The sequence below is a fragment of the Hippocampus zosterae genome, chromosome 5 (assembly GCF_025434085.1).
Source record: "Hippocampus zosterae strain Florida chromosome 5, ASM2543408v3, whole genome shotgun sequence".
Classification (NCBI taxonomy): Eukaryota; Metazoa; Chordata; class Actinopteri; order Syngnathiformes; family Syngnathidae; genus Hippocampus; species Hippocampus zosterae.
In genome coordinates, this window is record NC_067455.1 from 7,491,800 (window position 1) to 7,562,874 (window position 71,075).

The 71,075-nt window shown below is 41.9% G+C and overlaps 5 protein-coding genes across 9 annotated transcripts; 4 read left to right on the forward strand and 1 right to left on the reverse strand.

Annotated features, from left to right (window-relative positions):
- The first annotated feature begins 11,542 nt into the window (after window positions 1–11,542).
- gbp (glycogen synthase kinase binding protein) lies at window positions 11,543–13,547 on the forward strand. The gene has a single exon (XM_052066051.1). The coding sequence runs from the start codon at window positions 11,676–11,678 to the stop codon at window positions 12,192–12,194; it is 519 nt and encodes a 172-aa protein (XP_051922011.1). The 5' UTR covers window positions 11,543–11,675; the 3' UTR covers window positions 12,195–13,547.
- Window positions 13,548–15,180: 1,633 nt separating this feature from the next.
- On the forward strand, window positions 15,181–25,094 carry dpy19l1l (dpy-19-like 1, like (H. sapiens)). Its single transcript, XM_052066031.1, has 22 exons — window positions 15,181–15,600; window positions 15,831–15,855; window positions 16,404–16,491; window positions 16,984–17,121; window positions 17,326–17,446; window positions 18,484–18,577; window positions 19,080–19,137; window positions 19,224–19,315; window positions 19,593–19,692; window positions 19,782–19,859; window positions 20,156–20,242; window positions 20,309–20,368; window positions 20,460–20,540; window positions 20,790–20,891; window positions 20,952–21,023; window positions 21,103–21,188; window positions 21,591–21,615; window positions 22,403–22,522; window positions 22,592–22,766; window positions 23,193–23,292; window positions 23,375–23,500; window positions 23,729–25,094. Exons 1-22 carry the CDS (start codon window positions 15,243–15,245, stop codon window positions 23,889–23,891), a joined length of 2,349 nt encoding a protein of 782 aa, XP_051921991.1. The 5' UTR covers window positions 15,181–15,242; the 3' UTR covers window positions 23,892–25,094.
- A 616-nt stretch (window positions 25,095–25,710) lies between these two features.
- pkdc (protein kinase-like domain containing) lies at window positions 25,711–27,862 on the forward strand. The gene is made up of 2 exons (XM_052066046.1): window positions 25,711–26,389; window positions 27,024–27,862. Exons 1-2 carry the CDS (start codon window positions 26,013–26,015, stop codon window positions 27,613–27,615), a joined length of 969 nt encoding a protein of 322 aa, XP_051922006.1. The 5' UTR covers window positions 25,711–26,012; the 3' UTR covers window positions 27,616–27,862.
- Window positions 27,863–28,468: 606 nt separating this feature from the next.
- Window positions 28,469–34,515, forward strand: herpud2 (HERPUD family member 2). Of its 5 annotated transcripts, none has more exons than XR_007962481.1 (11): window positions 28,469–28,658; window positions 28,776–29,097; window positions 29,882–30,148; window positions 30,378–30,479; window positions 31,173–31,268; window positions 31,330–31,484; window positions 31,565–31,672; window positions 32,403–32,729; window positions 32,848–32,980; window positions 33,750–33,981; window positions 34,109–34,515. XR_007962481.1 is itself a non-coding variant. In XM_052066043.1 (10 exons), the coding sequence occupies exons 3-10, from the start codon at window positions 30,011–30,013 to the stop codon at window positions 33,906–33,908; spliced, it is 1,218 nt and encodes a 405-aa protein (XP_051922003.1). In that variant the 5' UTR covers window positions 28,470–28,658; window positions 28,776–29,097; window positions 29,882–30,010; the 3' UTR covers window positions 33,909–34,107. The 5 variants fall into 5 exon arrangements, 3 of the variants coding, with proteins under 3 accessions (XP_051922003.1, XP_051922005.1, XP_051922004.1); XR_007962482.1 differs by having other exon boundaries at window positions 34,127–34,515; XM_052066043.1 differs by lacking the exon at window positions 34,109–34,515 and having other exon boundaries at window positions 28,470–28,658; window positions 33,750–34,107.
- A 4,692-nt stretch (window positions 34,516–39,207) lies between these two features.
- On the reverse strand, window positions 39,208–51,029 carry tbx20 (T-box transcription factor 20). The gene is made up of 8 exons (XM_052066035.1): window positions 50,895–51,029; window positions 49,212–49,530; window positions 48,153–48,317; window positions 46,685–46,793; window positions 45,289–45,447; window positions 43,940–44,016; window positions 42,482–42,594; window positions 39,208–41,885 (listed from the first exon to the last, which is right to left on the reverse strand). The coding sequence occupies exons 1-8, from the start codon at window positions 51,022–51,024 to the stop codon at window positions 41,560–41,562; spliced, it is 1,398 nt and encodes a 465-aa protein (XP_051921995.1). The 5' UTR covers window positions 51,025–51,029; the 3' UTR covers window positions 39,208–41,559.
- Window positions 51,030–71,075: the final 20,046 nt, after the last annotated feature.

Genomic DNA, 71,075 nt, shown 5'->3' on the forward strand with positions numbered 1-71,075 from the left:
GTGTGTCAAGTGACACAGACGGAAGTAACGGAGAATCCGTTAGTTTTTCAAAATAAAATATCTTTCGTATTCCAAAATAAATACGACGGAATTAATGAAAGTTCTTAATGTGCGGCCCTGTACTAAATGACCCAAGGACCGGTACCAGTCCGCGACCCGGTGGTTGGAGACCACTGGTCTAGCGGTTAGGATTCCTGGTTTTCACCCAGGTGGCCCGGGTTCGACTCCCAGTATGGGAAACTTCTGTTCTTCGAGCGTTATGTAATCTACGGAGGGAATGTGACTGTACATCTTTAACTGTTTCTGTGTGTACTTGTTCGATAAGGTCAGCCAAAACAGTGAGACAACGTGTGTGTTTATCAGTGAAATGCACACAACTGACTGAAAGACTGACTGAAAGACTGGTGAAATTCAAAAGGTTTCTGTTTTGGCCTCACAAGTTATTGAACAATTCAGTATTCCTGTAAAAATAAGACAAAAACAGCATCATGTAAATGCTTTTTGGATAATGAAAAATGAATATATTCCTTTTTTCCCTGTTGTCTTCAGCGAAACTATTCCTGAAAGATGTGCTTTGGTGAATTTGGTGTGGCAAAACACAGAGAAACCGAGCTGGCGAGCGATACTTCAGTCACCTGTTCAGATGTCCACATCCGACTTCGCCAACCGACAGAAGTGAGTCGGATTACGGCTCATTTCCTCCTTTTAGGTAAGAGCCGAAATAGAAAAAACGTCTTATCAACTCAAATGACTTTACGGCTTTGAGCGTGTGTGTGTTGTGTGTGTGAGTGTGTGTATGTGTGTGTGTGTGAGACTAACTGGACAATTTAACCGGACTAAAGCTCCAAAGTTTGCAACCATAAACGGATTACAGTAGTTTTATTTTGCGTGTGCGCTCATGTGCGCTTCCTGGTGGACAGATATGAAATATACCCGCACGCTCAAAATCAGAGGAAGGGCAAACGTTTGTTATAACAGGGACACATCTGAGTTTTAAAATGAAATGTTTAGGCCAGGTGATATGGAACTGAGGTCAAATACAATCATTTTGTGAAATTGTTTTCTTTAATATGATTAAGAATAATATTGTAAATTGAGGGAATTGTTGTTTTTGAATGGGTGGCTCTACTTTACGAAACGGCAAAACGAGAGATGGATTCCGTTTGAACGCAGCTTTATTCAGAGGACGTCTGCACCCCAGTACGATCGAAAAACCTGGTTGCTTGAACAAGGGTGTGCAGACGTGGCTGCAGTGTATGTAACTCTACAGACTGTCCTCAATACCTAAAACCAGAGAGGATCAAAATATCATATACAATATTATATAATGTGAGTATTATTAGCTGCAAACCATATCATGAGGTGGGTTCATGAGGTTTAAAACACGACGTCTCAGTCTGGCCTCTAAAAACAAACGCAGTCAGCACTCCCCCCCCCTCTCTCTCACACACACACACACATACACACACACACACACACACGCACACACACACACACACACACGCACGTGTTGTAAAGGAACATTACGTAATTTGGTGTTTCGCGAGTGGTGTGTGTACAGTCAGTAATTTGAAGTTGCTCCTCGCGCCCCTCCTCCAGCAGGCCGGTCAATCAAATTGTCTCTGCACAGCTTGTCTTCTTCACTTGTGCATAACATCCCACAAAAGATATGTTATGGTATTATGTAACACTTGATGTGTACATTGGTGCTGATTGCATCATACCGACTCCTCGTCGTAAAGAAGCAACTCTATGGCTTGCCAAGCACGTGTTCAAAACGTTAAATTCAGAGTGAAAGGGCAGTGTGAAAGGGGTTATTGAAAGAAAAGGCTTCTCAGTCGGAAACCTTAAACTTGCGTGGCAAAAAGACTTCTTTCACACAGAGATCCTGCAAAATAGCTGCAGCAGAGCTGAGCATCTGTGCCTTTTACACAGAACACTGACGCAGGGTCAAGAGGAGCCAGTCAGTGTGAAATTAACTGAAAGAAATCTGCCAGTAAAAAAAAAATATGCTGAATCGAACCAGAACCCGTCAAACAATTTCACACAGAGATCCTGCAAAATAGCTACATCCGAGTTGTAAAAGAAGAGACAACATTCTGTCATTTGTGCCTTTGACATATCACATCACACATACTAATAGAGAAATCTGCTAAAAAAAATCATTAAATAGATTTGGAATTTTTGCTGTCATATGTGTCTGTCTAAAATGTTGACATTTCACCCTACAAGAACTCCACTTTGAACTTAAGAAAACACATTTCAGTGTTTTACGTGCTTCCTGCCTAGTGAGCCTTATGCTGTGTCACAATGGAAACCACGAAAGGTCATTTAAGTTCATCTATTAAGGCTGAAGATTGAATATCCATTTCAATTAAAACATTACTGTTTGGCAGGATCTGAATTGTACAATTCCATTCTTTTTTCGTGTCCATTTGAGGGTCATGCTCTGATTTTAAAAGATCATCAAAAGCTACTTAGTATTTCAGTTGTTTTTTTTTCATTGAATACTTACTCTTACTCAGGTAATGATTTGGATGACTACCTTTTATGTTTGCTTGGCTCGCATTCGAACGCGGGATAAAACTCACTTGAATGCTTAATTAATGAGCTTTGTCCCTTTACTTTTGTCCATACGTTTTACTTGCAGCACCTCTAGCAGTTGTAGTGGTCACAACAGGAACAAGGGTCAATAAATTGTTGGCATCTTGTGATGCTAACCCATGTTTGAAGGATTATATAACATGAAGTGTGCTTTGCCAAAACACTTGAGTGTGTGTCTTGGTTGTTGAATGTACATTTTAAAGTCCCACATGGATGATTAACGGTCTCACCTCGAGGTGAACTCTGATGTTTGAAGAGTGGCAGCCAGGTTGTCGGCAAATTAACAAATCATTGATTTGCGTAGCTGAGATTTTGAGGCAGGTCAAAAAGTTCTCCCAGTGTGTATCTGAGTGTTAGCATGTAGCATATAGCATGTTGCAGATAGTGTACAAGACTTGTTTCAGAGCAAAAAGCTTTTAATATGTAGAAAGTGCACATAGCCCACGGAATTATTTCGAATATAGCATGTAGCATATAGCATTTTGCTCAAAGTCATGTTGCCTGTAGAATATAACACTTGTTAATACTGCATAATAGCATACATGTTATATTATATAGCACACAGTGCAAGTAGCATATTTCATACAATATATAAAATATCTCACGTCGAATACATAAGTTGGGATATAGCATGTCGCGCAGTTCTTCCAGTACGCATCTAAGGTTAGCATGTAGCATACACCATGAAGCATGTGGCATACAGCATGTACTGTAGATATAGCATGATGCATCAAGTGTGCAAGACTCGTTGCATCATAGCATTAAGATTATGGTATGTGGCATGTAGAGTAGACGCCATGTACCATGATGCATATAGCATAGGATGCAATGTATCATATGGATATGATTTCGCTCTCAGTGCAGCTGAGCTCAAATTAACTAAAGGCCGGTCCAAATTCGCCACGGCTTAGGCGGTCCATGCAGGATACATGAAGAAGAGCCTCCGGAGGACCCCGCTACAGATGAACACGTAGCATTTAGCTCGGCCATGTTCGTATGTGCTATCATGAGTCGGTGGGCTTTAATCTGGGCTAACACCATGCTATATGTTATATAGCATGTAGCACAGAGTACAAAAGAAACAACACAGAATATAACATGTGTTTTTTAGCTTTTAGCCTGTGAAGTTAATCCTCTAGCATACATCGTAGATGATCAATTAGCATTTAGCTTAGCCGTGTTTGTGTGGACGCAATGTATCATATGGATATGATTTCGCTCTTAGTGCAGCTGAGCTCAAATTAACTGAAGGCCTGTCCAAATTCGCCACGGCTTAGGCGGTCCACGCAGGCTACATGAGGAGGAGCCTCCGGAGGACCCCGCTATAGATGAACACGTAGCATTTAGCTCGGCCATGTTCGAATGTGCTATCATGAGTCGTGGGCTTTAATCTGGGCTGACACCATGCTATATGTTATATAGCATGTAGCACAGAGTACAAAAGAAGCAACACAGAATATAACATGTGTTTTAGCCTTTAGATTGTGAAGTTAATCCTCTAGCATACATCGTAGATGATCATTGTTTGTGTGGTGGCAAGGCCTTCAGGCAGGTTCAACAGCATAGCATTCAGCATGCGCCCTATGGCACACATTAAACAGTGGATCTCGAATGTAACATGTAACTTTTAGCTTTGCCATGTTTATGTGGTCGTCGGTGAGTTGTGTGGCCTTTAGGCGGGTTCAACTGCATCGTTTCGCACGCTCTACTGTGTGTATTAATAAACATTTTTCTTCTTCTTCGTCTTCTTTTTCTAAATACACTGCTTGCAGCCGGGGATCACGTTACTGCGCGTGTTTACAAATGTGCAACACATAAATCCTTTCATAGTACTGGCAGCCATGTGCCTCGCATTCCTCCGCAGTGAGAGTATAAAAATGCTCTCTCTCTCTCTCTCTCTCTCTCTCTCTCTCTCTCTCTCTTTCTCTTTCTCTCTCTCTTTCTCTCTCACTCTTACACTTTCTCTCTCTCTCTCTCTCTCCTGCTCTCTCTGAATGGAGGAAACAAACTCCGTGAACTTGAGCGTCTGGACGCCCGCCAACTGCTATCAAAGTTGATCCTCTTGTTTATGTTTCCAGACGGGAGCACAGCCACAAAGGCAAATGTTTGCCGACATCAACAAGGAGCGCTTTGGAATTGTTCGGCTAATCGCAAAGCTTTAAATATTTAACTTTGGGGGTGAGAGGAAAAAAAGGCCAGTGTTTTTGGAATGTTTTTATGACTGTTGAAAGGATGGGCAAACCTTTGTACTGTTTTTTATAAGGGACACATGGGCCAGGTCATTTATTGTTCAGGTAAAATAAAATAACTAATAAAGGAAAAATGTGTTTAGGGTATGTAAAGTGTGTAAAGCAGTTTAATTTAACCATTAAATAATAATGTATTCTCATTTAAATTTTTTCTTATAATATCCATCAATTTTCTGATGCGTGCCGAAGCCTATCCCAGCTGTCTTTGGGCAGTAGGCGGGGTACACCCTGAACTGCTTGCCAACCAATCGCAGGGCACATATAGACAAAGAACCATTTATGTTCACAAAATCAGCGTTCCATTAACCTGCCACGCATGTTTTTGGAATGTGGGAGGAAACCGGAGCACCCGGAGAAAACCCATGCAGGCACAGGGAGAACATGCAAATTCATTACAGGAAGGCCGGTGCCAAAATCGAACCCTGCACCTCTGCACTGTGAGGTCAACGCGCTAACCAGTCGACCAGCGGGCCACCCTAGTTTCTTTTAATAAACTCCAATTAATATCATGATCATTTATTCACCAGAGTAGTAAAAAAAATTACATCAAATTAAATTACCAATTTATATGAATGATATACGCTTGAATTCTATTTAAATGAAGTTGGATAAAAGGAATTTATCAAAGGTACAATTGAAAATAATTTAATCATATTTTTAAGAGAATAAATAAACTGACTAGTCCAATATTTAATCACAATTTTGTGTGGATTAAATGAAATTAAATATCCCCATATTTACTTGTTTTGTTTTGTTTTATTTTTTACTTTTTTGGCTCGGAGAGGGTTTTTTTTTTTAAATTTGGGGCACAAGCCTTTATCAACCATTTGTTTATTGTCTGACAATTTCCACACAAAAAAAAAACACTTGTTGTATGTTTTTTTAAGCAAAATGCGCAATGACTTGATGGTGTGCATGGAGTCAATAATGTCCAAGCAGTGATCAACTTCATCTCTGAGTCAATGTGTGAGGTCTGAGGCATTTGTACCCACCCCATCAGGTCATCGATAAGGAATCTCCATAAAGTCATCAACATGTTTTTGTTTTTTTTTATCCTCCATGTGCGCTCGGGTTGTAATTACTCATGCATCTCAAGCGGTATCCAGCAACGGCTCACATTTCAACTTTACCGCAGCTCCTTAGTAGTATTTTAATGCTCCTGATGTATAAATACATGAGTTCCAGTTTGAGCAGTTGGAATGTTGTCCTTGCGACACGTTTCAAAACGTTTTACCTTTGATGGAACGAATTAGGACATTTTACATGCGTCTCTACTTACAAAATTTCCCGGCTACGAAATTTCATCCAGAACCAATTAATTTCGTAAATAGAGTTCCCACTGTGTTTGGTTTAACTAATTAATACAATCTAATTGCTAACTTAATGTTGCTGTGTCAACAAATATGCAGGTGGTGATGACCTTTATCACTTTATGGTGTGTATGAATCATTTTTACAATCCACTTCTCTGGTACAGAAGTGTAGAGATTGTAAATAGACAATCGCCTCATTTCTTTCTCTTCCAAATCAACAAACAGAACGAGGAAGTACATTCTTCTCCAAAACACCAGCTTCACATCCTCTTTAAAACGGAAGGTTGAACACACTTTGAATGATGACTCACGTCTTTTTTTTTTTTTTTTACTTCACGGCAAAAGGCGTGATGGCAACAAACAGGCAACAGGCTTTTCTTCTCCAGTTCCGGTACATTCCTCTGCTCGCCGGGCACGTCTCCGTAGTGGATCGTAATCATTCTGTTGGCGGCGCTTGTGCTCATTGCTCACATATCCTCTCCTATTGTTTTATCAGAATGAAAGCAAACACAAACATTACAGATGGGCGAGTATGTGACAATAAAAACAGCAACCGGCTCCAGCTGCTTTTGCGACATCATTTCCTGCGCTTGTTTCTTTCCAATGTGTGAACTGTGTGACCTGCGAATGAGCGAGCAACGATTATTTTTGTGTTTTCCTTTTTGGCAGTTTCTCATCCCCGACTCACCTCGCAAGTCGCCAACTAGCTCTCAGTCTATTGCCACACACTTGATCGTCGAGTTATAATTCATTCGACATCTGCCACTATAAATGAACACAAGTGCAGTCCATCCAAACACGTGCGGCGGGAATGATCCGGCTATGTTTGGGGTATAATCCCGCTAACAGATGGACAGCAACAGTGCGGAGCAAACAAGACAAAAACATGCTCGATTGCAGATTTTGGTTTAACCTTTGATCTCACTCGTGAATGTTTTGATGTTGTTGTCATTCTCTCCGGGAAAACTGTTTTTTTTTTCCCCTGGAAGTGGAGAAAAACAATTCCCACGTGCTGCATTCTTGTTCGGTATGTTTCTGCTGTTATTATGCCACCGTAGCCCGGCATTATTCAAAATATTACCCCGTAGTGAATGCTGATCACTACGTGATCCTTCGGCTTTTGTTTCATTGCTACCAGCATGTTGTGGGTCAAAACACAAACAGTAAACGCTCCTGCGGGTTACTGCGCGCATTTGCCGAGTCTGTTCCAAAATTGAGAAAAATTGCGTCGCAAAATTTGAGCTGCCTCGTGATTTGAATGACCTGCTTTTGACAATCAATATTATTTTGCTTAACAAAAGATGAAGGATCACATATTATTAATAATAATAATAATAATAATAATTAAATGATGTGAAAGACAATTGTAGATAGCACAGCGATTTATCCATTTTTTGTTTATATTGCACTTAATTGAACGGTGTTTGTTGATTTTTTTTTCTTCTTTCTTCTTTCTTCTTTCTTCTTTCTACCTACATTCTTGCTGCTGGAGGCTGTAAATTTCCCCAGCGTGGGACAAATAAAGGATATATTATGAGCAGCATGCACTACGGGCTAATATTTCGAACGATGCCGGGCTACGGTGGCCTCTTAAGCCCAAAAAAGGCACAAATGTTCGATGCGGCTCTGCATTATTCAGACCAATAGTTAGCCGCACCGAGTCAGTTTGGACCCTCAAAAAGTGGGGAATTCGTCTGGTTGTTTAGTCTGCACCAGGATTTCTTGTGTGTATCCAGACCGGCATATAAGGTCCGGACCACCGTAAAAAATTAACCCAATTCCATTTGCAGCAGAGCAGACCAAACGGTGTCGGTGTGAGTACGCCCCAAAAAATAAAATGACAGAAAAAAAAAATCCTCCATTCTTCCTCTTCCGCCTTTCTCACAGCCAACAATGAGGCGCTCTAAAGCTGCCATGCTAACTACTATCAGACATAAACAACACATTTCCTGAGCCAGGCAAAAACTTGTTTGGACTAGTCAAAGGTAAGGCGCATTTTCTGGATGTTGCCACAACCAGTTGGAAAACTGCATCGGACAACCGCTGATGGAAATGAACATGGTTAAGTCCTTATGTTGTAGGGCGAGAGGTGACTCATACTGGACTCCAAAGTAGGTCACTAAGCACCTGTTTAGCAACGGCCCCAAAAAACTGAAATGGTGAAAAACTGTTTTTTGCTATATCTATATATGAATTTGGAAACAAATCGTTTATCCTTTCTTGGCATGCGTCACCTAAAAAAAAGGACTTGCCACATGACGCAAATAGTACAGAAAGTACAGAGGTTCGCGTTTGTTGTTTTTGTGACGTTATAACATGCCGCGAAGCTTTAATAGGCACCGTGCCCCAAATATTTGCTGGGTGTGTCATCTCTTTAAAGGTAAGTTGTCTTACGCCATCGGCACGTTTGTTCACACTTTGACAAAGTCAACAATTTGTGTTCACCTAGACTCCAACGTTATTCTCGCACCACAAAGCTGAGCATGTCCCATGTTTAGGTTGTAAACAAGTTCCCAATAGAGAATCGTGCAATGGTGAGTCCCCAGGACCATAAGAGTAGCTTGCGGGCTTGTTCTAAAAATAGCTCCCCGGTGATGTGACATTGTGATTTTCTAGGAATGTTGTAAAAGTAATCATTTGAAAATGTAAACACTGGCAGTTAAAAAAAAAATTCATATTGATCTGAATCCTAATAATTGCGATGCCGTAACTTTTGTCCTCACATAAATGTAGATCATTCACAATGAAGAACACATAATAAAAAAACATCACTGAAAGTAATTTGAGAAAATTTACATTTTCAGAGGTATGCATCAAGTGATGGCTCTTCGCATTACAGTAATCGGCACCCAAGATGTATCGCTCACTTGAACATTGTGTGCATCCAAAGAGCTATGCTAACTATTATCTTTACACAGTCTCTCGGTTCAAATGTTCTATGTTGGTTTTAAACTACATTTTCACTTGACGTCGATTGTACTTTGGCAATAATATTGTTAATTATGATTCCAAAAATACTTTTGGGCAAATACGCCCCACCCAAAACCCCCGGCATAAATGCCTAGCTGCCCCACTAACTGACAAATGCCTACATTAAACTTTCCCTCTGAGAGCAATTAACAAATGTTTTAGTTAGTTCCTGGGTCCTACAACTCTTTGTTGTCTTTTGATCTGTTGAAAACTTTTGTTGCGTCAACACTTCCAGTAAGTCAAAAAGTAAATTTGGCTTTTACTTCCTCATGCGTGTAAAAGTTGTGTTGTGTTCGAGGGTTAACTAAAAACGTGACCAGGCCGCTTTGAGTATACAGTAATTGTCTTCAGGCAGTTGCTGGCACTGCTTTTCATTTCCAACATTTTTTGGTACCACTCCCAACTGCGTCTTCACTCACAGTTCCACTCTCCAACCCACACTATCGTCTTACTTGCCACTTGGCAAGTGGCACTTGCCTTTGAGCCACACAGGAAGTTTGAGTCAGCGGCTCTCCTGATTGGCTCGTGGCGCCACGTGTTGGCAGCTGTGGGAGCTCCTTATATGGTGATGAGGGCTCTCATTGACTGGAGCATCAGGTTTAGCTGTGGTGTTTCTCAGAAAGCACAAATGAACACCATGTCCTCCCTAAGCCACACACACACTCACACACACACACACACACACACACACACACACACACACACACACACACACGCCTATTGTCAGCATTTACATTCTGTGTGCCACGCTGACGATGCACTGCAACCATGCACTCACAAATACTCGATGAGGGCCATTTTCAAAATTTCAAGTGAAGACAGGCACACATTTACTTCCTCATCTACAAGTTTGACATTATTGTCCTGGTAGGGAAATTCCACCATTTTGTCCTCAGAATAACTCTAAACATTATTTAATCAACACCTTGATATGATTTGTGTTATGGGATGCATTCAAGTGCATGTTGACAACCGTCAAATAAATTTTCAAATGTTGTCACCTAAAATTTTTTTTTTTGGTCCAAGTGAGGACATTATTTACTCCAAATTAAATTTGGAACTTTTCATTTAATCTTGCGCACGATGTGAAAATATCCAAACATAAGCATTGAAGTTAAGAAAATGCATAGAAGAAATGGACAATAACAACACCGGTCCACATGATGTCACCTGAAAGACACCTTTTTTTACAGACCATTTGGCTTATTTTATTCTCATGAGGATGTTATTATAAAAACAACATTTGGGTTAATAGGTTATTGCTAGTGGTAAAAAAAGAGGGAAAATTGAATGCAAAAGGGTGATTTTCTTACCCCATCGACTTCCCAAAGTTTGATTCAAATGCATGTTAAAAAAACACGGGACAGAAGATTCAAACCATTCCTTCTGTATTTGTTACTCCCCGGTGCACAAACAAACAGCTTTTAGAAAACTGCTATTGTTTGTTTGCATTTCAACTTCATCCTGCAGTCAATGCAACTGACATCAGATGCATTGTGATGACGAAATTTAAATTTCAGCATCCCGGCACCATCATACTGCTCAGTGGAGACTCCAGTCATGTTCGTCTCTCTCATTGTCAAACAACTTCACACATACAGACTGTGCAATATGAAGGAGTAAATCTCTGGACCACGTGGATACCACATTTGTTGGACATCTTAATGAACTAAGAATTTTACATCTGTTATATGTCTGTATTAATTAGTAGTGTGGTACGCTTGGCCTTGCGTTTGGCACCCTTTGTTCCAGGGCCGTTTTTTTTAATACAAGAGGTCTCATACCAACACACGTACGTCCACAACACATCTTTTTACAGACCACTTGGTTTGTTTTGGTAGAAACAATTGAAGGATTGCTTTTCGAAAATTATATGTTTTTTACACAGGATGCACTGAAAGTGCTTGAAAAAACGTTGAATTAACACGTCCGAATGATCCCTTTAAGACGTTTTTACAAACCTCCAATTTGTTTGTTTTTGGTTAACATGAGGGAGCTATTCCACAAAACGGCACTGTGATTTAATATGCCCTTCCTCGTAATGCAAAAAACTATAAAAGCCGAACGTTTACGTTAACGGTTTGCTGCTCTTCCTCGTTTCATCAAAAACGTGATTTGTTTGATTTATCCGGACAAGCAGTTAGGAGTTATGTAACATGCATTTGGCGAGAAGAGTCCAAAAAGCAAGAGAGCGGTTAGGGAGTTCCAAAAGTATCAGCACACTAGTAAATCGTCAGGCCGATACTGTTAATAGTATTAAATCGTTTTAAATACGTTATCGACATTAATGTGTTTATTAAAGTATCACATATTTTTTTACACTCGAGACTGGTGGTTTTGTTTCAAAACACCAAACCATCGCCTCCTCGGCTGAAGACTTGGTATGTTCCTCTTTACACGTCACCCATTGTTTACAAATCAACAGAGCCTGTTTGAGGTTGGCGGCGTGGCGAGAGCGAGGACGGAGGATCGCTGCGAGGAGCGGTGCCTCTTTCATTCAATCCCCGACCACAACATCAACTAACCCACTGGCCTTCACGATGCCCTGTCGAAAGGAAAACTACATCTTCCTGGAGCAGTCCGTCACCGTCGGCTCCAAAGAGGTGGACGCGCTGGTGACTAGAATCGGCGAGGCGCTGCAGCTCCACAACAATAGCGGCGGCCACCCGAAGAAGACGGCCTGCTTGCACGAACTCACCACCGGCGTGGGGAGCGTGATCAACCCGGCGGGGGTCGTCGTCGTCGGCGGCGGCGGAGTAGGAGGTACAACCGCCGCGGGCGCGCCTGTTCCAAAGCGGCAAGGGTGCTGCATGCGACTGCGGAACCGCGGCAGTAGCCGGGCGAGTCCTTACCACATCCCCGGCTCGAGCGACCAGGAGTGGGACCAATTCAAACCGTGGAACAAAAAGAGGCTGCACGCCGAAGAGGACGACCCGCACCGCCTGCTCCAGGAGCTCATCCTTTCGGGCAACCTGATCAAAGAGGCCGTGAGGCGACTGCAGTTCTCCACGGCGGACTGTGGAGACTTCCCCAAAGCAGCAGACAACGTGCCGTGCTGACGAGGCTTCAAACACTGCTCCCATCCTTCCGCGGCCCTCTCGTTGATTTTCAAGTTAAACTCGACAAGACTGGTAGCTGTGTTTTTTTCCTCCCATTTCCCCAATTTCCAATTTTCGTTTGATCCAGAACCTTGGCTCCGTTGCGTCAGCGACGGTGGTTAGCTCGCCAGTTAGCCGCCCGGCTAAGGAGCCGCGTTGTTTATGTTTGAAAATCTTCTCGACTCAAGTCGAGGTGGGGTGTGCTAAGGGGCTTCAAATAAGACGGGATTTATTCATTTTCAATTACACTTTCCCCTTCCTCTCAGTTGAATGAAATTTCACATCGGGGCTTTTTATGTGTGTGATTTTTGAGGGTAAAATGGACGCCATTTTCAAGACGACTCACGTAGCCCCCGCACACGTAAACAAGTTGTTTTTGTTTCCTCCCATCTTATCCGTTCATCTGTTTGTCGTGTTTGGAGGCAGGAGTACAAACTGCTAGCCTTATCCACTCCAAACACATATGAACTTAATCGTGGAGGAGAGTTTTGGTGGTTTAGTGTTTGTGTGTGTGGCCATTTTGTTTACACTCGGGGAGAGGAGACAAGAAGCATGTGTGTACCTTGCTTTACTTTTTTTCCCCTCCTCGGAGCAGCTACTTTCACCATCACAAACCTCATACAACAGACCATCCGTGTCATTTTCTAATGCATTTTTCTACACAGCAGCATAAAACGTGGTTAGCACCATTGCCTCACAGCTTTGCGGTACGCGGTTCAAATCCCTGCTTCCGGTTTCCTCCCACATTCCCCCAAACTTTTAAAAAGTTAATTGAAGATTATTAAATTGTCCATTGGCTGGCAACCAGTCCAGGATGTTTCCCTGGGATAGGCTCAAACTCATCTGTGTTCCTTATGAGGAGTAGCGGAAGCGATTTTTTTTTTCCTACACCAAGCTATGTGACAACAAAAAGTCTCTTTGTGGTTGGAAGCCTCTAGGTGTCCTCTGAAAGGGGATCCCGGTGGGCAAATATGCAGGACAGTGGGGGTTGGGGTGCGGGTATGTGAAAGCAAGGCCATTTCCCACAGGGCTTACTATTACTTGGGTCTGTTTGTTTGCTTGTAAAAGGAGGGGGTGTGTGGTCAATGGTCACATGACAACACTTTTGTGGTGCTCTTCACTTTTGGGGAATTCCGATGAGGAGTTCTGTTGTGTTTTTTTTTTGTATGTGTGTGTGTTTGTTTTGTATTTGTGCTCCGTGTACAGAAAAATGCACAACTGCTTCGTACCGAAGTATCATTATAATGAGCCTGAGTATTCAGGGCCGTTTTTGGGGGGGGTTGTCTTAATAAACACACTCTTTGTTTTTCCAAACTTGTTGTCTTGTTGAATTCCGGGAACTCCTTGTTGTGACTGAAACCTCATTGAAAGTGAGTCGGTCCAATGCTTTCTCCACGTGTGTGAGCGTGAGCAACGTGGTGTTGGCAGACACATGTTCATTATGAGCCTATAAATACCTCCTCTGCCCACTCTATGTGGAGGAGCACAGTAGGCTGCGACAAGTGAGGGGAGCAAAACATGTTTTGCAGTGTCCTCAATGTTGTTTACATCAGCTTTCTCTCCTGTCACTGCTCAGTCACTGAGTGTGAGCGTGTCGTCGTATTTCCCAGCAGAAGAGGAAGCTATCAGCCCCCGGGGAGCACAGGAACACTGCTAAGAGAGAGCTTGAAGTGAGCCATTCAGAAATCTTAAGTTCAAAAGGGCAAAAGCATGACAACACAAAAGTCATAACTAATAATGCCACCGTGTTATGCTCAAGGTACAGTGAGAAGTTCACAGTGAATACCCATTTCTTGCAGGGGAAATATTTCAGACCCACTCTTAAAAGGAAAAAAAACATTTTGCAACCATCCCCCTGAGTCATACCTTTTGAACACCAACGTCTTTGTTACTGTGAAAGCTCTATGCATGGGCACCATGGCTTGTGTCATAAGATGTGACTAAAAATGGCAGGCAGCCTAAAAGAACGTCTGAACTTTATTTGGAGTACATCAGTAGGCACTTAAATGGTGGTGCATGTGTGCTGACTCTTATTTAACATGCATTTGAATGCCATTAGGTTATTCTGAACACGGCAACATCCCCTTAGAAGACACTTGCGGAACCACAATAGCTCATCCGTCCGTCTATTCCAGTTGTTTATTTTTACTTCGCTTCATGAAAAATTTTTTTTTTAGTTCAACTCAATTTTATCAGTCACAATCGCCGTGCAAAAAGTTTGAAAGTGATTGATTTTGGTCTATGTCATTACTGGCGACAAACATAATTCGAACAGGGGTGTGTTGTGTTGATTTTTTTTACACCCACAGATTTTTTAAAAATGTCATACATACGTTTCTTGGAATATATTGATTTTTGCACAGGTAGACAAATGAATATGACAAATTCTTTGTGTCCAACATGTAAAAACTAGTTGTTTTTTAACTCTTGGGAATTTAATCAGTATTTGTACTTTTACCAGTGTTTTCTAAATAAGTGTCTTTCTTCTGATGTACAGCACGTGAGTACTTTTGCCACCTATTTTAAGTAGACTTGTGGTTTGATAATCAGAAGGAAGAAAATGATGGCGGGAGATGCTGAGAGACTTTTGATGAGGGTCCATCGGGGAATTGAGTGCCGTGTTAGGAGGAAGTGGAGCTTCCTGCCACGCGTGGCGTAAACAGTCGACCTGTCTGTAGTTACCCGACATGCTCACTTAGGGGCAGAATTTCACCAAAATTGCGTGTTATCAAATCGCACGGCGAAAATGCGATCGCGATTTGTCCTCGGTCTGATACCAAATAGTCACCTGCTGGTATAATCAAGATAGGTACCGATCCTTTTTTAACCATAAAAATGGCTTGGTATGAATTTGGTAAATCTGAATTAATTTTCATTATTCGATAGTTTGCCCTTTTTATTAAAAAATAAATTATATTTTATTAAAAATTAAAAATGCGCACAGGACATATTTCTACACACATATCGATCACAAAACATTGATATCGATCACATTTAATACCAACATCGATGTCATATTATCGATATTTGGACCAACCTCCCTACCATTGTAGCATAAAAGTGAAAGCTTCTCCAGGACCTGATCTTAGGAGGAGGCACGCTGCGCTGCTGTGTGGCCGCTCATCTTTCGCTCGCCGCTTCCTTCTCCTGCAGCAGCTATCCATGGCGGCCAAAAGCCGAAAGCAGACTGGCAAGAGCGACAAAAGCGAAAAGAGTCCCCCGCTCGCTTCTACTGGTGGCAAAACCGGCGCCAAGCGAGCCGCCGCTGGCAGGGATGCCAAAACCGCGAACGGGCTATCGGGCATCCGCCACAAGCTGGGGCTCACCCATTCCGCAGCGGCCGGTTTGGGATTCACGCTTCTCCTCGGTAAGCTAGCGTCGGTCGCTTCGATTTGGACCCCCAAACCTGGGCTAAATGTGCGGATGACAAACTTGTTATCTACCGTACATCAACATCCGCGCTAACGTTAGCTCACCTGTCTATGCTAGCTTTCGAGCGTTAGCCACCACTAATTGGAAATTGATTTGCCATTTGAAAGCGTGTGTGTTTTTTGCTCATATAATTCCCCCTTAAAATGTATTTATGTGTGCCCACAGCTGCTCTAAGCGGATATCTCCACTGGTGAGTTGTAAACAATGTCTAATAACGAGTGCCGTGTTCAATGGTAATTGGTTTTCTGCTCTTTTAAATACATTTAACGATTCAATACAAACACAACGCGGTTGAAAGCTGTACAGTTAAAATTGGTAAAGGGCATTAAATCTAGTTGTGTCACAAAGCTTCCAGGACTGGGCCTCAACAGACATATTCTCGATAAAAAATGTCTCCTAATTCTCCGAGAGTTTGAAACACTTGGCCAACGTTGACTGCCTTCATTCAGGATTCCTGATCATTTGAATCAGTTGTTTTGCAAGAAGGACACGTCTATAAAGCATGCAGGACAATGGCCCATGAGGCAAACCCTGTCCCTGTCCATTTTTAAAGCTTGTCTGTATGCGAGACACTTTAAGTACCGGTAACTGAATTGTCATGAATTCAGAGCAGCATCTAAATTGCCTGACTTGGGAATGTTCTCTGACATAAGGTGCATGAGTCCGTCTCCTGATGTCTCTGTCATTTAATCTGACCTTCCCTGGCTAATGTCTATTATTATTACTCTCCACTTACAGGTATCATGTCACACAGCTCTTTGAAAATGACAGGCACTTCTCACACTTGTCCACCCTGGAGAAGGAAATGGCTTTCCGGACAGAAATGGTGATAACAAGCTTTCTAGAGCGTGTGCGTGTGTGCGCGATGTAAATTATTTCAAAATGGCTCAATCACACACTGTGGAGGCAGCCAAAATAATCTATAGACACATCTGTAAATGGGAGACTTGCATAAATGTTTTATTACAAAATTTACTCAGACATCACCAGATTAATACAAGTTACCTTTAGCCCATACAATGACAAGATGTGCTCAATGGTGGCCATTAGACTCTGGAAACGTATGGGTATGGCAAACTGATGTTTGGGTAACATCGGCCAACCTGTCCAATGGGACACTACTGCACATGCATTTCTGATTTATTTTCTAAGGGCCACTATGTAGTTGGTTTCTTGCAATTCACAGCATCTTTAGGTACCGATGGAGGAGTTAAAAGTCGGCTTTAACTTCCTCTTCCTGGTTTCATAACCATCCCTCAGTCTATGTGTGAAGCCTTTTTAATTGCTTCACTTTTTCTGTCTTGTTTCTGGATTACAGGGCTTGTACTACTCGTACTACAAGACCATCATTGAGGCGCCTTCCTTCCTGCAGGGCCTCCACATGATCATGAACGACCGGCTGACCGAGTACCCACTGGTCATAAACACCCTCAAGAGGTTTAATCTTTACCCAGAGGTACTTTTTATGGTGGGGGACTTTTAATTCCACATTTTGAAGCTGTTGTCATTTTGTAAAGGCCAATATTTCCTGTCAATATTTTGGAGTTGCGGATGAGCAGAACATTTTGTCCACATTTTGAACACAAGCTTGAGAGACCAAGGCGACGTCTGAGATGCACAAAATTCCGCGTGAAGCCAGAGCTGTGTGTGTGTTCTCCAGGTGGTTCTCGCCAGCTGGTACCGGGTGTACACGGCTGTCATGGGCTACTTTGGCGTTCCTACCAAGATGTGCTGGTCCATCAACAGAGGAGAATTCCTGACACCCGTGGACAGTTGTGAAGGTAGTGGCGGTCGCCGTGGAGACCCTGTGCCCTCTTGCTCATAACATCACACACAGTGAGGGCACCCACCGCGGTTGATTGGTCAGACAAAGAGAAGCTCTGATTGAAGTCCTCCAAAATGAAAATGGCGCACAAACACTTTGTTTCGAGATGGTTCACTTATTGATTCGTCAACGTTTACAGATATGTGATGCAACAGTAAGTTCGGAGAGAGGCAAACATCCAAATCCAAAATGAGGTCAAGTTAATGATTTGTACGGAGGGACCCGGAATTCTTGGAACCTATAGAACTGTTTGGAACGTCAAAATATGAATTAATTTAACGATTGCCCAAAAGTAAAACCATAAACCTTAAAAGTGCTCTTCAAAGTGCTTCATAAGGACACAAATAGGATGAACAGAAGAATATTTTTTAAACAATAAAATCATGAATTCAACGAAAACGCTTCATACTTATGCCGGCTTGTTCGTAGTATACAAAACATTATTGCAACATTGAGTTAAAAAACTCTTATTAAAAAAATGCAGATGCTCTCTGTTTCATTACATTTTAAATTATTTTGCCAAGCTACATGGTTATTTTTTTTAAAACTTATTTTGTTGAGGAGAAATCACTGTATTCTGCCGACTCCGAAGAGCCATTTTGAAGCCTTGCATTGATCCCCAAATATGGTTTCTTCCTTGACTTATCGTCCACTGCTGTTAAACCAATTAAATCGACTTACGGGGGGAAAAATGAGATTCATTTTATTAATTTGGAAGAATGTACAGTATCAGTCCTATCCAATTGAATGCTATCGTACTTCTAGCAATAACATAACTCGAATGGTTAAAAAAAAAATCCTCTTCCTGTGCCGTAATCTTGCTGACTTTGACTGCACCGAAAGAAATTTTATTTTGAGTTTGTTTGTTTTTTCTAAGTTGTCTGGTGGTGAACACAAATGGTGCTTTTCTAGACATTTGATGTCAATCTCTCGACAGTTTTCAAAATGCCTTTTTCATTTTCGTCCACTTGACATTGTGTGTCTGTACGCCAGGCTTGGGAGACCCAGCTTATTTCTACGTGACATGCGTGTTCTTGCTGAACGGGGCGATGATGAGCCTGTTTTTCCTGTACGGCGCTTACCTCAGGTAGTCTTTCCAGTTTGGCTCTGTGAAGACGTGTTGTTGCTTATTGATCCACCAATATAATCGACTCAAGATGCAGATGACCTCTCTTTGCGACTGTTTTGCTGCATGCCCTGTGAGCGGATGTGTTAACGGGTGCGCTACAAAGTACGAAGATTGCTGCGCTAGTGATGTCACGATACCAAAATTCTGACTTGGATACTGTTCCTGCATGAAATAACTGAATACAGATACTAAAACGGGAATTTTAAAAATGTTCACACGACCGGAGAAGATCCGTACTCTGTTTGGGCTCCCTTTCGAGCACACCCCATAAAAACGCAAATCAGCCAGTGTAATTTTTCTCAGGTTTGATGAATTAGATTCCATGTGCTAAATTCATCTATTTGCATCGTCTCTTAATAGTTTTCGCGTTCATTTCAAGGCTATTTTGATGTACAATTTTTTGTGCTATTTTTTCCAGACCAACCTTGAGTAAATGAGGCCAATTGTGTTTTCTTTCTAGTGGCAGCCGACTGGGTGGTGTCGTGACCACCCTGTGTTTCTTCTTCAATCACGGCGAGGTGGGCGCACGCTGTTAAAATATTTAACGGCGTTTAAAAAAAAAAAACAAACGGCTAATCTTTCACCTTTTGCGTGCTCGTGTCAGAGCACACGTGTGATGTGGACTCCTCCTTTGAGGGAAAGCTTTGCCTACCCCTTCCTGGTCCTGCAAATGCTGTTACTCACATTCATCTTGAGGTACGCATTTTCGGTTATGTCACACAATGTATGCAGCCGAGAGGATTGCGTTGAAGTTGGAATGCATTTTGTAACGCCTGTTAGTGACACCTACAGGACTGGAGTAGAACAGCATCACTGTTTGACACGTTAACATTTTTTTGGGGGGGGGAATTAAAAGCGTTTCTGATGTCGCTTTTATGGATCACATTCAATTGTGTACTTAATTCAGTGTACAGTGGGTGTCTGCTCAACTTGGTCTCCCCCCCCACTGTTTTCATCACCCCCCTATCATCAGGACCCGGAACCCGAGCAGGATGGCACTGGTCGCTCTGGGAATCTCCACATTGTGCTTCATGCTGCCATGGCAGTTTGCCCAGTTTGTGCTGCTCACTCAGGTAAAGCGCAAGGCAGACACAAGGAACAAAACATCAAATAAACACGATTGCCAGGGTTTAAATCCCCCCCCCCTTCTTTTTTTTTTTAGGTGGCCTCCCTGTTTGCGTCCTACATCCTGGGTTACCTCAGTGCGGCCAAGATGCAGTTGTTGTTGCTCACTCACATGGTATGATGGAGTTTTACTCTCTGATCGCGGTCTTCACTTGCTATATTGCGGTTCATCGTTTGTGGGTTTCTACAGTACACATGCAAGTCCGAATTTAGAGTTGCGTGCTTTCAGTGTATTATCATATTTTGCCACAAAATGCTAAGGAGTACTGAGGTAGAGACAGACGTCTCCCAGCTAAACACCATGATTGTATTTATTCCCAAGTGGTTGATGACACTTGACCTGTTTGGGCATCATTGCTGAAGGATCGTGCTCACGGGCAGCCTCGTCTCTTTTGTTTCCGCAAACTGCAGGTCGCACTGGTCTTCTGCTTTGTGTTTATGTTTGGCAATGCCATGCTGCTCACGTCCTTTTACGCCTCCTCGCTCGTCTCAATCTGGGTGAGTTGAGTCTGGATGATTATGTCTAAATCGATGTTTTCTTGGCAATAATTTTTTTTTTCTCAGGCTGTTATTGCATTGAGGGATGGCTTCACTCGGATCTTCAGAACTGGTTTAATGTTCTGGGTAGGGATGATTTACTTGTGCCTCAGAGCAGAGTTGGTGCAACAAAAATCTCTCTTTTTCTTTAGTTTGAACTTCCTTCTGTCTTCCCCAGGTCATGCAGGCTTTGTTTTGGATGGGGTCCACTGTGCTGCTCAAATTCCTGCTGTCCACCATCCTCGGTGCTTCAGATGATGTGAGTTGGTGTCATCAAGATGATCACCGTCCCACAATGCTGCTACTTAACTTTGACCTTTTGGTTTTCAAAAGCTATTGTCATTTTAAATGTTACTCACCCTTGACACATTTTTTTTAGAAATATTTTTTCTGAGTGACTGTTATCTGTACTTTTTTTTAAAGGAGTTATCATTCATTTTTTTTTTACACCTTCTGATTTGCCGTTGCTTCAACTCCTGTTGCATGTTTACATGCTTCTGTTTCCAAGGCTCACATCAGTGGTCTGATCAAGTCCAAGTTTACCAACTACAAGGACTTCCACACGCTCATGTACACGTGTGCTGCAGAGTTCAACTTCATGGAGTGGGAGGTGAGATTGAAGTCGGTGCATGCCTTATGCGCTGGTGCCACCTCTTTCTCTCCCCACCAGACTCCTGAACGCTACCTGAAAACGCTGCTGCTGCCCGTCACCGTGTTGCTGGTGGCTCTGATCGCAAAGACGGTAAGCTGATTTTTTTTTTTTTTGCGATGCGAACATAAAATGCACAACCTGATCTTTTTTTTTTTGTTGTCTTTTCCAGATTATGCAGGATGTTATCCGCTACCTGAGGGATGGAGGCAAAGCGCCTGAACAAAATAAAGATCATAAAAATGAGGAAGCTGTGAGGTGAGATGATGTCACTGTGCACTTACCTGACAGTTCACTTGGTACAGCTTTCCAGGTTTGCAGGAATTTGGAAACAGTAAATGGTGAAAATGACAATAAAAAAAAAATCCACTAAATAACAAAAATCGATCAATTCTTCCCTTTGTATTTTTGTATATTACCATTATTTGTATTATTTATGATTTGTATTTTCACACAAAGGACACAGTACTGTATATTGAAAACACAAACTATACTCTCAAAACACTACAGAAAAACGGACACGCACATCGCAGAACTCAGTAGATGTACAAGAAAACCAACTCTTTAAGCACAAATGTATTACGCACAACTTACACATTGTTGACATTACACATGGCGCACACAATATTGCCATAACTCGGCATCTCTTCTCCGTTTTAGGTGTGAAGTTGTCACTAAAGGAGAGGTGAGAAATATTCCTCCTTGTTCCTTTCCACATTCTATATTATGTCCTTTGGTGCATATTGCGATGAGGAATGATGAACCGGTTCTTGTTGAAAACAGATTCCGAGAGTTTCAATTCCTTTGCGTGGTTTGCCATTCTTCCCTGATCCGTTCCAAGCCGGGTGAATAAAGTCACCACGCATGTTGCGTAGTTTGATTGATTGGCACAGCTGGCAAGAAACATGGCGCCGAACGCTCGCTCGAAAGTTTTAGATTTTACAAGTAAGGATAACAACAGGGCAACTTGCAAATTATATTCATATTTCATCAAGGGAGGAAACATGAGCAATATGCAAAAGAAGTTTTACACTCAACATACGATAGTTTAATTAAGGTCGCACTTTAGATCCGCTTCGGAGTCCTCAACCTGACCGTTACTCAAAGTAATTCTGTAAGTGTCATTTCGAACCCAAAAGGAATGTCACAACGTCCATTTGATTAAAGCGTGTCATCATGATGCCAAAACAATTCTTTACGTTCGATAAAATTTGGACATTACTTTGTTCTGTTTGTTTTACTAACATGTAATTATAGAAGAAAAAACATTCAAATTTTTTGGGGGGAGGCAGGTGGTGGCAGGAACAGGAACACGATTTCGATTCACTTCAGTGGGGAAAATTGATTTGAGAAAAGTCATTTGAGTTCCCAGCATGGTCCTGGAACTAAGTATAAACTTGTAAGTCAAGATACCGCTGTGTCGAACTACTGGAGATGATTTTATGGTGACTGTTTCCTGTGCGCTCCTGCAGATGGTGTATCACAGCCTGCAGCTGTTGGCATTCAGTGTGCTGGCCGTCCTCATCATGCGGCTGAAGCTCTTCCTCACGCCGCACATGTGCATCATGGCCTCGCTGATCTGCTCCAGACAGGTGGCTTTTGACGGCTGCGTCGCCGTGGTCTCATTCTAACGTAACTGAGCCTCTCTGTGTTCTCCTCAGTTAATGGGCTGGATCAAGGACAGGGCCAAACATCGGGCCGCCGTGTTCCTCGTGTTGGCCCTCATGGCGGTAAAGGGGGTGGCCAACCTGAAGGCCCAGTGGAGCATCATTGGGGAGTTTAGCAACATGCCGCAGGAGGAGCTGCTGAACTGGATACAGGACAACACTCTCCCCGGTGAGGGATATATTCGCTCTCATGACACAAATACTATTGTGAAAGTCTCCCTTTGTCTGTCCGTCCATCCGTCCATTTTTTAAAATACGCTTATCCTCACATGGGTAGCCGACATGCTAACCACTGTGCCGTCCTTTTGTCTGTGTGGAGATAAATGAATGAGTAAAAGATTTGATAGAGAAGCCTTTCAGAATATTGACCTCTGCACCGAAATGCGACCTTTGAGTTTTCGAGCGCACCAGAGATTGTTTTGCTGCCTCGCCAGGCTTATAGTTCCACAAACATTGTGATTTTCCTGATTTTTAACTTTTCAGTTCCAGCGCACACTCGGTCAACACAACACGCATGCATAACTTGGTAGAGCGCACGCATAACGGTGTACATGTCTGTCGCATTCACTTTTTTGGCGTGTGTTATGTGACGCAGGTGCTGTGTTTGCGGGTGCAATGCCCACAATGGCCAGTGTGAAACTGTCCACGGGTCGACCCATCGTTAACCATCCCCACTACGAAGATGCTGGTCTGAGGTCAATGGGAGAGTCACACGACCACCAGTAGTCATGCGATTGGACTCTGATGCTGATGACTGTGTCGTGTTGTGTTCTCCAGGGAGAGAACCAAGCTGGTGTACTCCATGTATAGCCGCATGTCTGCAGAGACTGTGAAGAGCAACCTGAACAAGCTGGCAGTCGACTTTTTTGTTCTGGAAGATTCTTGGTGTACCAGGAGAACCGGGTATGATACACCACTTAACAGTAGGGCTGTGATGAAATCGCCATATCGTATCATTTTCATACTTGGAACGCGTTTCATAAACTAGGTGTCGCCAATGTTTGAGAATGAACAATATTTTCAAAGCAGCGGATAAAACATAAAATATTATATTCGCTTTTTTGGGGATGAATAGCCAAGACTCATAATAGCAACAATATGAAGCTGACCCTCTTTTTCACATTCCACAAGGCCCGGCTGCAGCATGCCGGAGATCTGGGACGTGGAGGACCCGCAGAATGTGGGTAAAATTCCTCTGTGCACGCACATGTCCAGGAACTCACGGCCACACTTCACCACCGTCTTCGCCAATCACATCTACAAAGTCCTCAAAGTGGCCAAAGATGCCAGATAACGGCACCCGACGTCTTTTGCTTTTGAACGTGCCCGTTTACCGATGGAAGCCTTATTTTTAATTTTATTATTAATTATTATTTTTTTTGTAGTTGTAGCCTTTTTGGGGGGTTGGGGGTACAAAATTCCCAGTAAAAAATGTGATATATTATGTGTCGTTTATCCACCTGATATAGGATAGATAAGGTAGGATATTGCGGAAAGTGTTGTGACAGAATTTATTCTACTCCGTGTTTCACAGGCCCCAGCAAAGTGGAACAGTGCTGCAACTGTGTACACTTTTAGGTCAGGTTTCCCCAATCAGATTATTAGTCATGTGAAAATCTTCCCTTTTATCAGAACTTCTTTCACACAGAGACCTGGCAAAATTTGCCCAAACGTTTTCCAATTGTTTTGTTTTTTCTTTAATGTAGAAAGAGGAACATTGCCAGGAATTTAGCGCATTGGAGCAACACAGTATTCATTCACCAGTATCTTTCACACAAAACCCAGCAAATCAGGACATTGTTGGGTCGGACAAATGGAGAAGTATTTACAGGAGGCAGTTTCACACAGGAATCCAATGGCGCTTTCTTTTATGTAAAACCTTTTCCACTTGTATTCATTTGCCAGTGTCTTTTCCACACGCAATCCAGTCGAACGAATCATTGTCATCAACAAATTCATTTTGGTTACACTTCAGACACTACCTCGGAATCTGGGATACTACCGCCGGCATCGACGCCTTGTACAGTGTTGCTGTCGTAATTGACTATTTTTATATAACTTATTTGCAGGCTTTTTTGGAAGAAAGTTCAAATGTTTTATGGAGGAATATGACAATTAATACCTGTCATGACATTTTAGGCTAGTTATTAGAACAGCTGCACCTTGTCCAGTTTCGTTTTTTGTTGTAAAAAGAATTGTTTTTTATCCTCTCACACTGCCAAAATAACTGTAGCGGATAATCACACCCGAACAGTAGCAGTGTATGGGAAAAGCAAAGGTCACGAAAATATGAAGCTCAGTTGACATAAAGATGAATTTAGCATAGTTTAGCATTTCAGTAACAAGCTAAACGGGAAGCCTCGATGTGCCAAAGGGAGCTCTTGAACAAAAACTATATAGATTAGAGATTTTTCTATGAATGTTTTCAATAATTTCTAATGTGTTTTATGGTTCTTGCTGACTATATTTGTTTTGTATTGAAATAAAGGGTACAATTTATTTTGTCTAGATGTGTTCATTATTTTACAATAGTATTCCTAATTTAAGGTTTATGCAAGTTTTGTTGGCAAAAAATATTGTTGGTTTATTATTATTCTATTTATATATATTATATTTTATATATCATTTATATTATTATTACTTCAAAAGTCAAGTGTCGAGCAGCGGTCACCAACTGTGGTCCTGTGGTTTGTTAGTTGTCAATTAAGTGTCACGGAGGACTCGGCTGATATTACCGTATTTATTCTCCAGAAGAGGAAAAAAATAGTCCTTAAATGTCAAACTTGCACGACGGTTATTTCTAATAATAGGGTGGTGCGTGATTTGTTGGCACAAACATTTAATAGCCTGCAATTACTTTTAAGATGTAGGAAGGAAGACTGCCACTCTTGTGTTTGTCCAATTAGACTCGCCGTACAAATTCCTGAATTGAATTAATCGCAGTACCAGAATTCCGGCGTAACTTTTGATATCAAGGCAGACTTTTCCCCGAGAAGTAGAAACGCGTTTGGTAAGTGTTTAAAGTATTACGAGAAAACAAGTTTCGGTACAACCAAGTGAATGTCAAACGTGTTAGTTCGTGGGGCTGTAGAGAGTAGACACAATGAAGTTGGTCCCAATGGACTTGCCGTACAACTTTCGCTTTGCCCAGTTCTGGACTGGAGTCCGCAACGCGGAATTTCATTTGAGAAGGGATACGTCAAATTACTGTTTTCTTCATAAAGTCTACGTGTCGTGTCAAACTTAAAGAGCCGACAAAAGTTACGTGATGAAGCACGGGATTTAACTTGGTTTCGCGCTTTCGCAAAAGCGTAGCGAGGCAGCCTGCAAGCAGAGCTAGGCCAAGTGGATTCGTCGTGCGACGTCCGCATTTGTTTTAATTCCTACCCGTTTTGATACTCAACAGTGATCGTAAATGAAACCAGAGCACCGGGACGCGGTCCTGCGGGCGTGCGGCGCTTCGTCGCTGCGTGTGGGTGCAAAGATTCAGACGCTGTGGAGCGGCTACGGCGAGATCGTCCGCCTGCACCTGGAAGGCTGTGAGCGGCCATCGGTGGTCGTCAAGCACATAAAATTTCCCTCGAAGGGGGCCGGGCACGCCGCCGCCGACCCCGCCGCCCATCGCTCCCACATGAGGAAGGTGAGGTCCTACGAGGTGGAGACCCACTGGTACCAGAACTACGCCACCAATTCCAAGTGTAGGATACCCGCCTGTCTCGCCGCTTGTTCCCATGGAGACGAGATGCTAATCGTGCTGGAAGACCTGGATGTGGCTGGTTATGACCAAAGAAGGTATTTATTTTTAATTTAAAGGAGACATTCTATGCATTTTTTTGCATTGTAAGTAGTAGGATGGGGTCGGAGCTCTCCCACAGATGGCCAAAACTAAGTAAGCAGTTTAGTTATTTCGCAACTCGAGTCCACAAACAAGCCCTTAATCCACCCCCAACCGTCATGGTAACAAAGGCCAGTACTTGGCATGGATATAATATTTGACTTTTTTTCATCATAAATATGCGGTGGAAAATTAATAAAATGAATTATAATAAAATGGACAAAACAATTGTAGATTTTGAACTATATGATCTTGTAGGATTTTACAGTTGCATTTTGGCGCACAGATATGAAGTGGCGTATATATATTTAAAAAAAAGAGGAAGATTAAATGTGGGAAACACTTGTGGATTTTGCACCCTATGGTTTAGAATTTTTTTTTCACTCATGAATTTTTTGCGTTGCAGACCCTACAGTGACAACATAGTCAACAATTGTAGATTTTACATGTGTGACCTGGTAGGATTACATCACTGAATTTGGTTCCTCCACAAATGTGCAGTACTTTATAAAAAAATAAACTGAATACGATTAGAAATTTTGCACCACATTCAGTATTTTGATATGCAACCCCTTTTTGTTGTACTCACAGAACCAACGTGAAAGATTATGAGATGAGAGCGTGCCTCAGTTGGCTGGCCCACTTCCATGCTCACTTCCTGGGGGTAGCCCCGCAGGGCCTGTGGCCAATCGGCACCTATTGGCACCTGAAGACGCGCCCGGATGAGCTGGAGGCCATGGACGACGCCAGGCTGAAGGCTGCGGCCGGCGCCGTGGATGAGGCGCTTAATAGCTGCCGCTTCCTTACCATCGTGCATGGCGATGCCAAGCTTGCCAACTTCTGCTTCTCCTCTGACGGACGGGATGTGGCGGCCGTGGACTTTCAGTATGTCGGCGGTGGCTGCGGGATGAAAGATGTGGCATACTTCCTAGGAAGCTGCCTTGAAGAAAGGGAGTGTGACAAGATGGTGCCGGGCCTGCTGGATCACTACTTTTCTGAGTTAAAGCATGTCGTGAGCGCCCAGGTTGACTTTGCGGCGTTGGAGAAGGAGTGGAGGGAAATGTTCGCCTTTGCGTGGACTGATTTCCGCCGGTTCCTGCTGGGGTGGATGCCAGGTCATTGGAAGATCGACCGCTACAACAAGAGGCTGGCCGACGAGGTTCTGATCAAACTCAAGCTTTGAACGTAACAAAAGCATCAGCTCGAACCTTTTTATCTATACAGCACTCCCAAAAAGTTGGATCATTGGGTTTTTGTGTCCAGTATTTAAAAAAAAGCCCACATCCCTAACTTTTAATGGATTGCCTAATGATCACAGGTAGAAAAGTACTCATTTCAACACCTTCTTTCACTTCCAGATTGAAAAAAATGGAGATTAATTTTCTCTGCACGCACTGTGAATGATACAAAATACAAATCACATACATTTACTATGCAGTATGATTGAAATTTGTATTAAAAAAAGTCAGATTCAAACTGAATAAAACACTTAAGTATATCTCCCTCCTAAATAGGGCTTTAATTTTCCTTAAAACCAACTTTTAGTGGTTTAAAAAAAAAGAGCAAATGGGAATTTTCTGACTTCCGACTACTTTGAACTGGGAGGTCCGAGTTGTTGGAGTCGATTGGGTGACTGAGGACCCAGAGTTCACCGACTGGCTTCAATGTGAAGTCACTTTTCAAGGGCGACCCCCATGGAGACAGACCATAAACGGCAAGGCATAATTTACAAGATTATAATCACATATTTATCATCGCATTAGTTTAGTTATTAAAAAAAATACTTGACACAACTTTAGTTGTGCTGACTGTGTGAAGATATAAGATAAGATATCCTTTATTCGTCCCACACTGGGGAAATTTACAGCCTCCAGCAGCAAGAATGTATGTAGAAAGAAGAAAGGAGAAAGAGAAAAAAAAACAACAAACATCTTTCAATTAAATACAATATGAACACAAATGGATAAATCGCAGTACTATTTACAATTTTCCTTCACATCATTTAATTATTATTATTATTATGATTGTTATATGTTATCTCCCATGATGCCGTTGTTTGGTGAAATGACGAAATGCTTAGAATATACGATATTCATTTATTTATATACACTAAGGAAATAATGATGAAGGGTTGCTAGAGGTCAAAATGTGTTGTGATGAACCTGCACAAACAATACCTCGGAATCAGCCATCTTTGTTGTTTACATTCGCCTCGAACACTTTGAGGTCAAAACTGGGACAACCCATTCTTATTTCCCACCACCCTCGAATGCAGCAAACGATACTGTTGCGGCTTAAAGCAAACCAATGATACGTAAAAAAAATTCACTTGAACACTTTGAGGTCAAAACTGGGACAACCCATTCTGATTTCCCACCACCCTCGAATGCAGCAAACGATACTGTTGCGGCTTAAAGCAAACCAATGATACGTAAAAAAAATTCACTTGTGTCATATTTTGCACAAATGTCACGCCCATATGACATTCAGGGACGCTTAATTCTGACGTCAGATTGAATTTCGTGACACGCCTATATGACATTCAGGGACGCTTAATTCTGACGTCAGATTGGATTTCGTGACGTCATCAACAACAAGACCGGTCGAATAAATCGAAAATAGAAGACGGCGACTGCGGCATTTGCCCTCGAGGGATTGTTATCAGGTACACAGGGGCCCGTCACCACGTTGAAATCGCTTTTAGGTTAATACTCGCGCTGTCAAAGCCGTGAGTCAACCGGTAGAGAATCGGCGCAGGTGTCGAGCGATGTTGCTAGCCAGCGAGCTACCAGGGATAGCCGCCGAGCTAACGCTGGTAAACATTACTCGACGGCGTGCGTGCATATGTCTGTGGTTAAGTCTTTACGCCAGGTCACTGCCATCCAGTTACACACGTATAACATTTTAAATATTGAAAAACAAAATCTAAACGGTGTTCCTAAATTGTCCCTATGTTTAACCACTTCGGGTTTTGCTCGCCGTCAGCACAACATCCAGCCTGGCTATTTTAGCTATTGGACAATGAGTGCTCAATCTCTACTTTTAGCTTTAGTTCTAGTGGACGAATAAAGTATCTATTTAATCAATTTATAGACAATATCTAAAACACCTATTTAACAAGAGTGGCCAACAATATTTGCTTCCCCAGCAATATGGCGGCGATCTGTTTTTGTTATTTCTGTCACATAAATTACCAGGCTGCTCAAATTCCTTTTTTCATTATTTTAATGAGAAAAAAACCCATTGAGATCGGGATCTCTCTTACAAGGATGGCCTTGCTTCGACGTCAGCGGCACGTCATAAGAACTGTTAACCCTTAGAAATAAATTTGTCGACATGGACATGAAAAGAGTTGAACCGTTAAGTCGTAGTATCAGTACCAATTAAAATCCTGCGAGTGCAAATGAGTGGTTTTAATCTCTTCCCCTTCTCACTCGATATCCCCAAAGACAGACTAAAGCAACACCAACGGATAATGTGGAAGGGCAAGCGCCCCCCAATGACGCTTTGAGGGGAGCTTCCTCCTGAAGTGGTCGCTAAATGTCCCCTGACATTTGCCGACATTACGACCATGAGCAATGGAGTCAGGAGGAGCGGTCACTTTAGTCATTCAAGCGTCCGACCAAAAGCATGAAGACTGCACAATCAACTGCTTCCTGAGCTGGACTGTGGAGGAGCTGAAGAGTCACATCGCCACTGTGTACCCCAGTAAGCCAGTAAGTCATGCTTAGAGTAAGACGTTTGTCATGGCTTCATGAAATGACTGTTTGGCGTCATGCGCACCATATACGCTAAAACTGGTGGGATGAGAAAAAAAAACTACAGCGTTCTTTGGACATGTGCCCTACAAGTGTGCTCACACGCAGCTGTTATCTAAATCAAGAGGGACTGGCTAAATTATTTACTTCTGTTGCTGTTGACAAACATTCTCGACTGGCCTATTAGAAATGTTCTCAACGTGTACTGCAGCGCTCCAGAGATCAGCAGCTAGTGTACTCAGGGAAGCTCCTGCAGGACCACCTCCAGCTACGAGATGTACTGCGACAGGTACGCTTTCTCCATGGCAGCACCCCGGATGATCATGTTTGCTTATTTCAAAATCCAGAAGCAGCGGGGCCTGCCGGCCTAGAGAGATGCAGGAAGTCTGACATTTTGTTTTGGGGTGGCCATTTTAGCCTCAGTTTGGTCACTTGCAGTGGTCCTTCAGAACCGATTTGGTCCTTGAGATCTTGACTCATTTCTAAAAAAGTTATTTTGAACGTTTTTTTTTTCATATGAAAATCTGCAATGGGCTCTTCTGTGGAGCCCATTGGGGTTGACAAATTAGTTTAATGGCACTTTACCGCCACCAACTGATACTGGCCTGCTACTGCAAGCAACCTGACCTCACTTGATGGTGGCTGAATGCTGAGTGGCTATTAAAAGGCGACATCTCATTAATAAATCTAAATCTAACATCTCTAAATCCTAATGCCTGACATAAACAATTTTGAAAAAAAAAACCTCAACTGCATTGAATAAAGCCGACTGACCGACCAAAATGAATTTAGTCCTCCCCTTGCCCCTGCCCCCACTCTACAAATTGCAGCCTTTCCCACTTGAAAATTGCATTCTCCTACTTTGCAATGCCAATTAAAATTCGATTTATTCAAAGAATATTAGCATACATCAACCTTTTTAGCATACATCAAACTTTTGGTCTTCATTGTCGCATTTGTCCGCGCCAATCATGTGGAACAGCCGCACGACGAATATGCCATCTTGCATCTGATGTGCAGTTCTTGCACCCCGCCGGGCTCGCCCGCACCCCATTGCACCTCCACGCTCAACGCCGACGTGAGTACCAACCCGCCGCTGTACCTCTGCGTGTGTTCTTTTCACCTCTTTCACGTGTCAGCTTCTGACAGGTCCTCTCATCTTTGTTAAGAGTTCCGAAAGTGCAAGGTCAGCACTTCGTGACAGTGCCTCCATCTCGGGAGGTCCTGATGATCTCAGACGTCGAGGTGGTGGCGTCAGCTTGAACCCTCTAAGCCCTGCTGGTGTCCCTCGATTGTAAGCAGAGCACATGACCTCGTATTTTATTCTCTGAGAGGACAAATTTGCTTCTTTTTCTTGTTCATGTCCATCATCAGACCTCAAGGTGAAGCTCCAACGCCTCTGCGAGGTGGCCAGATGTTGATGCCCATTCAGATGCTGTGGTGGTGGCAGCAGATGTACGCGCGGCACTACTACATGCAGTAGTGAGTAGATGTCTCACTTCGGGATGCTGCTTGTTGTACAACACAAACCTACAAGGTTGTGGCAGATCCTTAAACGGTATTACGAGGCGTGGTTCTAAAAACAAGGCCCGAATCGGCATGAAAATGAATTAAATAATTATGAAATACATCTTTTCAAAGTCTTATTTTTTTTAGATGCATATACTGTAAGATTTGTGATTGCAAATTGTCTGAAATCTCACACACAAAATACCTTTCGTTAAATTTTTTTCCAAAAATTGCCCCAATGACTATCATAATGTTACAATAGTGGAACCAACAAAACAATGATGTGGTTTTGGTCGGGACTCCTAAGAGCAGATGCACAGCATTCATGTACTGCCGTAACGAATGATTCTTTTTACAAATGATTAATCTGTCGTGAATTGATGAATCCGATTGTTAAAAAGTTTTCATTTCCATCCCTATATTCCAAGAAGGGCGTGATTTAAAACTCCAGAAAATAGGCACACGTAATTAAGATTCAGTTACCGGTTTGGTCTGGAACATGTCAGAAAATAGGCAAAAATCACTGTGTAATTAAAATGTCACATGGACCATGGACCACCGCTAGCCAAATTCAAAACCATGACCAAAAATGACCGAGTTTGGAGTTGCGCCCCGGGACCTCCACATGTCCTCACAATTTTTTTGTTTTGAAATGGCCTTCAAAATCAAATCGGTCTGTGGCTCTTGGTGTTTCTCTTTGCAGTCAAGCGGCGGTGGTGGCCTCCCAGACTCTCAGCTTCCCCCCTGCCACCTCACAACTGCCCCCTTCCCGGCCCAACGAAGCCACGCCCGCCATCCCGGACGCCGACCCCCTGCCGGAGAACCTGGCGCTGCCTCCTGCAGCCAACGCCAACATCCAAATAAACGTACAGGGCGGCGGCGGCGTGCTGAACGAGGACGAGCTCAACCGCGACTGGCTGGACCGGCTGTATGCGCTGTTCCGTGGCTTCGTCCTGCTCGGATTTGTCTACTTCCACGGCTCGTTCGGCCACTTCATCATGGTGGTGGGAGCCATGATGCTCGTCTACCTGTGAGTCACTGGGAGAGAAGCTGCCTGCATGCTGAACTTTTCGCTAAGAGCACCCCGGACTCCTTGAGCCGTAAACGCCGCCAGAAGCAGAAATTAAGAGGGTTCTTTTTCTTTTTAGGCACCAGGTGGGCTGGTTTCCCTTCAGAACGGTAGCGCATCTACAGCAGCAGCAAGAGCTGCCAAACTTTCAGGATCCTGAACAAGCTCAAGCTTGGGAGGAAGCGGAGATACAACGGGGCATCTGGGAACTGGTGTGTTTTGACATAATCTCAGTTTTAATCTATTTTATCGGTGCGACCCGTTGGACCGGTGGTTCGCGCGTTGACCTCACAGTGCAGAGGCACAGTGTTCGATTCCAGTTCCGGCTTCCCTGTGTGGAGTTTGCATGTTCTCCCCGGGCCTGCGTGGGTTTTCTCCGGGTACTCCAGTTTCCTCCCACATTTCTAAAACATGCATGGCAGGCTGATTGAACACTCCAAATTGTCCCTCGGTGTGAGTCTGAGCGTGGATGGTTTGTTTCTGTGTGCCCTGCGATTGGCTGGCAACCAGTTCAGGGTGTCCTCCGCCTACTGCCCAAAGACGGCCGGAATAGGCTCCAGCATCCCCTGCGACCCTTGTGAGGTTAAGAGGATCAGAAAATGGATGGACATTTGACACAAATAACAAGGTTGCGAACATAGATGAGCCACGCTACAAAAAGTGCAGTCAGGCGAGCCATTTTAGCTATTTGGTCACTCATACACACATATGCTTCTCTGACCCTTTAGTAATCTTTTCAGAATAGCGACTAGCCAATTTAATTTCTGTTGAAACAGGCAATGTGCAAAACCACCTTGACATTGTTTTGTGGATGACAAGAAATGAGCCTGGTGGAAGGCCATCTCCTGACCATGGAAAAAAAAATTGCATTTTCATTTGATAAGTGACAGCTCCCTCTGCTGGCTGTGGAAAGACTGTACAGTCAACATTTTAAAGGTGGTACAGTATTGCAACTGAGTGTGTGGGTATGTGCTTCGTTAGGAGCGGGTGATGGACAACGGCATGGACGAAGCCCAGCAAGAAGACCCCGGCTTGCTCGCCACGGCGTGCTCCTTTGTCCGAATCTTCTTCAGCTCACTTATTCCGGAGGGTTGGCCCCAAAGGCCACCTGCCTTACCCCCTGTGCTCCATCCTTATTAGTCCTGAAGAAGCCTCAACCAGCATGTGGACAAGTTGACATACATAATGTTTAAGGCCTGAAAAAGAACTACCTGTATTTTGAAATATATTATCAATCAAGCTGTAAATGGATGCATTAAATCTCACTTTTATTTATGTCATGTAATTGATGCTGTGCTTCTCTTTGGGGAATAAAAAGCTTTTTTTCTTTTTGTTGTAAGTCCTCTACTGTCCTGCAGATGTCAGCATGGCTCCTTGTTAAATTTGAGGCAGAGAGTGCAGGGGACCTCACGCACGTTAATATTCATGAGGAAAGCAGTGCAGGGATTTGGGCAGTGAGTATTGATACTCAATTCTATTTCACTCATAGTTTAAAAGAGAACAACAATTTAGTCATACGTCTCTATTAATGTTGACTTCACAGCCCAAAACTAGAAAGCAACTCAAAATAGCACGGACCTCCCATAATGAGCGGCATGAAATGTAGTAAAAATTGCACATGTCCTATCAGTCCATGCGATTGAGAATAAAACAATCTGGTCACCTGACAACTGCGCATTACTATATCGATATATGTACACAAATGTATACACATTTGAAAATGAAATAAACGCCAACACCGTGTTTACTGAGTGACAACTATTCATTAAGAAATAGAAGTATGAGCAGCAGCATGAAAAGTCAGCAGCACCGCCTGCAGCAAAATCCGTTATAGGTACACACCACAAAAGCCTCTACATTGATAAGCAGTTGTTATCAAAGATCCAGAATGAACTCTAAATAAAAATTTGGATGAGCACAAACTTAGTCAGCAGCATTGTGTTACAGTGTGAATGTACTACACTAGAACAATATTCTTTATATGCATTTCATACCAATAATTAACCCTCAGAGCTGATAACCAAGCAAATCATTTTAATGTCAGATGTGAATATGCACAAAAAAAAAAGCAAGAATAGGCCGTGGCACTAAACGACATGTCGCTATGCACTTTAGACGGGTTCTCTGAAAGGCCGTAATGCAATCAGCATAGATTTTTGTGTAGTGGGCTCAATTAATTATGCATGACATGGACTTGACGGACGTTTTGATATGGTTACGTCCCCTCCCCGCCGCAAGCTGTCGATCCAATCGGGTTAGGATCGTAAGCACCCTTCCCGTGCCCCCTGCCTCCCATCTCTCCTTATCTGAGCTGAGCTTTCTTTTAAGAGTGTTTGGATGCTTGTAGGACGTTTCATCATCCTAATAAGTTGTTGTTATGCAGCCTGCTTCCCTCCTATCAAACTCCAGCTTGAGAGGACTGACTCACTTCATTACATTCTGTGTGTGCGTGTGTGTGCGTGTGTGTGTGTGTGCGTGTGTGTGTGTGTGTGTGTGTGTGTGTGTGTGGGCTCGCGTGGGACAGTTTGTGGAGTTTGTACGAGGTCACACACGCACACACGCAATTGTATGAAACGCTGTTCATATGGAATATATGTGTGTGTGCGTGTGTGTATGTGTGCGCGCGCACGTGCCTATATAAGTAAACAGTAAAAAAATTATTATTTTTCAAAAGTTGTAAGACATCATTAGTATTGTCGCACATGTCGTTTGCCATGTACATGAATTGTATCACAATGGGAATGTTGAACGACGTGAGGAAATAGACGACTGTGAAAAGCAGCAAAAGTAGTCAGCAGCATTGCATTTTAGCAAGGAACAACACTTGCACGTGAAATAGTCGAAATGTTAACATGTTAGATAAGATGAAGAATATACAGGCAGATGTACAGTCATTTTTTTTCCCAGTCAGCAAAAATATACACAGCGTTGTAAGTAGCAAAACAAGTACAGTGTACATGTTGCAAAAAATCGGCTGTATATTTAAAAAAAAAAACTTTTTGAATGGAACGATTGAAATTAATTCGGGGTATACACAGTTGTGAATGAAAATGAAATGAAATCACCAGTATTAATTTCAATATAAAATAGCAATTACACTAGAAATAGAAAATAATATTCAACATTTGCAGAGGTGTTTGAAGTAATCAATGTCGTTAGTCGTCGTTCGTCAGAAAATTGTGTCCATCTACTGACCTGACCTACTGTCACTACTGACGGAATGCCCGCTGATGACCATTCGTATTTGTTGTAGTAGTAGTTGCAGTAGTAGTACTAATAGGCCTTATTATAGCAATAAAAACAATTAGAATAATTGACAATACGAGACAATAGTAAGGAAAATACTATTATATTGTTGTTATATGCATACCTGCCTAAAAAGGGGTTCTTCGTTATAGTATGTTGACAAATCGAAAAGATACTCACAGAAACAACACCACAGAAATTATTCTTATTGCAGACATTATTTCAAAAAGATCTTTATGACACAAAAAGCGCCATGGAATAAAAGTGCAAACAAAGTCATGAATTCAGATTCCTCGCAAATTCAGTAGATACGAACCGGTGTGCGTGTCCCCGAAAATCAGTTTATAAATGTAAATATTTGTAAGCATTTTATGCTAAACGCGTTATGGCAACATTCTGTTTAAATTTAACGTCCACTTCCTGTCTTGTTCACGTTTCATCACAAACATGGGGCTCGTCCTTGAAGCACTTTGGTAGCGTCTTGACTTTTGAAAGCACTTTGTCGCTAAATGGCCGCAGACACACCATCCATCACCCGGCCTGCTCTTAACCTATTAGCATATAGTTAGCAAGATGGCCGCCGCCAGCACTCCAGGACTGACCTGTTAGCTTGTCTCATAGCGATCGCTAAAAGCCTGAGTAGAGGAAAATGGGCCACAATGCTAAACTGACAGAAAGGCAAGGGTGGCAAAATTACCCGTTTTTAGCCGAGAAAAAAACCGCCATGTATATAGTCAGCCATTTTTAGCCAAAAATCATGACCATGTGTAGTAGGATGTTTTGTCGTTGTCATTTTTTTTGTGGCCAAAAACGCCTTACGATACATGATCATTTTTTTCGGCCAAAAATGCCTTACTATACATGGTCGTTTTTTTTGCGCTAAAAACGCCTTACTATACATGGTCGTTTTTTTTGGCTAAAAATGCCTTACTATACATGGTCGTTTTTTTGGGCCAAAATCGCCGTGATATACATGGTCGTTTTTTCGGCTAAAAACGCTCATCTATACATGGTAGGCTTTTTTCGGCCAAAAACGCCTTACTATACATGGTCGTTTTTTTTGGCTAAAAATGCCTTACTATACATGGTCGTTTTTTTTCGGCTAAAAATACCTTACTATACATGGTCGTTTTTTGGGGCTAACAACCTCTTATTACACATGGTCGTGTTTTTGGGCTAAAAATTTATTACTATACATGGTCGTTTTTTCGGCTAAAAACGCCTTACTATACATTGTCGTTTTTTTCGGCCAAAAACACCTTACTATACACGGTAATTTTTTTCGGCTAAAAACGCCTTACTATAGATGGTCGTTTTTTGGGGCTAACAACCTCTTATTACACATGGTCGTGTTTTTGGGCTAAAAATTTGTTACTATACATGGTCGTTTTTTTCGGCCAAAAACGCCTTACTATACATGGTCATTTTTTTCGGCTAAAAACGCCTTACTATACATGGTCGTTTTTTTCGGCCAAAAATGCCTTACTATATGGTCGTTTTTTTCGGCTAAAAGCGCCTTACTATACATGGTCATTTTTTTTGGCTAAAAATGCCTTACTATACATGGTCGTTTTTTGGGGCTAACAACCTCTTACTACACATGGTCGTGTTTTTGGGCTAAAAATTTGTTACTATACATGGTCGTTTTTTTCGGCTAAAAACGCCTTACTATAGATGGTCGTTTTTTTCGGCCAAAACGCCTTACTATACATGGTCATTTTTTTCGGCTAAAAACGCCTTACTATACATGGTCGTTTTTTTCGGCCAAAAATGCCTTACTATATGGTCGTTTTTTTCGGCTAAAAGCGCCTTACTATACATGGTCATTTTTTTCGGCTAAAAATGCCTTACTATACATGGTCGTTTTTTGGGGCTAACAACCTCTTACTACACATGGTCGTGTTTTTGGGCTAAAAATTTGTTACTATACATGGTGGTTTTTTTCGGCTAAAAACGCCTTACTATAGATGGTCGTTTTTTTCGGCCAAAAACGCCTTACTATACATGGTCGTTTTTTGGGCTAACAACCTCTTACTACACATGATCGTTTTTTGGGGCTCAAAATTCGTTACTATACATGGTCGTTTTTTTCGGCTAAAAACGCCTTTACATACATGGTCAGTTTTTTTTCGGCCAAAAACGCCTTACTATACATCGTCGTTTTTAGGGGGTTAAAAATGCCTTACTTTACATCGTCGTTTTTTTTCGGCTAAAAATGGCTTACTATACATGGTCATTTTTTTCTGCTAAAAACGCCTTGATATACTGTACAGTACATGGTAGTTTTTTTCGGCTTTAAACGGCTTTAAACGGCTTATTATACATAATCATTTTTTTCGGCTAAAGGCGTCTTACTCTACGTGGTCGTTTTTTTCGGCTAAAAATATCTTACTATACGTCGTCCTTTTTTGTCGGCTCAAAACGACTTACGATACATCGTCGTTTTTTTTTTTCAATTAAAAACGCCTTACTAAACATGGTCGTTTTTTTCGGCTAAAAACACCTGACTATACATGGTGGGGTTTTTTTTGTTAAAGTGCCTTAGTATTCATGGTTGTTTTTTTTTCGGCTAAAAACGCCTTACTATACATGGTCATTCTTACATACTTCATATTAAGAAACTACTGCACTAAAACATTAATTCATAAATGTATATCATATGCTTTTTTGTTTTTCTCAGTATAAATAACACGTACCCCGACTGTTCTACTCTTTAAATAAAAACACTTCATTCAAGCGTTAGTGAGTGCGGGTTAGTGAGGCGTTAGTGAGGGTTATGATGTTATTGTTATTGTTTTATACGTGTCCTCGGCTAAACCTCAGCTTTAAAATCAGTCCTTGGTCCTCTGCCTTGGCCTCGGAAAATTTCTCATGTACTTGGCCTTGGCCTTGCCTCGGAAAATTTTCCAAGTCCTTGGCCTTGGCCTCGGCCTCGGCCTTGGCCTCGAGTTGCCGGTCCTTGGACACAACACTGCTAAAATGACCTGCATCGATGTTTTAAATATGGCTATAAAACAATTTGCCACTAGAGCGCGCTGTAATGTCAGTACAGGTACACTATTGCCAAGGTCGACTTGTAAATCTCATTCGACAACAACTACTAATACATTAAACCACGACATTACTACTACTACTGTATTAATTATATAAATGGTACTGTAGCTTTAAGAACAGTAACAGTATCATCTATATCATCAACCCCATAACTTTAATAATCACATTTTATATGTTTCATGAAAAATAAGTAGATGTGTTCATCACATGCAGTGTGCAAAAGGCAAGGGAATAAAAAGTCAGCATTTGGGTGGTGATATATATTTTTCAAGGTGATACATTAGACATTTTCAGACAACAAAATAAATATATTGCACTTAAAAAAACAAATTCAACAAACTGCAGGACTGTTTGGTGCTCAGATGACAACAGATAAACAAGTGTGTCATTTGTACATTTTACATTCATGGAAACCAAATAAATATGCAACTGGCCTGGACAAGGAAAACATTTTTTTTTACAACACATTCATACTCGTCGTTAAATATTACTGTATATATGTTAAATGAAGGAAGACGTCCTTGAAAATGATTTCAGAAATTTTCAGTGAGAAAAAAAAAAGATGATCTCAGTTTTGTGGAGAAAGTCAACTAAAAATGAAGTTATCCTCTTACCATATCACTGAAATGATGATATTTCCATAAAATCCCATTTAACAAGAGTTTCAATGCTACTGGTTGTCTGACCATTGTCACATGCCAGTTATAAGAGGGTGTGCACACTTGTGCAACCACATTATCTCATTGTTTATGTTTACTGTCTCTCACAAAAAGATTAACGTTTCAACTGAGAGGATTAAGAAAGTGAAATTATTATTTTTTTGGGTGTCACCCCCAAAAAAAAACAACAAAAAAAACCTGGCATTCGAATTGGGGTATGTAGACTATTCATATCCACTGTCCTCAAAATCAAATAATGATGATAATTTCCAGGAAGACAGAAACATCTTGCTTATCCCTTTCAATGAAACCGCAAAAAAAAAAAATGTAGCCAATTCGCTTATGGTAACAAGCCAAGAAGTTTACGTTGTTGTTTTTAACGTGAAATTCAACAACTCAAAGCGATTTTTTTTTCCTTCTTTATATGTTTTGGTCCAGCATGCGTGCTCGTGTTTATTTGTCTGTTGAGTGAGCCACTTTAGCTCTTCCATCCATTTTTTCAATTGACTTATGACTGTACATGTGTTGGAACCATGTTGACATCAAGTCTCCGTCAAATGTTTCCGGTTGCCTCTGAGTTCCAACGATAATCCAAACTTTTCTTTTTCTTTTGTCTTTTTTTTTTTTTTTTTTTTTAAATCGTCCAGCTCTCAGGAGACTTTTACGAGATTGACGAATCAGCTTTTTGGTCCTGGACGATCCTTGGAGTTTTCTTCGAGTTCCAGTTTCTCGTTGACAAAGGACCACATTGAAAAGAAAAAAAAAAGATTATAGTACAAGAATAAAGTCTGAATCGTACGAGAATTAAGTTGAGAGACATTGTGAAGTTAGAAGATAAGTTTTTGGAATCTTATGAGAAAATACATCTTATTTTTAGATTTAAGTATTTCTTTTAGGTCTTAGTATGTGTGAAAAACGTGAAGATCGAAGAAATCAATTATTTAAAAAAAAGTCAATCTTGTGAAAAAAAAGAGTTTGGGAATATTTTTTCAAGGAAAAAGGTCTTTTTTTTGGTTCAACTATTCATTCAGAGGATTTTTTTTGAGGAAATTTTTTTTTTCTTTTTGAAATGGCGAAATCTTATTTTTGGTAAAAAGTCTTAATTTTAAGGGTGGAAAAATGAATCCTATTAGATAACTCAGTCTCATTTTGGGGTGAAAAGTCTTCATCTTGATGTTACTTTTTTTTCAATTCAAAGAAAGTGATGATCATACGAAAAAAAAGAACAATTTTACAATCAGAGGGATTTTGGGGGGGAGAAAAAAAATTGTGGAACAAACTAAACAAAACAACAAAATACATCATTTTGGGGAGAGAAACAAGGTCTTTTTTTGACAAAGGATTCTGCAAAAATTATTGTCAAGCAAAATGTCTTTTTTTTCAAAATATAAGGTTGTCACTACATGAGAAAAAACTGTGCAATATTTGTTTTTGTTTGGGGGCGGGGTAGCTGTACCACTGAGAGATTAAAGTAAAAATCAGACTTTTTTTCTAAAGTCTCTCACTTTTTAAATCGCTAACCTTTCCTCGATGTTTATTCTGGTAGTACAATTATTCTTATTTTCTTGTCATTGTGGTCCTTTGTCCAATGTTGCATCATGTCTCTGACCATCTAAGCTTGATTGCGGTTTAACGGTCACCTTGGCGCCACTATTTTTTTTTTTTTTGGTTGACAACATGGGTGACTCCGCTTTCTGGTCCTTTGGCGCCAGGATTTTCCTCTCGTGGACTTTCTTGGCGTCTCTTTCATCCTTTCGTTCTAGTTTCCGGGGTGGGTGATCTATTTACACAAGTTGAGAGTGAGATGGTCCGAGATTTGGGAAGGGGAGGAGTCATACGAAGGGCGTCATGACGGCGGAGGAGTGGCGCAGGCCCTGGATGGCGGCGTAGGGCCCTTGCTGGAAGTAGTGGTGGTAGCGCGGCATGTGGAATGACGGGAAGGACGGGCCGCCGGCCTGCAGGGCGCCGGGGGTCAGCGGCACACCCAGACGGCCGTAGGGGGGCAGCGAGCCTTGGATGGGGTGCGGCAGGGAGGCGGCTCCGCCCGGCCCCATGGCGGATAACGACGGAGGGGGCTGAAAGCCCGAGAAGCCCGCAGACGCGCCGCCGCTCACCCACGAGCTCAGTGACAGGTTGTCCGAGGCCGTGAACGCTGAGCCTGCGCGCATCCAAACGATGGAGTTCAGTTTAGTCCTCGGAGGGATAGGGGTGTTTTTTAAAATTATGATGTGATTTTTTAAAAAATCACATCATAATTTGCCGACTCGGATCAGACAGCGTGACGTCAACAGGAACCGGCGTTTTGTTGACATGCTAACTGCTAGCACGAATCCATTTTCAATAACAGTCTGAGTAACTTAAACCGTGTGGGAACGCCAGTTGACACATCTTAAAAGACATGTCCAGTCCAAAAAATTCTCCAGTGATTTCACGTAAAGCTAACCCAAACGCACGTGTTGGATCCCGACGGTTGTTAGTTCAAACGGTGCAACAAGCTGGTAAGCTACGCAAAATATTTTGAAATGTTACAGGGGACTGCTAAAAAACTCTGCATCATTTCTACATCAAAGCGAAAACACAGCAGATGCGGTCAAAAGTGTCTTCAAAAACGCCTAATGGCAACAAACCGGGGTGGACCTGAGCACGTGAGAATAAGCTTGGGTAATGAGTCACATGCTGCGTCATCGGAAATATGGGACATCCTTCCACGCCCCCCCCAAAAAATGTCATCCTCATAATAATGTGGTTACTCACCTCTGGCGTGTGGCGGGTGCCCGTCGTCGGGCATGTGGTCGTCGTCTCCGGCGTATGTTCTGATGGGGGAGCGGGCGTACGAGTGCTTGTGGATCAGATTCTCCACACTTTCCCTGCAGCAGAAGTCCAAGAGCAACAGCCCGAAATAAATCTCGTTGTATTTACAACTTTCACCACCACACCCACAAACAGAGATATTTGCATCTCTCTATAAAAGAAAATCTGATGTTTGATACGCGCTTGTGTGTTTGTGTGTGTGTGTGTGTGTGTATATATATACAATATACAGTATATGGTATATTACAGTATATTTTTTCTAACATTTATGTTTTGTATTGACTTTTGTTGCTTCTATGTAACATCATCTGTGCCATAATCATATCTGACATTATTTTGTTTGTTACAGTTTTTATTTGTGAGTTTATGTCTCTGTACCCTCTCCACCCCCCAAGTGCATTAGCTCATTTGAGTCTTGTCAAGCTGCACTTGTCAGGACCAGTGACACAGTGTGTACATGTGTGTGTGTGTGTGTGTGTGTGTGTGTGTGTGTGTGTGTGTGTTTTTCAGCATATGTGATGGTCTCCCTGATGCGTGCATGATGTCATCCATGCGTCCACATTATCCCCGCCCCCCCTCCCCCCTCCCTCCAATCAGGTTAGCAAAGTGCAATATGTGTCAGCAGACCAGTACAAATGGGTGTGTTTCTGTCAGGCCGTGCCTATGGCAAAACCCCATCATGCAATGAGAGACCGAGGTAGGGAGGGTGGGGCGGGGCCTGCTGGGTTCAATCACTCAGAGCCGTCCAATTGGATTAAAGGGCGTTTGAGTGCAGCCGCATGCCCACTCTTGGCTAACCACATTTTCCCTCCGCAGCTCCCCAACGATCAATTGATCAGCTGCAATTCACAACCCTCAGATACAATTCTGACACCACATCCAAGTGTGTGTGGATAAAATAGTGGTTATAAAAAGTCCGTAACCCCCCCTGTCGAAATGCCAGGTTATGATATTAAAAAACAAATCGACGCATCATTTCAACTCTTTTCCCACCATTAATGTGACCTATAACCTGTACAACACATTAGAAAAAGAAAGCGAGTATAAACAAACAACTCAGACAATGTGTTTGCATAAGTGTGCACACCCTCCTATAACTGGAGCTGTGGCTGCATTGTGAATGAACCTATCACATTCAAACTCATGTTAAACAGGGTCCGCGCACTTGTCACCATATTTAAGGGCCTCTCATTAACCTCAAATAGTGTCCTAGGAGGCTTTCTGCACCCTTCTGGTGGATATTTTTTGAACAATAACAGACATCTGATGATGTGGTGCCACTCTGTCCACTATGGCTTGTGCTACAAGGTGTAATTTATAAAAATGTTAGCAAAAAAACACCCACATACCCACTCGTACACACACGCACACACAAAATGGCATTCCCAGAATTCCCTGTACCTCTCCATGTCCGTCAGCCGCGATGAATCACGAAATCCTTTGGCGAAGGGGTTACTATCGATCTTCAGCTTGGTGATCTGACACACAAACACGTTACGTTACTTTACATGCTGAGATGCCTTGGCATATTAGGTACCATAGTTGAAGCAAACACGCGCGCACACACACACGGACACACACACACACACACACACACATACACACAAAACCCACTTTGCTCTAATAGAAAAATTCACACAGAGACGGTAGAAACGTTCTTCTGACTGGAAGAAATCTTAAACACAACTTAGTAGCCTGCTTCACTTAGAAGTCCCAAAAAAGAACAATAAAAGAATGGATTCTTGATTGCTTTTGACACTACAGCGTAGGAGATCTGAAGGTGCTTAACTCCACACCTCCAGCCAGGAATTATTTCTCCCCAGATCGCATGTGAGTAACTTTCACACAGACCGCACAAAGGAAAAAAGTAAGGAAGAAGGCGCCTCAATCAGACAGCGTAGGTGGGGTTAGCGAAGGAATAACTTAATTCCGAAATGCACCTTGAACACAATCACTCACAAGATTCAGCTGACCTTTATACTCGGCGTTTGATATACAGTGATCCCTCACTACTACGCCTTCACTTTTCGGGGTTTCAGTGCATCGTGGATTTTTCAAACGCATTAATCCCCAAAAAATTTTGCGAAAATGCCGCAAAAGGTCCGTGAGAGGCAGCGAAAGTCAGCAAAAAAACAGCCAGTCACATAGAGCAACATATACATTACTACATGTTTACTGTATTTTATTATTTATACACTAACCTAAACTAACTTATACATCTTATACATGTTTATATACAGTATCTCATATATGTTATTAGTATATGGTATTATGTAATGTTAATTTAATGTATACCATTAAATTCGGCCTTATAAATATTATATATAGTCATACACATGTACCTGTACAGTGGGGGTGGGGGGGCGGACCTAGTTCGCCCATTTTAATCTTTTGTGGGAGGTCTCGGTCCCCATTAACCGCGATAAGTGAGGGATCACTGTACTACCTCCGAAAATTGCTGCTGGGGTAACAAAAATAAATGTGAAAAGAGCTAAAACTGTTGATAATTACAATTTTTGAACCGAAAATTGCTGCTGGGGTAACAAAAATAAATGTGAAAAGAGCTAAAAGTGTTGATAATTATGATTTTGAACACAGCCTAAATACGAGACTCATAACTTCAAGCCCCCTTTACGTTTACGTTACCCTTACCGTAACACACAGCTTTGATTCCGCCTTCCTAAGGCAAAAAATGTCAAATTGTGTCCCTAAATTCTGTGTGAAAGGGGCTAGCGGCGGTGGCAACTCACCAACTGGTTCTGGTACGCGGTGACTGCGGTGAAGACGGTTTCTACAAAGACGAAGGTGCGGAATTCCTCCGACTTGAAGTTGAGCAGGGAGGCCGTGTGCTCCTTCTTCTTGATAATGTGAACCCGAGGCTGGTACTTGTGCATGGAGTTCAGGATGATCTGTAAGCATATACGCAGTTGAGCCACGGATAACTACAGAGGGTATTTTGATCGTTTTTAAGTGCGGAAATTAATCGGGTAAAAAGGCTCGTTTGTCCCTTGATATTGATGCGTTGATCAAGCAAAGCGTAGTTCAAATGTTGACCTATAGGGGGCAGTCCGACATCCTGGAAAGCGGGATCGAGTCAGAAAGGGAAGTCGTACTTTATCTTGAGTGCCAGTGGCTTGTGAGGCTTTTGAGTATTAATCTTATCGTTTGTTATGACTTCAATTTAAGTTACAGACTTTTTGTCCATTTGCTGCCGTAATTCATTCGCATTTATGCTCAGGTGTCATTTGTATATCAAGGACTTTTGGTGGTCGTGTCTGAGTTGGGTTAACATTGCAAACATAAAAACCATGTTATCAACAAATCCATCCTAAACTCATAAAAAAAACAATTTATTTGAAAACAATGGATATAAATGTATAAAATATTTATATGTGCCAGATACACGGGTCAGTATTTGAATTTCATTTTTTAAACTTAATGGGTTATATTTGTGATGGAAATCAAAAATGTAAATGTGTACAACTGTACAATGTGAATAAGTTCTTCTGATTCCTTCCTCTTTCGCGTACATTTAAATATTTTTTATTCGTTAAACCGAATATCGTACTGCACCAACTGTAGGTGGTTATTTAGTTTTTTTCTTTTCAACGTACTTGATCTATTACACTAAACATTGGACCCTTAATGTAAATCAATGCTTAACTGGTGGTATGAAGCCGCCAAATGTAATCAGATTTTTTGCATTCTCCAAATTATGAATGGAATTTTTAATTATTATTTTATTCCGCTGCTAAGCTTCAGGGCCTAACAATAAGGCAGTAAAATAACTAAGTAAGTGAATTAAACAAACGAATAAAGCTATGATCCGAATTTTGGAGGGACATGTTAAAAAAAATTGGATCTGCATTTTCAAAAATAATTATTTTTGTCTGCTTCAAGAGATAATGATTTCTAACAACTTAAAAATATGTCAAATGCATGTACAAATCGTTCTCAGAGCCGTGTTAACGTGTCAAAAATGTAATACATTATGAAAATGACTGAACCCTATCAAGTATACATTTATGATTTGTTTATTATCTCATCATAATCGCATGTTCTCCTGTAACATTTAACGACATACAGGCACAATGAGTGACACACACACACACACACACGCACGCACAAACCAAAATACAAACTGACGTGTCCGTGCTGGTCGAGCTCGTTGTTGGTCAGTTTGACCTTCTCGAAAGAAACCATTTGCTTCATCAGTTGCTCACCGCTGAACGGAGAGTCGGGATGGACGTACAACCTTTGAACGCAACAGCACAACAAAGGCGTCACAGGCTCGCCTCTGATTGGCCAAGAGCCCTCGGAGTAGCCAATCGGAGCTCATATTTGGCCAAATAATTATTCAAATTATATATTGCGTTTTTTTTAATCGGTCTTTTATGATAGAATAAAAATAACAAAATATCTTAAATTATATATGTATATTTAAAATTAAACATTGGTTATTCGTGTCATTCTATGCACTGTTAAAAAATTTGTCTGACATTGGTAATTGGTGTTCAGATTCATTGCACGTTCCATTGGTATTCAATTTATATATTGATAATTGTTAATCTATTTAGAATAAATAAAGGGAATTACCGCGTTGCAACTCCAATAAATGCACACGGCAACTGCAGCCCATGAAAGCAGAGGTGTCAAAATCATTTTCATCACAGTGACTATGGTGTACAGTATAATTGTACGTCATGTTATTCCCATTACCCCTGCATTATTATTAGTTAATACATCGTAAACAACAAATTTCAGAACAAGAGTCATGGAAAATTGTGGAAAGTTAAGTATGTTCAATGCATGCAAGGAAGTGATCTGGGAGTTAACAAAATGTTTGTAATAGTGTATTAAGAGTGAATGATTTTTTTTAATTTAATTTTTTAAACTGCTGACAAAATACGATGAACTATCAATAAAAAATATAAGCAATATAATATTAGAGGGAAGTGATGTTGTACACTGCATCCTCACGTAAGAGTAATACACGACAACCAAATTATGATTTGTTTAGCTTACGTCATGATTTGCGGCTACCCCAGCACAAGTTTTCCTGCATTCGTGGCGTTAGCGTGTCCAGCAGTGACCGAAAATAATGAATCAAATGAATCTTGTTCCGTTTTCGAGGAGAGCGTCGGAGTATTGGACAGCCTCACTCCACGATGGAAAAAAAAATTATTAAAAGTTATTTACTAATTGACGCCATGACTATTGCGCAGTGCTTAGCACGTTATCATGCCAGCCGAGCTGGTGTTCGCTCCTGCTAGATTGTACATTTAATGTTTTGTTAACCTCATCTGGCGAACATTAAATCTTTTATGTTGTTATAAGTCATATATCCAACTTTGCGACGACAGGTTTTGAACGACATAAAGAGACGTTAGCTGGCTAGCTAATCATATGACCAGTAAAGAACGCCTGTGAAGCGGAGTGATATCTACATTTAGTGAAAAGGTTCTGTGAAGTTGCTGTCCAATCAAATTGTTTGGTTGGATCTAACTGCTGTAAAATGCCTTTTAGGGCCGTTATTTGCTGAAAAGGAAAATACTAACAACAACAAAAAGTTGAGGGATAAATGTTTTATAGTTGATATTGCTATTTGCCTTACCTGGCAGGTAGAGGAGGATCAGCCTTGCCGGCAACCAGCCACGAGGATCTGTGGTAAGCGTATCTGTAGCGCTTGTTGTCCACCGGGACGATGTCCATCAATACGATGTACTTGCACTCTTGCTCCACACCCGAAAATGACACACGGATGGTCGGGAACATCCGCCTTGAACACACGCGCACACAAACAGCAACGTATTTGATTAATTAATATCAACATTTTGCAAATGATCAGACATTTTCTTTTGTGCCGTCTTTCGGCACTCTCAAGGTCGAACACTGAAGAGAAAAATCAATATGTTGGATGGAGTATGAAATATATAAGCAGCTTAAAATACCAACTATTCAGTGTTTACTACTTTTATCATTCTTGTAAAATTAAACGTCCTATGGGCGTTAAAATATGGTAAGATTAGAATGCAATAAAAGTCGCTACGTTTATTTTTAGTAATTAACTACTAAAAATAGGTGGGTGGGTGGCAGTTCACAGGACTCAAGTCCTCAAATTGTGACAAACAAAAATATTTTGAAAATAAAGAGTAAAGGCACCAAAAGTCCACGCTGCTCATTTAAGTAAATGGAAAAAATAGTCTTATGAAGGAGCAAATTGTTTTATGAATGATTTAGTATTAACAACGCATTGGTTTTTAATTGATGAAAATATCAATGTACATTTTTTATTTTTGATATACTTTTCGCAATTACAAATACATACAAGGGCATTAAAGGTCATTCCACACGTATAGTTGTCAGTGTTCTTAAAAATAATTAACTGAGGTACCTAGAGGACAACCCTCAAAAATGTACTTTATTATTGGAATTATGTTTGTTATTATGACTATTATTTTTATTATTATTATTAGTAGTAGTAGCACACTGTATTTACATTTACATTGTCAATCATAAACTAAAATCAAAATGACACTTACAGTGCATGACAACTATATTATAAAAAATACTAACGCTACCAGCCTGCTGAAGGTGTACTATTATTCAGTTCATGAATTAAAAAGATTCCATCACACAAGGCCTCCTTATTTGTTGAGAAATATTTGTTCACCTTCCCGACTTGGTGATGATCATCTCGGTGCCGAGCTCGTGGAACTTGTCCCAGAGTTCTTTGGTCTCGAGGCTACACGAGATGTTGGCCATCTCCTCGCTGCACGGCGGCGGCGGGCTGGTGGGGATGAGAGGCTCCGTGCACGCCCCCACGGCCGACAGCGGCGCGCTCCCGACCAGCTCTCCCGCCAGCGGTTGCAGGACGTCCAATGACGAAGACGACGAGGACGAAGAGGAGGACAACGACGAGGACGATGATGATGAAGAGGAGAGGTCCGAGAGGGGCTGCTGGCTGCACGGCGACTTCTCCACGAACTGCTCTGCGAAGGGAAACGTGGATTTTGAATTCATTAATCAACATTTTCAAAAGAGAAATTTACCAGAACACATTCCAATTTATTTCTAGGGAGGTTTCTTTTTTTCTCTCTCCTTCGAGGGAAAACACTTTTAAAAGGAAATAAAAGGAAAATGTGTTTACGTAGGGTGTGTCTGGCATCGGTGATGGATGTTGTATTGCGTCATCAAGTTAAATTTTTTTTTTAGTAATGACTGAAGTATGAGGGAAACAATTCTCAATTCTTATTGGCTTTTTTCATTAAACATTTTTTTAAAGGTTGCATGCATTTTCAACCCATATGTTTTTTTAAGTTGCGATACAGACAGATATGAAAGGAAATAATGCGCTTCAAATTGTGTAAACACTCAAGTTTTCAATAACTAAATTCTCATTATTCACTAAGTAGCATCACTCCCCAAAACAGAACCGAGAATAAAATAATGAAACGATATGTGCACGAATGCAAATGATTGACAGACATAATTTCCTTTGCCGAACTCAATAGCTCAGCTAAAAAGAAAGCGTTATATACAAACCCTAAAAGGAGCTGCAATTCAGTATATTAACTCAATATTAAAAAACGAAATGAAAATTCACACGGCAAACGTTGTCGTTAAATACGGCGTTGTTGTGTGTGTTAAACCGAATGCAGTTGTCGCGTAAACAAAAACAAATTCCACTCATGATTACAAGTGGTCATTCGCCGTAACACCGAAAATAAAACAAAAGCGATGCAAAAGTAGGGAAAGTCGACTTGTATGAAGTTATCAATAAATAGCAGAGCTATATGTCTTCAGTAAAACACAGCACGGCTCGAGAAATCCGGATGAATGAAAGTGCGATATAATATACTGTATGCTGTCATTTGTCGTGTTCTTAGTTCATCGATGAATATAATAAATAGCATCGAATACGTTGTCATCAACTACTTTTTTGACACCAAAAGAAAAACCCCGAAGAGCCCACTGCAAAATGATTACTTACGGTACCGAACAGAACGTTTGTTCGGTAAACGTTTTTTTTACGCATCTTTATACATTCCACCTTAGAAATGTCAAGGGAAAATGATTTAGAATCACACAATTTGTTTCCAGTCCCTTACTTTCTTCCACTCAGAATCATACGAACTTAAAACGAAAAGTTCAAGTGGCGCAATGCCAAACGTCACGAGTCTAACTCTATTTTATCTGCATTCAAAATGTCAAGAACCAAAAATCGGGGAAAATAATGTCACCTTTCCCTATTCGACTCCGATTGACACCAACTTCGAAAATGAAATTCAAACAACACCAATCGTAACGAGTCTAACTATGTTTTGATTCGTCCGTTTGGGCAGTTTGCACGTACCGAGTGGCTTGATGGTGCTGTCCGCGCCGTCCTTGTCCTTGCTCGGCTTGCCGCTGGACATGAGCGCGGCGATGGAGAAGGCGTTAGCGCGTGAAGACAGCTGCGGCTTTGAGGAGCTGCGGTACTCCATCTCGCTTCGCGAAAACAAAACAAAACACACACAAAACCCCCCCAAAAAACTCCGCACAAACTCGACAACAAGACAATAATAAATCCCTTTGCTTGATGTGCTTTATAAAGGCCGATGTAGTCGCATGATGGAGGAGTAAAAGAAGGAGGAAGCGAAGGAGGACATCCAGGACTTGCAGGTGACTTCCAAGCCGGTCCGGAGATGCTTTACAGATTTTTGTGGTCAGCGTGGAGCCACCTTAAGCCTTTTTTTCCTCTTTCTTCACTCCAATCATTTTGCAGAGGTTCATACGTCACGCTGTCCCGCCTGGTAGCCAATCAGAGGAGACCTTGCGGGGAGGGCGGGGGGGGGGTCGTTGAGGGGGCGGGGGGCAAAGAAGACGTCACGGTCAACAGGAGCTGCAAGAGAGGCAAATTGGAAGTCATCTGCTGTCGTCTTCTACTCTACAGATGTCAAACTCAAGGCCCGGGGGCCAGATCCGGCCCACCATGTCATTCTATGTGGCCCGCAAAAGCAAATCATGTGTGTCATCTTGCTAAGATTTGTACCGAAATGTCAAATTGTCATGTGTAATAAATAACGTTGAGATTTCTCAATAATTTTGCAACCCAGTTTACACTCAGTTTGTTCAATTTAAAAATTGAACAAACTGTTCTAATGGACTTGACCGATGGCCCTCTGAGGGAAGACGTAATCCAGAGATTAAATCACAAAAGCTTCCTGGCTTTGGAGGAGAATAAAAACAAACAACATTATATTACTTGAAATATCTCAAACCGAGCATAAAATCAGCACTATATATATATATATATATATATATATATATATATATATATATATATATAACACGAATGTTAATGAGTTTAATTAAAAGCCAAAATAAATAAATAAACCACATCTCGAGGAAACAACTGCCAGAAGTCAGATGGGACCTATCCAGCACGCCCGCCGCCCTCATGATATGAAAACGGATGGACGGGTGGATGATTGTCACATCTTTCCTCTTTTGACACCCTTTCCTACATAGCCATACATTCAATGTCCTGTTCTCGCCCTGTTTCTCATGTGGAAGACATTTTAGAAAGCATCATGGAAGTTGACATGTTTGATCTGCTTTCGCGGGCTACATAAAATGATGTGGCGGGCCAGAACTGGCTCCCGGGCCTCGAGTTTGACACCAGTGGTGTATTGTGTCCTCTAAAGTGATGCAAACGCGTGTGTGTCCTCCATGTGACTCTGTGTGTTTGTTTGAGAACGATGTGTGAAGGTCTCAAAGCCTTTAGTAGAGTCCAGAATGCAAATGCGCCTGTGCAGATATTTAATAAGAGACCCACGCTGACAAAGTGGATTAGCGTGCGTTGGCGTCTGCAGTGGATAATGTGCTAAAAGCTTTCCCTTGTGCTGCTTGCTGGATATTATTCACACTTTGAGGGGCCGGCGGGGCCTTGAAGGGGCAACGCGGCTTCAAGCCAAAGAGTCAAGTCACTCACACAAACTGCAAGACTCTCAAAATGGGACTTTTAAAATCATTTACAAGGGAGGACCACGGGAAAGGATGTTTTAGTAAATGACTGCAGTGAACAATGCAACCTGAAGTTGGAAAAATTCAGGAAAAGTCCACCTTTCAAATGAGAAAAACTTTAGCCGTCATAATGCCGGAGGATTATCTCTAAGCACTAGCTGTTTAGCACCTGTTCCGACTTCTTCAGAGGAAGGGATTTAAAAAAAATAATAATTTTAGCCCTTCTTGTTAACTTTAAACTATTTCAAGCAGTAGTTTTGAAAACAACAAATAGGAGACGTCAGAATTCAGTCTTTGGCGCCCGGTCCAAATATGTTGTCATTTAAATTTGCTCACGGTGTTTTGATTTTTGCTTTAAAAGTATCAGGGACGCATGAATATTGAAGTATTTTAGCGGGTTTAGCTAGATTAAAACTATGACAAAGATAGCTAACAACAGACGTTAGCATTTAGCCTTTGTTGCAAATACAACTTGCATAGGGTGTTTTTTTTTCTGAGTTTCAGAAACTAAAGAATATTTAAGCTTTTTAGCACTTTTTGACGATTTTTAGCTCTTCAAACACTCAGGCTTTGTCATGAAAACAATGATCAATGGCAGACTTTAGCCTTTAGCGCCTGTTCCAATCATGCTGCAATGAAAACTTCCTCTGGGGTGTTTTGCTTTCTAAGTGGCATCGAAAAGAAAATATTTAGTATTTTAACACTTTGGACTTCTCCATTTCGTTTAAAAGTCATGAAGCTGACTCAAAGAAAATGATGGTATTTAGCCATTTGCGCCTGTTCCAAATAGGTGGAAATTATAGCTTCCTTGGGAGGGTGTTTTGATTTCTCAGTGGCACAGAGTACAGAATGATCTCCGTATTTTTGCCCTTTAATGCAGATTGAATTGTTTTCAAGGATTTAAAACAATCATCAATAGTAGATCTTAACATTTAGCCTTTTAGCACTGATTTCAGATATGTAGGAATTACAGCTCCTCATACGGTGTTTTAATTTCTGAGCAGTTGAGTGGTAAAAACATCGCTATTTCAGCACTCTTAACCAAATATAAATGTATTTGGCTAGTAACATATACAATACAATACAATACAATACATGCTGATTTATATAGCGCTTTCACAACATATGCTAGCATTGATCCTAGCTAGCGCGGTTTGAAACATGTTTCAGTGACAACTTTATTCTTGCAAGATGACATTTTCTTGACAAAATACAACCTTATTTTTGTAAACAAACAAACAAAAAAGACATTTATTGTAAAAAAAAAAGTCTCTTCCCCTAATATTACAACTTTTTTTAACCAAGTCCTACTTAATTTATTCCCCTCCAAAAATTGGATTCGTTTTGGAAAATGTGTCGTTTTAGCACTCGAATCAATTTTAAATTGTTGTAATGCATTCAGAACATAGTAGCCATTTTGTTCATGCAGACAAAGGCATGCAGAGTTGGGGGGGCTGTACAAAGACTTAAGTCTGGCCCGGTCAGGCATACGGGTGACAGCCTTTGTGTAATAAACAGAATCTTGTGTGCGGTAATGGGGATTTACATTGACAAAACAGGGGCATGTACATACATTACACGTCTTCCTGTAGGCAAATAGTCGGCGTAATCTGCTGGAAAAATGGCCGCGCGAGGCCAAAAAGGTCGACTCGCGACAACAGCCATTTCATTACGGGCCGGGCTCAAACGTCTCGCCGGGCAATTCAATCACAAGGCGATTATTTTTCCACCAAACTCCACTCTCGGGGGGAATTGGCCGTCGCGGGCGGCCGACCTCGCGGCACGGAGGCCATTTATCCAGCGGGATAATGGTGGGGATGCTTTCATTGTCATATCCCTGAGTGCAACGCAGATCTTGTTATGTGCCACTCACCCATCACACGCTTTTCATTTCGGATCCTTTCTTAAGGCATTTATGGCTCAAGTAAAAAATAAAAAAACTGTATTAAAAATCCCCTCACCTGGCAAATTGTTACTATGTTTTTAGTGAGCGTTTATTTCCAGTTCATCCTGGGTAAAAGCCTACTCCACGTTTTTGTAGTTAACCAAACCACATTGAAACTTGGCTATAAAACACATAATACTAATAGGCGTTGATGGGCTAATAAAACCAGCATGCATATTGCGGTGTTATAACCCTTGATGCCATGTATCTTGGAACACAAAGTGTACAACACATTTACAAAGTAGACAGATATATATTCTTTATCCTCTGCGAAAAATGACAAATATACCTGCATCTCACAAAGCTGTCACGACCCTTTTCTTTGTGCATTTATTACGCATTATATTTTATACCTGGTAGCCAAAGCACACACACCAGAAGGAGAAGCTCAATCAATGCCCATTGAATTACCATGAAGTACAAATCATTTTTTTTACATTCCATTTAGTTATGACATTACGGTATACTGTAGTTGTATAAAGTACAATACTGTAGAGTGCAATTTTTCTGATTAAAACACGTAAACATTGTTCCACTTAAATGATTAATTCTAATGCAAGTAAAACAGCAGTGGTTTAAAGGTCCATGCTAATATTTGTCAGCTTGCCTATAGCGTTTTGCATTATATGTTAGCATTAAGCTAGGAGACTTTTTTTATATGCACTATTTTGTGCCTAAATATAGAATGTTTAATTCTCATGTGCCCGTTTTGGGAACTAAGGAATACTTTGAAAAGTCAACCCATGTTTAAAGCCTTTGGGAGGGGCTAAACTATTCCCAAAAATATATTTTTTGTAATCCACGTTTAGATCGCACATTTTCACCTATAGCGCCTGGGTCAGGATTCTGGAACATATGTATTAAAAAGGGGATCACTGGAAACGAAATAGTTTAAAAATGGCTAATCATGTGAAAATGCTCACACATATTGCCTCTTTGCTGCTTGGAAATGAAAACAGCCAACATTTTGGACCCCAGGATGGATTATTTCCATTTCCATTCATTCCAGTGAAAATAACTTCCAATTAGATGACTGAACAACACTTCACGGTCCATTCTTATCCACCTGCTGCTAGCGCGCTCGAGCACACACGCACACACACACACACACACACACACACACGCACACACGCGCAGACTGTCTGGTTCATATGACTAATTAGCGCAGCGTCACACTGCGCCGCTGCTTTTTTTGCTGCTTTTGATGTTAATTGCTGCGTCAGTCAGTCGGGTTAAGTTCAAATGCAGGACCAAGACCCCCCCTCACCCCCCACACCCCTCACCTCACTCCCCTTATTGTAACATCCACCATAATCTACTTGAACACCCAAACACGACACTTTAGTTCACTTCAATTCAGCTGCGCATGATATTTTTGGTAACGGGTGGCAGTGGCTGGGGAGAAGGGGGGGACGACAAAGCAGAGAATGGGGAGAAGCTCAAAAAATGGATAAAGCGATGCCTTCCATTGCTGTTTCCTCTTTGTTCGGTTCCTTGACCCACTCTTGTGAGATTCAGATTTCATCCGCAAAGAAATGTTTGTTCAGACATTTCCACTGCCATTCCATGCAACGGTTTGACCCTCACCGCGGATTGACTTTTCATTGACTTTACTTACACAAAAAGAAAACATATTCACTCAAGATTACAAATTTTATCCTGTGAGATTATAACCTTTCTGGTGGTGAAAATTTCCAATTTTTGTTTTGTGCAAAATGATGATTTGGAGGTTTTGTTTTTTTTAAAAATTTAATTACATTGTTATAACGTTCTGCTTAACTTTTTTATGTGACTTTCCATAAAAGATTCTGACTTTTTTTTATACACAACTTTTCCACCTCCAAGTGTAATGCCAGATTACTACTGATGTCTAATTCTTGTACAAGGCTTGAAGAATTGTCCCTCAAACAAACTTTATTTTAAAAATAAATGCAACTATTCTTGTGAGATTATCTTGAGATTTAAAAAATATACAATAAAAATATCATGTTGTCATTTTGATGGAAACTACAACTTTTTCCTCAAAATATAATTCAATAACAGACAGATGACCACGGTCTACTAGCATTTTTCCGTAATCCCCTACAACAAACAGGACTTAATTTTGCATCAAATTCAGAAACGTACAACCTCAGGAGTGTTTGTGTTTTAGGGGGCGTCGTAACCGAGGTACGAAACCAGTGTCGGATGTCGAAACAAAATGTTCAACTTGTGAATTAATGGAAAGACACACGGTCGGTCGTCGTTTTCTCTTGAGAGTATCTGAGCGCGACAGACAAGCTAATAACAAGCCGACAGCCTTTTTGCAGCACAACCATGACATTTTAGCGGCTGCAGCCTGGTGCTAAAAGCTTGGAGGATCCGCATCTCCTCCAGGACGACATGTCTTCAACAAGCGATGCTGTAATTGTGTTGCGATTCAATGCCGCTGAGCAGCCAACACGCTAAATATGGACATACTCACCACAGGCTGGCAACCGGTTCAGGGTGTCCCCCGCCTACTGCCCGAAGACGGCTGGGATAGGCTCCAGCACGCCCCGCGACCCTTGTGAGGGTAAGCGGATCGTAAAATGGATGGATGGATGGATGGATGGATGGATGGATGGATGGATGGACAATTGTTAGTTAAATTTTTTTACCCGCCGCCCCCGCAAAAAATTGTCATTTGTCCAACAAGTGGCTGAGTGAAAGCAGCAACGGTGCTCATGCTGTAATCTGGCGGCCTCGCGTCTTGCGTTTGTCTTGGCTGTAGCCGAGTCTCTAAATTGAAGGATTAGCATGATGGCTAAACTAACAGCAAGTTAACTGGAGCGTAGCCAAGCAGCCCCAAGGTAAAAAAGCTCCATTGTTGGAAGTGTTGTTATTGCTTGCAATAATCTGCACTTAGCGCTTAGCGTCCGTCTGGGGTGAAGGTGGAAGGAGAGGATTACGGCTTTTGGAAAAGAGCATGTCTCAACCCTCGTAGGGAGAAAGTGTGAAACTGGAATTGCTCATTCAAACTTGACACAGATTTGCGCACTCTTTCTTCAAACTCCTGGCCAAGACAAAATAAATGTCCTCAAAAATATGACACACCACAGAGAAGCGTGTTGTTCACAACCCAGCCAAGATGGAATGGTTATAAAAAATAAAAATAAATTCCACTAATACGACCTGGAAAAATCATCCATCTTATTACTTCTATACTCTTAAAACGTCCGATGGCATTGGGCTTTTCCACGTGGAGGCTATTCCAGCACAATGCCCTTGCCCACATGTTGGTTGTCACATTTTTGGGGTTTTCCACTCACTCTTCCGTCTTCTCTCTATGATGCGCGGGCACTCATGGCCAACACTGAGGCACTCTGAAGTGGCCATGCAAGCCCATGCTCCCAGTTCGCACGGCTGTCAAGTTGACCTTTTTAAATAAAATGTTCCCACATTCCTTGTTCTTCCTACTCTCTGTGCGTGCCATGCACGCACACATAGCAGATAATAAGGCACTCTAAATCCACCATGCCAGTGTGGTATCCAAAGGGAAGATGTACTTTTAATGTGTAGGCATCGCTAGCTACCGAAATGTATGTTCACACCTCTGATGCAAACAAAGGCATTGAAGTTCTTATACAGTGGGCGCGGAGTGAGTTACTGGGCAAAAGGCTGAACAAAACGTTGCAGTTAATGAAAGTGTAGTGTGAGTTAGCTATGAGGCTACTTGTCAATGGTGTTGTTAGCCTAATGTCAAGTGAAAGTGCTGAGGGGGGAAGTTAGGGCTTAAGGAGGGTCCAAGGGGGCCTCTTCCTCGTGCCTCCAGTTGAGCGGAAAATCTCAGCAAATTAGTTACCGCGACGACGGCTGGTCGGGGAGCTTTCATCCAGCGCAGCGGCACAAGTACGGCCTCTCACCCCCTCCCCATCATCCCCCCCCCTCCCCCAACCCCTCTCACCCCCGAATCTCCATGGCCATCCGAGTACACTGTTAAATGCGTATCTAGCATTAGCACCCCGAAGAGGTGTCACATAAACACCCGGGACCCGCTAAGAACTTTCGGACACCCTCGAAGATTCAGCCTGTCACTTGTCACTATTTTTGTCACAAAAGCATCCTAAAATCATATTTACAGAATTGAGAGACAACTGTCAACTTGAATTGTCATGTTTTGTTGTAGGGGGCTAATGCAGTTAGCATAAAACCAATTCCAAGCCCCTTTCAGGGCGATGTCCATTACTAATTATTAATACATGTCATTGTCACTATTTTTGTCACAAAAGCATCCTAAAATCATATTTACAGAATTGAGAGACAACTGTCAACTTGAATTGTCATGTTTTGTTGTAGGGGGCTAATGCAGTTAGCATAAAACCAATTCCAAGCCCCTTTCGGGGGGATGTCCATTATTAATTATTAATACAGGTAAGTAGCACAAATGGAGCTACATTGCCATGCTGTACAGTAATTGGGATGCTAAGTACTGTGAACTTGGCATCAGTGTAGTTTGGTCAAGTTATTGGTTGGAAAATAAAGTGTACATGTCATTTTCAGCAAATCCCGCCATGCATCAATGCTAAAGCAGTATAGGATGTAGTTACATAACCAATCTTAAATGGATGCTCAATGTATATCAGAGTTGAGAAATCAATGGTGCATTTTCATACGTTATGTCTATCATTGATAGACGTCGGAATCCATCGCTCAACAAAGTGGACACCATTTTACTTGTGTCGGGATTTGGGATGTGCGACATTGTGGATGTGTTATATCACAGTGTGTGTGCGTGTGTGTAAGTGTGAGAGGTCCATTCAGAGGTGTGAGCGTGTATGGTCCATATATTTGTTTTTTTAGCCACAGTTCTTCACAGCTAACGCGTTTCTCTCGAGGTTCGCGCACAAAGTGTGCATGTACAATACATTTACTGTAGTCTGTGCATGCACTACTCTTGATGGACCTGAGGGAGGGTTTCATCTTTGTGTACAGGCAGAATCTTTCTTATTTTACATGCAAGCTACAATTAATTGATGTACTGTATCGTCTCACACTCATTACATGACAAGATTAGAAAAACCCAAACTGTGTGTTTTTTTTCCAATTTTTTTTATGACTTGTTATGAAGAGTAAGAAACAGCTAATTGCTGAAAGTTGGTAACTTGGCACACTATGTCGTGCCAAGTTACCAAGCTAATGTTGCAGGCAACAACTTCGCACAGTCACTGCTTGGGCCCTAAAAAGTCCTTTGGCCATAAAAATTGTCCAGAGAGTAAGTAAGCAGCAACATATCCTACCAAAATAAAAGTAGTGACAACACGTGTGCGCTATTATCCACACTAGCTCGATAGCTAGCTCGAGGCTAGTGAGAGGGCTAACATAAATGGAGCAGTCTCCATCGTCACTCAGTTCTGCTTCTTGTCACCGGACAGTTAGACTCAACAACACCAAAGTAGTCACACAAGATCGAAGACCTTTGTTCACAAAAAATTGCTTGATGAAGGCTTAACAGGCAAACATGAACAGGAAGATGCAAGCTACCAAAATAAAAGCGACAACCAGTCTAAGCATCACTTAACAGAACCAACAGTTGCACTCTGTCATCCACACTTCCCTTTGTTAGTTAGCAGCTTTTGTATGATGCTAACGTAGTAGTCAAACTCAAATGCGCTACATCAAGGGGTTATTTTAGATTCTAGTCCAGGTCTTGAGCTCAATCAGTCAACAAAGACGGCAAAGACATCCCGACAGCTCCACAGCTCCTTCCGATACAAGAGCAGACACTTGTTGTGGCGTGCCGCTAATTTGAGACGCAGACTAATTGCGGCTCAGTAATGGAGACACCATTAGCGTCTGGAAGATAAGTCTATCTAGGAACTGATGCTCAGCACACACATAAACACACAATATACAACACACAGAAGGTTAATCCATTGTATATGAAGATTAGTGAGGGTAAATAAAGACAGATTGTATACAAAGACAGCCAGAGTGTATATAAAGATGGACAGCTCAAATCATAATAATTTATAAAAAGATGGACAGACCATACACACACAAAGATGTATAAGGTTGCGTTTAAAGTTAGCTTACAGTATTTGTATCTGCTACTATTTGGTCAAATCTTCATTCGGTAACTTTTTCTCCAGACCTTGTGTGACGGGCACAGGGTATATATGTTGACATGCTGTGACTGAAGACGCTAACTACATGCTCCGTTATCTTATTTTGCTAACCGAGAACTTTTCGTTTGAGTTCTCGTTGAGTAACATTTTGTGAATGGAAATAAAATAAAATAAAGTTGGAGCTGGTGCCCCTGACGCGGTGCAACTGAATTCGTATGTCTGTTGACAATAAGGAGCCCTGAGTAAAAATAAACTGTCGTGTTAACTTCTCTGGCTAGCCTCTAGCTGCGCGTTTAAGTCTTCATCAAGCAGCTTTTTGTGTACAAAATGATTTTAATTCGACTTGTGTGATTGGCATGGTGCATTTGTCTGTGTTGACTAGAAGGAGCGCTGAGTGAAGATGTAGACTGCTACATTAGCATCTTTTGCTAGCTGCTAGCTGCTAGCTGTTTGTTTCATCAGGCAGCTTTTTGTGTAAAAAAGACTTAAATTTGGATGTTTTGTTGATTCGCATAGTGAACTTAACCCTCATATTATGTTGAAAAAAAATCACATTGATTATGTTGTGGGTCATTTTGGCCCGCATTGTAAAAATCCACACAAAATAGTCAAAAAACAGGTTACACCAGTAACAACTTTAAGATGATGTAAACATTCAGATAAGAGACAGACAACAGACTTTTAAGTCTATTGACCAGAAGCACAAGTCAATATGATGAAAGTTCACTGGCGTTACAGATTTTTAAAATTAGTTTGTTTACTCTCAATTTTTTTTATCCACACGTTGTGCCTACCGTCAGAACCAAACAAAAGAACACAAACAGTCTCGAGCATTGTCGCCTGCTCAGTCGCGGTCCCATTATGGCTCCGCTTGTCTTATCAGGTGCTGTGAGTGGCACATAACGCTAACAGTGACGGCCAGCTTTTCCCAGGGAGGCGGGGATGTGTGTGTTGCCCGGGATGGGGTGATGGGTTACCTCGCTTGCTCCATATTTGTTCATGTTTAGTGTCTCAAGATGCTGCCAAGGAGCTGAGATCACGACAATGTTTACATCCTCCCTTATTTTTCCTCCCTTCTAATCAAAGTCGCCAAAGGTTGGACGTCAAAAGCCTTGCACATTCCAATACATAGGTGGATGAAAGCCTCACTGGCGGATCCGCTTTACCATGTGGTGAAACTGGAGAATTACGCTTTTGTTATCAAAATGGAGGAAGGGAACATGCCCTTTGGTCCACTCAAGTTTCTATAATGAGACATAATATGAGAACATGTTCAAGAGGCTTGAAAGCGGCCATAAATATTTTCTTGAACGCCGACGTCGGCAGACAGCGGGGTCCTTAATGACAACCAGGAAATACGGGAACTGATCGGAATAGGCGGACTTGGCGTACTGTTTAACGTATTTACCCATCGGGCTCTTCTTCCTGTCCCATCAGCTTGTTTAGCTATTTATTTATTTTTCGCTTTTAAAAGCTTTTCAGTGTGATAAGCCACAAGCGATCCTGCCTGCGGGATGCGTTGTCAAGGCAACCAGGAGCACAAACGCCCACTTGCACACACACACAAACACGCGGGGGTTTATGACATTTTGAGTATTTTTGTTCCAAATAATGCGCTGTACTTCTCTTTACGTAAAAGCGAGGACATGACAGTCATGCTCCATTACGTGTTTATTTTTTTCTTACATAAAAATAAATGTTCAGCATCCCACCACACGTCTTGTCTGGATCCTGCCCGAGGACCATCTGCTGTTTATCTTACTGATAGCCCTGACTCCGGGAAACCGTTGTTGAGACCGCCTACCTTCTCTGTCAATTCACGCAATGAACGCAGACACCAAAGCAAGAGCAAAAAAATAAAACTAAAAAATTGTTAAGTAGTTTGCTAATGCTTTGAAAGGAAGTCATAAACTGCAAGTATACCAGATAAGAGTTGAGTTTTGGTTGAATGCCCTTATTGGTGAGCAATAGCTGATATTCAACATTGTACTTTGCTTGAGGATTTAAATGAGGGTTGCAAACGAGTGGATAATCACGGCATCAAGCCAGGGCTAGGGTTTCAAATTATGGTTTAAAAGAAGGCTTTCCGGCTAGGGTTGAGGATTCAAATGAGGGAAATTTGAAGGCAGAGTTTGGGGGTTTCAAACAAGGGCAAGGTTTAGTGTTACAGAATCAGGTTTCAAGCTTGGGTTAAGGTTTCAAAATAGGGCTTCAAGACAGGATTTAGGTTTCAAACAACATTGTTAAAGTTTCAAGATTGGGTATGGCTTTCGTGGCTTCAAGACAGGGCTAGAGAAACCAGGATTAGGGTTTTTAAATTAAGGTCTGAAAGTTGGGTATTGCGTTCAAGTTAGAGTTTGTAGTCTGGGCTAGGCTTAAAGGTTCCAAACTGTTTGTCATTGATTACTCCTGATTTCAAAAGGCATTATTATTATTGCCATTATTATTATTATTACGCATTTATAACGCCTTTATTAACGTAGCTTGTTGAAAAGAGGTGCCGTTTTTTTTTGTGTGTACTGTATTAACAATATCAGCAGTTCTGCTTAAGATCAGTGTCTAAATCAAATCCTGATCTCAAATATTAGTCAGCTCCGCTGATGACTCAGCCTCTGTGATTGGCTGCAGGACAGAAAGTGAGAGCAGGTTTATGGTTTTCTCCCACACGATCGGAAGACATCTCTCCTCCTCCTTTTTTTCTCTCCTTCTCCTTGTCCTGGGGCTCAGGAGGAGCCAGCCAATAAAGATAAGCTTGACAGAGGAGTCATCCAATAAAAGATAAGCGTCCGAGTGGGCCGGCCAATAACAGATAAGATGGTGGTAGGTGGTTAGGGGTGCGCGTTTGTCTGTGACTTCCGGGTTGGTTTTGGTCGGGCTGATAGGCAACATGCTGCTGATATGCTGGGCGTCTTGTTGGCATCCGCGCAGAGACGAACATTCTCACGAGATCCCTCACACACACACACACACACACACACACACACACACACACACACACACACACACACACACACACACACACACTTGGTGTTTGGGTGAAATTTCAGCCTAAAATGCATTCAAACCTTTCCAGGTGAACCTAATGTGATCTTCCTCCCCAAGCTTTTGAATCCATAAGTCCAACTGTGAAATATTTCCGTAATTTTTGCACGTTTCTGTTCTCCAACGAGGAGCTTAATGGCACAATTCACAACTGGTGTTTGATCCTTGAATCCACCAATCAATGTCCTGGTTCAATTCGAGCTCATGTTTAAACAATCGTCCTCATCATGCTGTTCACGTTTTGACATCATGAGACCAAGACGACACCTCACAATGGATTAACAGTACCTTGCCAGTGTGACGCTTCAAACAGGAAGTGGCCACTAGGCTTACCTTGTCACAGCATGTCATCAGCAGGTTGCAACAGAGATACAGAGAGACTGGAAGAGTCACAGAAAGATCTCGAAGCGGCCTTTGAAGCCTTTGGCCACTTCACAATGCCCTGAGAAACTGGATGATGAATGCAACTCAACTCCAGGCACGTTTAAGGGAGGTGAGAGGCATCACGTTGAGCAGAAATGATCTTCAACGCAAGTGGCCAAATCGTGCCTTAGTCAAATTAAACTGCACTAGTAAATTAACCACCTGAGGGTTTTGGAACTGCACATACGGAAAATAACTTTGTCGATTTAACTCATTCAGTACCAGCCAATTTTGGACCAAGTCTGAAAAGACGTTTAAAAACGTCTTCGGGAGTGAATGAGTTAACTCATAGGCTTTTTTTTTAATATCACGATATGACGACGACGATATTGTGGCAGATTTATTATCGCGATACAGTGCAGCGATATTGCCGTTATCCTAAGCAGTATATAAGTAAGTAGCTACTGATTGTTGTCCTCGGTAGTGCGACGACATGATGGAATCACTTTCCCCGAAAACGTTTGATAATCTGACAATGTGAAACGCTCTCATCCTTCAAACACACCCTCGTTTACATCCCATGGACGCTTTAATGGAGTGCAAACAGACACGCACACACACATTTTCGTTAATCGGCCGCAAACACAATTGTAACATTGACAAAAACGTTTTTTTTAAGGTTGGTTTTGTGTATCATCATCATCATCATGCTCGCCGGCTGCCATGCTAGCCCGCGGCGTCGTTTCACTACTTGTGGTGTTGAGGCCTGCTGAAAAGCCAACAGAGAGCAGGCAATGAGCTAAGTGACGCTTCGCTCTTTGGTGCCTCATGCACGCACGCACGCACGCACACACACACACACACACACACACACACACACACACACACACACACGAGATGAAGGCAAAGAGTGCACAACAAAGCCACGGAGCCTTGGACCAATCAGCACTCAGCCGCCAGTCGACAGGCCGCTTTTTTGTCCATCATTCAAGCGCAGACGAAAGCACAAACAAACGAGGGGGGATGTGTGTGTGTGTGTGTGTGTGTGTGTGTTGGGTGGTGGGGGGCGAGATAAAAACCCTCCCCCTTGCTCACTGTAATCCAATTACAGGCCTGCAAATTTGATTGGCGCCCTGAGAGTGTGCCTTCAGCTGTCCATCATTAGTGACTGCAGTGTGGCTTTTGGGAAGGGGGGGGGGGGTTGGAGTGGGGTGCTGTCAGTGCATGAGTGTCTGCCGGTGTGTGCGTGTGCGTGTGTGTGTGTGTGTCCGTGTGACAAGGAGCAGGACTCTGTCTTTATCTTGGCTGTCTCAAAGACGACAACTCGGGCCTTTATGTGTCTGCCGATTACGTGTATGTGTGTGTGTGTGTGTGTGTGTGTATTTGTGTTCTTTTTATCTCGGTGTGAGTTTTGATTTTGCTTTGTTTTGTCACATTTTTTATGTTCATGAGTGTGTGTTTTTTTTAGGTTTGCAATTGTTTGTGTTGATTTTACAAGTGTGTGTGTGTGTGTGTGTGTGTGCGTTGGGTTGGCGCAGACGCGGGATCTGGCCTCCACTGACACGTTCCAGACGTCGGCGCGCTGAGAGCGCGTCGCTCAGCCTCGCCGCCGTTGAAACCAAACTCGGGACGAGTTAATCCGGCAGAGCTTCGCCGTTATCAGAGTTAACCCAGCCAGCATCCTCCTCTTTCTACAACAACCCCCTTCCCACCCCACCACCCCATGACTCATATACACCACCCGCCCTCCCCCCCGTCCAACAGTGATGGATGGCCTACTTTGCGAGCACTTGTTCAAGCGTCCATTTGTTTCTGTGCGGATTATAAACGTCTCCATTGCTCAAAGTGTCCTCATCCACTTGTTGCGGGCCTTTCACTCACTTTAAGCTTTGTCACGGCAGGCACTTTACGGTCTGGTTTTGTGGGCGGGGCTGAGAGACTCAAGCCAATTAACAAGACAAACATACTCCCAAAACAATCCAAATTGGCCCAACTTGACATTTTTCCATCAAGTCTTATTTGTTGTTATAGGCGTAGATTAAAATGTTTTGTATCAATCAGTTACTCAGGATTCATGACAGTATGTGCGATATATAAAGTCTACACACCATTGTTCCAATGCCAGATTTTTGCAATATACAAAAAAATATATTTTTAAAAAACATAGCCCGGCAGTCCAGTGGTTAGCACGTCAGCTTCACAGTGCAGAGGTACCGGGTTCGATTCCAGCTCCGGCCTCCCTCTGTGGAGTTTGCATGTTCTCCCCGGGCCTGCGTGGGTTTTCTCCGGGTGCTCCAGTATCCTCCCACATTCCAAAAACATGCGTGGCAGGCTGATTGAACACTCTAAATTGTCCCTAGGTGTGAGTGTGAGCGCGGATGGTTCTTCCTCTGTGTGTGCCCTGCGATTGGCTGGCAACCGATTCAGGGTGTCCCCCACCTACTGCCCGGAGACGGCTGGGATGGGCTCCATCACCCCCCGCGACCCTAGTGAGGATCAAGCAGTACGGAAGATGAATGAATGAATGAATAATTTCAAAACTTCTTGCATAACTCCATCCATCCATTTTCCAATCCGTTCTATCCCTCACAAGGGGGTGCCTATCCCAGCTGTCTTTGCGTAATTGGCAGGGGGACACCCTGAACCGGTTGCCAGCCAATCGCAGGGTACACAGAAGCAAACAACCATCCACGCTCAGACTCACACCTTATTATTTTCGGAGACTACGGTAAATTGAATTTTGTGTCACAGTGTGCTACATATAGGGGCGGGAAAAAATCCAACACAATAATTGTGATTTTTTAAAAATGGCTCCGTTTTTATTTGGTTCAAACTTTTGGGGAATATTTGACTGACATTCATAGTGTAATATGGAACTGAAATATGGAATTCAACCAAATAATTTTTTTGGGGGGAAAAGTTTGGAATTGAATTAAACATTCCAGAGGAAAAAATACTGTGAATGTAACGACAGAAATGTGCGAAAATATCACTGAAGTTAGGAAGAAAGAAAAATGCAACTGAAGCTTGGAATTTCATTTCAATTCTGAGGAACGTTTGACTACAATTCATCGTGTAATGGGGCAATTTTGGAAAATGGTTGGAAAAATGCCTCTAAATTTTGTAACCCCCCCAAAAAATGCTGATCAATTGTAATTTAATCAAATGTTTTTGGGGAAATATAAACTAAAGCTCTGAATTCAACTAAACTGACAGAGAAAATACCACTAGGTATCAGACTGTACCCCCCCACCCACCCCAAAATGGGCATGATGCCACTAAGATTCGGAACTGCTCTAAAATTTTGGGGTTAACATTGTAATTAAAACACATATTTTCGCAACCTGCCACTAAAGTTTGAAATTTGTCAACAAATTAGGAGAAAATGACACTCAAATTTGAACAAAAGAAACAAAGACAAATTCCACCAAACTTTGGAATCCAACCAAGAATGTTGGAAAATTCCATTCAAGTCTGCAATTACTCAAAATTTGGGGAAAACTGCCACATTTCCAAATTTAACCAAAAATATTGCGGGAAAAAACAAGTTTGAAATTCAACCAAAAACATGGGGGGGGGGGGCACTCAATTAGAAATTTGCAGTGGACCAAATATTTTTTTTAAAATTCCTCCAAAATATATAATCCAATCAAAAATATTCAGAAAATGCCACAATAACTCTGAATTGAACTAAAATGCTTCTTGGAAATCGTCACACATGTGGACTTTAAACGAAAAAAATTGTGGGAAAAAAAATTCCTAAAAAGTTTGTGATTCAGCCAAAAAAACATAATCAAGACTGCATTTCAAATTAAAGTCAGGAATATTCATGATGCTTATTTGACCCGAGTTGGACTGTGGCATTGGGGTGAGGCGTTGAAAGCGGCGATACGAGCCGCTCCTTCATTCACATTCGAAGAAGCTTTAACGGGAGAATCCCAAGAAATATTGCGCCTATCGTCTCTCCCATCGGGTCCCTCGCTGGTACTGTTTACACACGCCCTTAAGCCTGGCTGTATATTTATGACTACACACGCACACACACACACCTACGACGCTCGCGTATCGGCATTTTCACACACTATTTCTTCACACGAGTGCTAAGAGCATCGGAGAAACAAAACAGATGCCATTGTCAGTGCGCCCTTTAATCCTCAGGCATCCCGGCACGAATGGAACGGTGAGGGGCGCGTTATGTACTTCGCATAAAAACTGGCCCTCGCAAGCCTCGTTTAGCGTGTTTAGGAATTTGGCGGGCCACCGCAACATGCTAGCTGGTTTTCTTTTACAATTTGGTAACTTGCGGGTTGACTAAACGTTACGCCCGGTGCAGGCGGTGGAATGTCATTTTGGTGAATCGGATTCTTGCGGAGGCAGACGGATTGTGAGCTCTGCGGACTTGCGTGGTGGTTGTGGTCATATTTCATTCATAAACATCACGACAGCGTCCACTGGACCGTTTGAATCACTGTAGAAATTCATTGATTGAATGCATGATGTTCTGTACGTTACACATACACTTGACAATAAAGTTTATCCAATCCAATCCATTTGTTTTGATCGTTATTATCATTCTTGATTAGAATTTTAAAATGACCTTCCTAACACACAGAAACCAATGATTAGTGTGAAGTGCGACTTCACAGTGATGATATTTGATTGCCCTGGCCCACTTTACATCATTCCCCCGTGCAAGTCTGCCCGCAGTACCTTCTAAACGTACTTGGTGTGCTTCGATCTTCTCCGTGGACTCCAAGAAGTCTATTTCTGCTTCCGCAATATCAAAGACTGCGTCAAATTTCAAGGCAATGAGAGGAGAAGCTTCTGTTTGCTGCAAAGTTAGCCGACTGCCTTCACACCCACAACGGCGCACAACACCCATTTGTAATTGCCCGCGTCTGTCAAAATCCCAAAGGAAAGGAAGCACCAATCGTGGGCAAGGTTAGACTGAGCTTTGTGCCAGACTTGCGCTGGGCATGAAAATAGAGCCCTAAATGTGTGGAAAATTCAGTAAATGTTTGTAATTGAATACAAAATTGGGGAAATGCCACTAGAGCTTAGAATTTGACAAAAATCTAAAGGCAGAGTATCTTGCAAAAAGAACTCAGTTCGATGAGGGCACAGGTTAGAAAGCCACCTCAAGTGCAGCTCTTGAACCGTCAGCGAGGTTTGAGAGCTGGGTGGTCTCAGGAAGCCAGATCCCGCCCCCCCTCCTCGTTGGCTCGTAAAAGGCGACACGGGCAAACAAGGCCCTGTGACGAATGGCGTGTGACTTCCCGACGCGTGAATGAGCGAAAGTGGCGAAGAGCGAAAGGAGGAAGCAGTGAACAGCGGCAGGACATTTTGAATGGCGAGTGTTTTGGATAGGAAGTCAAAAGTTGCTCATGATGGAGGGGCTTTTGTCCTCTGTGCAGTGTGCTTGCATACATCTTGGAAAAGACATGAGCACATTTTTGTTTCAATCAACACAGCACCTGTTTCTTTACATTTTCATCTCTGTTTGAAGAAATATATTTGCCTGATGAATACAAAAAAATCTAAATGAATAGGATATAACAGTACACAGACTGTACGATAAAAAATATTTTTACCGTATATTAAATCGTATTACTAATTTGCTGAAACAATCTCAAAATATTACATTTATGATATACAATTCAAAATAATGGCACACAGACGGGAGAAAGCAAAAAAGTGAAGGATGATAATTGAAGTAAGGTGAGGTAAGGTGGCCACAAAATACAAAAAATAAAAACTAAAAAAGTTTGAAAATATTGATCATACAGGAAAAATAAATGTAATATATTTAATGAAACAAAAAATATCAAAACAATAAATTTTAAGAACTTTTCCATGTTCGCAATTTTTTTGGCAAGAATAAATTTCACACTAGATTTGACTTATCATAGGTAGTAATATATATCTATATTTATATATATATATATATATATGTCTGAGTGTGTGTGTGTGTGTGTGTGTGTGTGTGTGTGTGTGTGTGTGTGTGTGTGTGTGTGTGTGTGTGTGTGTGAAACATTTACTAACACCTAAAATGACGCCACATTTGCGCCAAATAGTGTTTTAGCATGATTAGCTGATATGCTAAATGTTAACATTTATACAAAAATGTAGTTGGGCTGTGGAGCTGGCGACATTTCTGTCATAGCATAGCTATTCCCTGTTTGTGTGTGTGTGTGTGTTATCAGTGTTTAACATAGTTTGTCTGTTTATTTGTGTTAGCATTGAGTGTATCTCCACAAAGGACTCAAAGAAGACAATTGTTAACCCAGTGTGGGCCAAGCCAAGCCACCATATTTCCGAACAAAAAGATGACGCTTTCATGGAAAAAGGGCATTTTACAGCTACGAGCGCTCCCTGAAACCTAAAAACAAATTGCTCTCAACATTAGCTTCACCGGGGATGTCTACCCCTGAATTTGTACTTGAAGTCGGCCATTTTGAGAAAGCTAGCAAACTCCATCTTTAAGGTTGAATTTGATTTCAAGTGAGTCTCCTTTAAAGGTCCACTTAGTCTGACCGAACATCTCCAAGTTCTCTGTGTGTGTGTGTGTGTGTGTGTGTGTGTGTGTGTGTGAACAGGATATGCAGAAACGCCAGGAATGCTAACAGACAGCCAGCCAGCGCTTTGCCGGCTCCGACTCTTATCAGGCAGAGCCCTACTCGCAATCAACGAGCAGACCGACCGCAGGCCTTCATATGTCGAGACCACAATAATAATAACCTCCTCTTCGAAGAATGTCTGATTAAAAATTGACGCAAACACGCACATGCCTCACATTGCTGCCGGTCAAACACGGCGGCAGGGTGCCTTTTGATGACATCATCATCCAGTCGGCACGACGCAACCCCCCGAGTTTGTGTTTATGGAGCCGAGTTGGAGATTAGAAGCCGACTGGAGCGTTTCCATTGCTCACTGTAAGCATGCCTCCCGCCGCCCCCCTTCATTTTTTTTCAAGGGGGTCCCCCCCCCTTATCAAAGGCCTGGAGACTGGGCCACTGACGCTATCTCCACACTGTGTGTGTGTGTGTGAGGACTTGTAACGGGTCAAAAGCGTCAGATACGTCTGTCGCCACAG

Excerpts from the sequence above, each read along its gene's own strand:
- gbp (XM_052066051.1), top strand. The coding sequence starts at position 11,676 with ATGCCCTGTCGAAAGGAAAACTACATCTTCCTGGAGCAGTCCGTCACC.
- dpy19l1l (XM_052066031.1), top strand. The coding sequence starts at position 15,243 with ATGTCATATTATCGATATTTGGACCAACCTCCCTACCATTGTAGCATA. Across the intron at positions 16,492-16,983 it reads TGGCTTTCCGGACAGAAATG|GGCTTGTACTACTCGTACTA; the intron begins GTGATAACAAGC and ends TCTGGATTACAG. Across the intron at positions 21,616-22,402 it reads AAGTTGTCACTAAAGGAGAG|ATGGTGTATCACAGCCTGCA; the intron begins GTGAGAAATATT and ends GCGCTCCTGCAG.
- pkdc (XM_052066046.1), top strand. The coding sequence starts at position 26,013 with ATGAAACCAGAGCACCGGGACGCGGTCCTGCGGGCGTGCGGCGCTTCG. Across the intron at positions 26,390-27,023 it reads GCTGGTTATGACCAAAGAAG|AACCAACGTGAAAGATTATG; the intron begins GTATTTATTTTT and ends TTGTACTCACAG.
- herpud2 (XM_052066043.1), top strand. The coding sequence starts at position 30,011 with ATGGAGTCAGGAGGAGCGGTCACTTTAGTCATTCAAGCGTCCGACCAA. Across the intron at positions 30,480-31,172 it reads TACGAGATGTACTGCGACAG|CCGCACGACGAATATGCCAT; the intron begins GTACGCTTTCTC and ends CATGTGGAACAG. Across the intron at positions 32,981-33,749 it reads AACGGGGCATCTGGGAACTG|GAGCGGGTGATGGACAACGG; the intron begins GTGTGTTTTGAC and ends GTGCTTCGTTAG.
- tbx20 (XM_052066035.1), bottom strand. The coding sequence starts at position 51,024 with ATGGAGTACCGCAGCTCCTCAAAGCCGCAGCTGTCTTCACGCGCTAAC. Across the intron at positions 49,531-50,894 it reads CAGCACCATCAAGCCACTCG|AGCAGTTCGTGGAGAAGTCG; the intron begins GTACGTGCAAAC and ends TTCCCTTCGCAG. Across the intron at positions 45,448-46,684 it reads AGCTCGACCAGCACGGACAC|ATCATCCTGAACTCCATGCA; the intron begins GTCAGTTTGTAT and ends ATATGCTTACAG.